The sequence below is a fragment of the Typopeltis vanoorti genome, chromosome 15 (genome assembly GCF_054136105.1).
Source record: "Typopeltis vanoorti isolate ZY-2024b chromosome 15, IOZ_Tvanoo_1.0, whole genome shotgun sequence".
Lineage (NCBI taxonomy): Eukaryota > Metazoa > Arthropoda > Arachnida > Uropygi > Thelyphonidae > Typopeltis > Typopeltis vanoorti.
Window position 1 is genome coordinate 38,360,580 of NC_143563.1, and position 72,089 is coordinate 38,432,668.

At 37.3% G+C, this 72,089-nt stretch overlaps 1 protein-coding gene across 2 annotated transcripts; it reads left to right on the forward strand.

Moving 5' to 3' along the window:
* Positions 1-17,908: 17,908 nt before the first annotated feature.
* Positions 17,909-50,023, forward strand: LOC150098645 (uncharacterized). 2 transcript variants are annotated; one of them, XM_090405073.1, is made up of 2 exons: positions 17,909-17,952; positions 46,853-50,023. In XM_090405073.1, the coding sequence occupies exon 2, from the start codon at positions 47,259-47,261 to the stop codon at positions 48,591-48,593; it is 1,335 nt and encodes a 444-aa protein (XP_090261199.1). In that variant the 5' UTR covers positions 17,909-17,952; positions 46,853-47,258; the 3' UTR covers positions 48,594-50,023. The 2 variants fall into 2 exon arrangements, with proteins under 2 accessions (XP_090261199.1, XP_090261200.1); XM_090405074.1 differs by lacking the exon at positions 17,909-17,952 and adding an exon at positions 17,962-18,044.
* Positions 50,024-72,089: the final 22,066 nt, after the last annotated feature.

Below are 72,089 nucleotides of genomic sequence, written 5' to 3' on the forward strand. Positions count from 1 at the left end.
TCCGACAGTGATGTCCCCTCTCAACAAAACTTTTTAATATTTACTTATATGAAATAATAATAAAATGGAATAAAAATTTCCATTAAGGTATTAAACTTTCTCCTACTGTGAACTTAAACACTCTCCTTTTTGCCGACGACCAAACAATAATTACAAATTCTGAAGATAACTTAGAGAAAACTATTTTAGATCTAAATGAGATAGCCAAACGTCATGGTATGATAAGATCAACTGAAAAATCAAAAACTGTGGCCTTTAAAGGAAAACATCCAGCAAGAACTAAAATAGTAATAGATAACAAAATCTTAGAACAGGTGAATTCATTTAACTACCTAGGATGTATGATCACATATGAAAATGATATAAACGTAAAAATTGCAAAATATTCAAAAATACCAGGTGTAATTAACTCTATATTTAAACTAAACCAAGTTCAAAAACAAACCAGACTAAAAGCATAAAATACATTACCCTTACCCCTACCAGTCTTAATGTATGGAAGCGAAATCTGGACAATAAAACCAAAAGACAAACAAAGATTAATAACAGAAGAAAGGAAGCTTATGAGAAAAACTGCAAAGTATACCCTATTTGATCACAAAAAAAAACGAAGAGATTATGAAAGAATTAAACCGAGAATCAGTAATAGAAAAAATTAAAAAGTATAAACATAAGTGGATGGAACACGTTCAAAAAATGAAAAAAACAGAAAGATTACGAAAACAAGCTTTTAAGTACAAGCCATTAGGAAAAAAAAAACCAGGACGTCCTCTTAAACGATGACTTCTAAGGCGGGTATAAGCCATGCTAGGCCTAAATCCTTGATACGCATGATGATGATGATCAATTGCTTATAGGAAACGCAGAATTACTGCAAAATTGTATTATGATCACTTCCATCCCTTGAAGCACGGGAAGGGGTAACCGTCATTGCCAATTTCATCTATTTCAGAGGAAAATCAATCAGATTCTGACTTCTTTTGTCATGAATCTGTAAACAAATTTCGCAGCTAAAGAAACATTCAAGAACTAATTGAACAAGATATATTTAAATGTTACGTGTCTTGAATAGTAAATATGCTGTTGTGTGCTTCTTTAAACGAACGAAAAAGTACTTTAAAAGAATTATTAACTATAACTAATATACTCAAATGTTGTTCTTGTTCCGTAAAATGGTAATTATTATTGGTTGACAAACTAAAATGATTGTCAGGCTAATACTAGAAATATCCAACACAAGATTATAAACCGTAGACAATTTAATGCCACACATATACTGTTTACATGTTTCACCTTACATAAAAACAAACAAACAGAGAAATTCAAAATTAATTATCACTTAGTTATTACCTCCGTCACAAAGTCAATTTTCCATCTTGAAGTTACACATATTTAAACATAGACTATATATCACCACACAGAACAAACAGTCTTCTGAAGAAAGTAACAGTGGTATTACTGTTGTCCGGAGTAAAAAGTAAACCGATGTATTCGGTGATCTGTCACAGGGAGATTACATTCAACTATTATGTTAATCTTCCCAATCGTAAAGGTCATCATGCGAAGATATGGAATCACTAGACATCAATGAGGAGTTCCCGGAATTTGTTGAATAACCTTCATCAGGAGATGACTCAGGTTCACCAAAATATTCCTCTTCATCATACGCGAGTAACGAATCTGCGGACACAAACGACATACTTGCAGAGCCCGATGACCGATCCTGGTAATCTGATAGCTGCTCTCCATCGGCATTGTTTCTTTCTTGCAATGGAACAGTCGAAGCAAAAGACAGCGACGATAAATATCCATCGTCCGAAGGTGATGAAGCTCTGTCCTCGTAGCATTCGAATTGACCAGAAACAATTGAAGCTAAAGACATCGATGAAAAATTTCTAGACATTGACTCATAACCATAGTCAGAAACCCTTTCTTCCACTGGATCATTTTCCGACACCAGAGACATCGAAGATAAATGGGCTGAATCCGACCGAGATCCTTCGTTCAATGGATCACTGGAGTTTGGTGATAAGGAATTTTCACATGTTGAAGAACTTTCATCTGTAGATGATGATGGAAGGAAGGAATGGAAATTTTCGTGAGTAATAAGTGAAGAGTCAGATGTCGGCGACTGAGCTGTAGAAATTGCAGATATGTCACATGAAAACGGACGAGACAATTGATCTTCATTGTAATCATTTTCGTCATTCTGGTCGGAGAAGCTTAAAAATGTGGAGGATAATATTTCCGAGAATGATACAGACAATTCTTCATCTTCTGGTAACTCTGACAGCTCTCCCTCATTTTCTGTACATTCATGCTGGGTGGAATTAAAATTTCCGGACGAAAAACTTGCTGATTGGTCAGCATCCCTTGAGCATGACAATAATTGTAGTTTATCACAGTCCTCGCTCTCTTTGCTATGGAAAACAGAAGCTGAAGATTCCGATGATGAATTCTCCATTTTTTTTTTTGATATTTCGTGTAACAATCTGAAAAGAAAGGTTAAAATTAGCTAAAACTTGTAAATCAATGTATACAGGAAGCAAACAAAGACAGATGATAATGAAAAACACAAATATTGACAAAAATTCTTTAAAAACTGTGTTACCTCTAAATAGATACTCGTAACAAATTTTTCCAATTTTATATTTTCTTGAAAGCTATCGGTGGTATCTTGCTGCCTACTGAAACGCGAATGAATTGAGGATATGTTTTTGAAGCTGCGTTATATAGGATAAATCCGATTGATACCGGTTCGAGATTATGTCTGGTGTATGGAATGGGAGATTAACAAACTGTGCAAATCAGGTGATTTGCCTTGCAGCTCTTACCTATAATTTCCACCAATAGAGTGGTATTTCTAGCTTTAATGGCCTAAAGCAGTTCAAGAAATTTCGGGGATATCAAAGAAATTAATTTTTCAGTAACGTAGGAATGGAATATGAAATATTATAACTATGAACTTCATTTATAAATCCAATAAATATTTCATTACAAGACCAACTCTTGTGAACGGATTGCATTCGTGTTGTGGGATTAAAAAGTAAAATTATCATTCTTTTCACCTCGAAAGCAACCTCCTGGGATGGACCCTTGAAGTTTTTTATTAAAATAAATCATAAAAAAGTAATCCAGTCTGTTCTGTTTCGCAATAATTTTTTACTGATTTATAATTTTGGAACAAGGGAATTTAGAACTTGCTATCATTATGAGGTGGGCAAAATTATAATACGGCCAGAATAAATGCATAATGTTTCTATAATTCCAGTACTGGATAGTTTTTATCTGCAAAAATTCAATATAACACTTTTAAACCATGGGCTTCTACGTGGAATCGTCTTATTTCACTGTGTCATTATCGATATTCAAAGTGAGCAACTGTGGAATTATCATAAATTTAATTGGTACTCTTTTATGATTATGTAATGATTGTTCTTACTATTAATGTTGGCATCTGTTAATTAAGCACATTGAAACAATGAGCATATAGGATGGAATTCATTAACATTAACACGAGATTTCTATGCAAGTTAAAGAGAGAAAACTACAAAGAACAGTTCTTTGAAGTATGCTTATTATTTACTGTGTGTGTCTTGATTCTTATATTTAGTTATAGCGCAGTCTATTTGTATTTCTTTCCGATTTTTATTACAATATACATTTGAGGACAGAAGGGAATGTAAGTGAAGCAGCCATTTGAAAACCGAAACTTCATGGCCTCATTATCCTTACTTACTTTGGTCATAAGTCCAAAATTCAGGATTATGAACATTATCAAATTGCCTACTAAGTTGACCAGTGGCGGTCCGTGAAGCTTTAAGTGGTGGTGCTGCCTATAAAAATAATTTAAAAATAATTATTTTTTTCCTAATTAGCAACCAGTTTATTAATAAATAAATCTGTAGATTTATTTGTTAATAAATTGGTTAATAAATTTATTAACCAATAAATCTGTAGATTTATTGGTTAATTAATCTATTTCAGAGGAAGATCAATCAGATTCCATGTAAGTTGTTTTTCTAGCTACTCCTGATGAAATTGAGTATTCCGTTTCCATTTAGGCATCATTACAATCGCATGTTCGAAGCGAATGGTCAGTAGTTACTTCCACGTAGAACTTCTGGACTAAGAATCACTTTAGAGCATTCAAAATCAGACTATGGACAGCCGCAGATTTAAGCCAGTCTACCCATTACATTACTAGCAATTCGCATATAACACCAAATATGATAAGACATATAAACACAGTCGTTTTAGTGAGATATATGATGATACATCTGATTTTTCTACTGTTTCAAGTTTAAGTGGTCATCAAAACTGCACATTTAAGTGCGATCAGTCTCATATGAAGCATTTGTTCTTTATATAACCAATGTAACTGATACAAGCTTATGGAGTAAATTGTGTTGTACAGATTCTCCTGGGATAAAGAACTCATATTTTAAAAAGACTGTAATATATTTTATAATTTTGAACTGACCGATATGTATATTTTTTGTAGCATTCCAATATGTTCTTTATGGAATAGAAAGTATGGGAGGTTTATAATGACAGATTATTCTCTAACGGATAAAATGCGTTGAATAAAAGGTGCAGAAAGACATAAACAGAGATTACTGAGCGATGGACAAAAGAATCTGAGAAGATACAGAGAGCTCCCTGGATAGGGACAAAAACAAGCATTAGTAGATCTAAGCGATGTGAAGTTTAAAAGGAGGAAAAAAGATATTGCGCTGTAAGGGGATTCTATAATTAAGGGTGTGAAATATTTTCGATTCATATTTGCATGTCATCCAGGATCAAAGATTAGGATATAACTGAGATTATGAAGTTGTATAGAAATAGATTGAGTGAGATTATTCTAGTTGTGAGGACGAATGATCCATTTAGCGAGAGATTTTCTGTGAGACAGGATTTTAAAGTCTTAATGATAGCAATGAATGCAAACAGCTGGAATAGAAAGGTCATGAGTGTGCTACGAAGATTCGACAGTGATGAATTAAACACACAGAGTAATTATAGAAATTGAAAACGATGTCAAGATTGTGTAAAAACTTTGGCAAAGAAATGAAACTGAATATTCATTTTATGAATATCTGGGATGAGTTCGATAAAAGGAAGGCATTTTTAAGAATGATGGTTTGCACTTAAAAGGATTGGACTCGTGGCATTTAGAAAATTTATTGATAAAGGATAGAGTAAATGGTCAAAAAAAGGGAAATGGGATTTGCTAGGTAGTCAGCTGTTAATAGTAATGGGGTCAATAATCACTGTGGGATTAAACGTTCTCAGAAAATTAATTGTACAGAGTGGGCTAATTCACTTAGGAAGGTTATGGAAGGAAGGAAGTTTTGAAATTCATGTATGCTAATGCCAGAGGTATTCAGAACAAGTGTGAGGAATTTCTTGCATTAGTAGTACAACTTGGCCAAAAAATTATAGGAATTAGTGAGATTTGGTTGACTAAGAATGACATAGGAATAGAATGTAAGGGATACAATATTTTCCGGGAGAACAGAATGAAGGGAGGGCTTTTGCTAATGACAGACGTAGAGTTGAAGCGAAAAAGAGTCAAAGAGCCTCAGGATGACAGGTATGCAGAGGGCATTCATTTGAGCCTATTTTGTGTGAGATATAGATGAACATGATAAAAATATGTAATTGGTTGCTGCTATAATCCAAGATATATAATGACGAACGTAGTGGTATGCATTAGTAAATTATCATGATGAGTGAAAGTCGAATAATTATTATGAGGGATTTTAACTATGGGGATAGAGATTGGAGAAAGAATGAACACAAGGAAGGAAGGAAGTGGAATTTATGCAATTATTAAGAGATTACTACCTGAGACAGCATGTAAGTGGAAGGAACAAGAGGTTTGCGAGCATTACACCTAGTCATATCATCGGAGAACATATCATTAACCAAGTCAGTCACACCATCTCCACTTGGGGAAAGTGGACATGTGGTCTTGACCTAGGAGTTTGTAAGAAGTGCTGAATATTCTGTGGAGAATGGGTATATGGGGAATTACAAGCTTTTACATAATAAGAATAATAATTACAATTATTATTCTGTTGCCATTTCCAGATTTAACCTGCCATCTTCAATGAAAACTGTTTGTAAATTGTTTAAATACTTTACTTGTTCTATATGATTTTCGATCAGAATGCTGCTGAAGTTTTCGATGCTCTTGTCTATTCTCACAGGTTTGGTATTTTTATTGCTGATTTTCACGTCATATTCGTTACAGCTGTTATTCAATTTAGCTAGAGAATCCTGAAGACTTGCGCCATCATCTGCATAAAGCAGGTAACTGTTTGACATCACCAATTGTAATATCTGTGCTAATTCCCTTTTCTTTCATAATGCGCTCCACACAGATGATAAATAGACGTGGATAACGAATATAATAATACGCATCCTTATCTTATACATGATTTTACATCACACCATCTTCCTGTATTCCCTTTAATTCTAACTTCGTACTTACAATGTAAATATAGACTATGTTTAGCCCTATATAATGTTCGGTTTATCCCATATAAATGTAGCATTTTCTATTTTTTTCCCTGCACATCTGCCTTGTCCGGATCTACGAAAGTTACGTACAAATCATTGTCATATCCTAGTAATTTCTCAGCGATTTGTGATAAAGTGAAAATCTGATCCTGACCAACTGGCCTGAATCCAATTGTTCTTCTCACAGTATATCTTCCACAGTTTTTCTCACCCACTTTTCAAGAATACTTACATAAATCTTACCTGGAACAATTATTCTGTAATTGTCACATTCCACCATATTCTCGTTCTATAAATGTGAACTATTAGATCTGTATTTCAATTACAGGAGAACTTGCACGACACAATTTACTCCAGATATTTCTGCCAGTTGCATTGGGGAATACGGTTGTATAAAGAGGGAATGCTTCATATGAGACTGATCGAACTTAAATGTGAAGTTTTGATGAGCACTTAAACTTGAAACGTTAGACAAAGCAAATGTATCATCACATATCTCGCTAAAACGTCGGTGTTTATATGTTTTATCATATTCGGGGTTATATGCGAACTGAAAAGAAGGTAATTGGCAGACTTGCTTAAATCGGCAATTGTCCATTTGCTTCTGAATGATCTGAAGTGATTCTTAGGCAAGCGACGCTATATAGAAGTGACTGATGACGAATCGCTTGAAAGTTGATTGTAATGATGCCTAAATGGGAACCGAATATTTAGTTTCATCAGTCGTAGCTAGCAACAAAGATTTACAAGTCTGGATAATTCTCGTCTGAATAGATGAAATTAAAGAAATCGACAATGATGGTTACCTTTCATCATTAGTCCAGTTCAGAACTTTTCAGACCAATCTCGTATAATTCTACTTTTCATTCCAGTAATAGGAATTCAATCCGTTCACAAGAATTTGTCTTGCAATGAAATAAATTAATTACAGATACCCTTATACAATTTTAATTTCAAGTCAGCATAACATTTCTTGTATTTATAAATCTGCTATCCCAGAATATTCTTGAACTCCTTTCGGCCATTAAAACTAGAAATGCCACTCTATTGGTGGAAATCTTCTGTAACCACCATAAGCAAAAAGCGCCTGATTTGGCATAGTTTCTTAATATCGATCCCAACATCAGATATTATCTCGAAACCGTATTAGTTGGATTTATCCTATATAAATCAGACTGAAAACAATATTGAACTTTTATTAGTGTTTCAGCAGGCAGCAAGATATCATTGATAGGCTTTTCGAGAAATTACATAATTACACAATATAATTAAATAATTGAAAACATTATTACGAGTATCTATTTACAGGTTACACATCATTTTTTAAAGAATTGTTGTCAATATTTCTGTTTTTCAGTATCATCTGTCTTTGTTTGCTTCCTGTATACATTGATTTACAAGTTTTAGCTAATTGTAACCTTTCTTTTCAGATTGTTACACCGAAATTTCAAAAAAATTGATCATATATCATCGGAATCTTCAGCTCCTGTTTTCCAAAGCAATCATAGTGGGGACTGTGATGAACTGGAATTGTCATTCTCAAGGGATGCTGATCAATCAGCAAGTTTTTCGTACGGAAATTTTAATTCCACTCCGCATGAATGTACAGAAAATGAAGGAGAGCTGTCAGAGTTACCAAAAGATGATAATTTGTCTGTATCATTCTCGGAAATATTATCCTCCACATTTTTAAGCTCCTCTGACCAGAATGACGAAAATGATTACAACGAAAAGCAATTGTCTCCTCTGTTTTCGTGTGACATATCTGCAATTTCTACGTTTCAGTCGCAGATATCTGACTCTTCACTTATTACTCACGAAAATTTCCGTTCCTTCCTTTCATCATCATCTACAGATGAAAGTTTTTCAACAAGTGAAAATTCCTTATCTCCAAACTCCAGTGATTCATTAAGCGTAGGATCTCGGTCGGATTCAGCCGATTTATCTTCGATGTCTCTGGTGTCAGAAAATGATCAAGAGGAAGAAAGGTTTTCTGACTATGGTTATCAGTCAATGTCTACAAATTTTTCATCGATGTCTTTAGCTTCAATTGCTTCTGGTCAATTCGAATGCTACGAGAATAGAACTTCATCACCTTAGCACGATGGATATTTATCGTCACTGTTTTTTGCTTCGACTGTTCCATTGCAAGAAAGAAACAATGCCAATGGAGAGCAGCTATCAGATTACCAGGATCGGTCATCGGGCTCTGCAAGTATGTCGAAATAGTGAATAAGAGGTTCAGAAATCAGTTTTTTTTTTTTGCATGCAGATTTGTAGGAGAATGGAATGCATTGTTTCAGAGAGTGATGGGGATACAGATATTAAATATGTTTACAGAGTAGCATCATGGAGTTTGTATTGTCTAAGGCAGACTTCCCAGATGAGTCTTATAATTCCATGGAGATCTGGAATAATAATAATAACAGTATTATTATGTTATCATTAGAAGTTAACGTAAATGATCCAGCAAATTGTGCTATAGATGTGCAATTTTATGATGAAAAAGACAGGTCGGAGAATTTTTCACCATGCAGGTAATGAATAATCCCAGATGAAAATTAAGGATCAAAATTAACTTTATTGCATATGCTGAATATTTTAAGAAGTGGATTCAAGATAACAAATAACAAAGCTTCTTTCTTATGCTATTCTGATAGTCAAATAGAAAAAAGCAGTCTCAGTGATTTTTCCTGTTACCTCAGGATAGTGTGCGAAAACATATTTTAAAAATATGGTGAATGTTTTTGGTTTATAAATTGGATGGTAGGCAGAAAAGAAGAAATATGATGGAATCATATAAGTCATTATCATTATCATCGGACATTCATTGATCAAGAGACTCCTTCTGGGAGATTCCTCTCTCACACAGCTCATCATAACACGAAATGAACTCATTCACTTTCTCTGCACTGATCACAGTTTCAGGCAGTGCATTCCAACTAATTCTAGGGAGAGCCTCTTGTTCTTCCCCTGTCTCCAGCAAGTCTATAAAAATTTCATCCGTATTAAACTAATAATAACCTCTTACCAACTTATATGTCTGAATCATGTATCCCTTCCTCCACGCTTTGCCGTTTGCATTCTGCCAATCAGTCCTTATACTCAACATTCCAGAGACTCAAAAGCACTTTATTCAATCATCTCCAAGCCCTCTTTAATATCTCTTCATCCTTTTCAAAATCAGGCAATCAAATCTGTGCACAGTAATCCATATGTTGTCTGATCTAAGGTTTATACAATGGAATCATAATATCCTTGCTTCTACATGTAAATGTTCTCCACACCATTGACATAATCCACCATACAACTATCACAATTTCAGCAAAACTGTGATAGATCACAATATAAAAATTTTAGCAGATTTACCAAGTAGATTGTATAGTATCGATGCAGAAAGTTTTTCGATACGTGATAAGTAGGAGGGACGAAGAAGACAAGTCGAGAACAAAGGATCATCAAAAGTTGTGTAATGTGGTTAGTAAGTATATGAAACAAGATTTTTTATTTCCTAGAGAGCGGTAATTAAATGGAGTGAATTACATTGCAAGTCCATCACACAGTAAGCAATTATAGCAATATCTAGGAGTGGCAAAAACCAGCAAAAGTATGTCTCAGCCATACAAACACTGTTTCTTTCTTTCGTTATTTTTTTTTATTAATTTTACACATTTTCTGTAATTTGTGAGCAGCGAAATAGTACTTGCCTAGGGGTAGCATATACTCTAATAACAGTCATGGTTACTGGAGACAGTTGTGTAGGAAGAGAGTGCTTTTGTCTTGGAATGATTTTCAGGAGAGGTATGATAGGCATCCTGTGATGAGTCATGGAACTCTGTGGATAATAATAATATTTGCTTAGGCAACATGCCTTGCATATTAGACACACTAGGATTCTAAAAGATATCTAAATCTTTCATCTGGTATAAGGGTTATTACCTTCACCACCAGAATCACTTAATAAAAACTGTTTCATGAAGTCTGGAATATCAACATCACTATGCATAAAAAATGAAAGGAAATATTTCATTTTCAGCTTAAAATTAAGAGTGAATCACAATTCGTACAAAGGAAAGTAAATCATCTGGTGAGACATTTAGGACTATTATAGGATTCGACAGAGACCCAAGGCTGGAACAAGGTACTTTGGTGTATAGAACAGGTGTCTTGTAAGTTAATTATACTTACGTTTTTGTAGCAAGGTTCACTAGTTCTCTGCAGTGATATTTCTAACCTTCTAAGTTTTATTGCAGAAGTATATAAAATCAAAGCTTTATTTTCATTGATTCATTTTATTGAAGTTTAAAATATATTCAAGATCGATGTTGCTGGAGACCACAGAACCCGAAAGTGGTGAGTAGATATTTAGGCAGTTTAGTTTGGCAAGTGCAAAGGGCATATAAGAAATAGAATTTCTGGAATTTTTGAGGGACGTATGTCATATATGGATGAGAATGACACCCTGACAAGAACAAAGATGGAAGCGTATGATGTATTTTGTGAAGATAGAAAAAGTAAAAAGAGTGACATGGAGCGCTATTGATGATATAAAACGACAGGGTAAAGATCATGATGGGAAATAGTAGTAGTGGTTTGAGGCAGTATGGGGTAAGATAGTGGTGAATAAAATGAAATACTTTGTTTGATATTGCTACAGACATGGTAATGTAGAGGCTAGTGATCAGGAAATATATTAACATATTAGCCAAAGAAATGGAAAAAGGGTGATCATTATTTTATTACTGCAATATAAATTGGGATGGTGAGATAGCAACAGAAGTAAAGAAAATGAGAAGACCAACTGCATAAAAACATTCAGAAGAGAGGTCCACAACATGTGGTTTCCTCGGAGGATTGGATTATGTTAATCCAACCTTACTCGAACCAACATGCAGCATCATCTTCAATGGTGCAAACAGCATGAACAGAGGGATATGAAAGCGTGGATAGTTGAGTGGTAGAACGATGAATCATGCTACACCCTCTATCGGACATATGAATGGGTGTGCGTTTGGTGGATGGCTAGAAGCATCACTTACCAGAGTGCATTATCCCAACTATGAAATTTACAAGAAACAGTGTGATGTGATGGTATAGTCATGGTTTTTCCTCGAACCTCAATTTATGGTGCCACAAACATTGAACTTCCGAAGGCATCTGAACGTTCTGGGCAGTGCTTAGCTTCCTGCTTTGTGGAATTTCCAAGGAACCTAAAATTGCCTCTTTCAGCAAGACAATGCACCTTGTCATAAGACTGTTGCTGTAAGTGCTTGGTTTGTGGACATGAACATTGCCACGCTGGACTAGCCTCCACAGAACCCTACTCCCAACCCAATTGAACATTTGTAGGATGAACAGGCCTGTCAGCTGAGGTCAATAGATGTCTGCCTAACAATAGTCCAGGACCTCATTATATGTGTACAGGAAGGATAGTCAAAAATTCCCTTTGATGGCTATTGTACGGTTGTGGAAATTATACTCCATAGAATTGCTGCAGTCGTCGCAGTTAAAGGAGCTCCAACAACTTAAGGTGGGTGACATGGTTCTTTCTTACTCACACTATGGTATTCATTGACTTCTTTCCAAGCAGTGTATATCATGAATTAAAAGAAACAAATGCAAGTCACATATAAATGAATGAGAATTTACTTTGATACTTTTTTAAGAATAATTTCGAAACACTAACAAGCTGCTTTATATTATTCTATGATGACAACTGGTCCTCTTAAAAAAAAAAAAAAAAGCTTGAACTTCATGTGTTGTAATTTTTCAACTGTTCTTTATTGGTGGAAATTTTGATTTATTTTTTAACCGAAGTATTGTTTTTCATTGCTGTCGATTATAAAATCATCATTCGTCTATAATCTCAAATTCGTACTACACACAACATATATTAATCTGGGACCTGCGAGGCCCATGACTCCTCTTTAGGCAGCTGTTCCATAACGAGCTGGTTTATTAAGCGAGGGAGTGTGAGAGCAGTCGACTATATTCAACTCACCCGAATGACGAAAATGATTACAATGAAGATCAATTGTCTCCTCCATTTTGACGTGACGTATCTGCAATTTCTACGTTTCAGTCGCCGACATCTGACTCTTCATTTATTCTCACGAAAATTTCCATTCCTTCCTTCCATCATCATCTACAGATGAAAATTCTTCGACATCTGAAAATTCCTTATCTCCAGACTCCAGTAATCCATTAAACGAAAGATCTCAGTCGTATTCAGCAGATTTATCTTCGATGTCTCTGGTGTCGGGAAATGCTCTAGGAGAAGGAAGGTTTTTTAACTGTGGTTATCAATCAATGTCTACAAATTTTTCATCGATGTCTTTAACTTCAATTGCTTCTGGTCAATTCGAATGCTACGAGGATAGAGCTTCATCACCTTAGGACGATGGATATTTATCGTCGCTGTTTTTTGCTTCGACTGTTCCATTGCAAGAAAGAAACAATGCCGATGGAGAGCAGCTATCAGATTACCAGGATCGGTCATCGGGCTCTGCAAGTATGTCGTTTGTGTCCGCAGATTCGTTACTCGCGTATGATGAAGAGGAATATTTTGGTGAACCAGAGTCATCTTATGATGAAGATTATTCAACAAATTCCGGGAACTCCTCATGGATGTCTAATGATTCCATATCATTGCATGATGACCTTTTCGACTGGGAAGATTAGTATAATAGCTGAATGTAATCTGCCTGTGACTGACCACCGAATACATCGGTTTGCTTTTTTACTCCAGACAATACCATTACTGTCTTCAGAATACTCTTTGTTCTGTGCGATGATTTATAGTCTATTTTTAAAAATGTCTGACTTCAAGATGGAAAAACTGACTTCGTGATGGAGCTAATAATTAAGTGATAATCAATTTTGTATTTCTCTGTTGGTTTGTTTTTATGTAAGTTCAAACATGTAAAAATTGTATATGTGGCATTATAGTTTATAATCTTGTGTTGCATATTTTCACAGTTAGTCTGACAACCAATTTAGAAATACTAGTAATAGTTACAAATTTGTGATAATTATTATTAACATTTCTTTAGCCAGGAAGAAGAATTTCGAAATACAGCCTTACAATAATGCATTCGTATTTCTAATGAGCTATAACATTTAATATATTCCTCAAAAACAACAGATATCTAAACCGGCCTTGGCATAAGTGTAAATAGGCTTCAGGTCTTATTGAGAAACGTTGTTGGGATTATTACATAAACCAGGTTGGGAATAATAAAATGTCAATATGAAAAATTTTTAGGTTTACTCAATAGGAACAACTTGATTTTTAGAATATATCGGACCTCAAAAACGGGAATGCAGCGACTACAGATCACCACTACGGATAGTTGGAGCATGTTGCATATTTGACTAATTGAATTATTATCCGTCTGGGAGAATTTTACTGGTCTAATACTTTCGTACCAAGTTTAGCAATTTGGTGTTGCTATGTTTGGTACATAAATCTGATGGTGGGTTACTGAAACATTCTTATAAGAATATAACAAAAATTCGTAATTACACTATTCCGAAATCCTCTTTCATTTGGTGATGCATCACATAACTAGTGGGAGCGTGATTTCCATGCTGGGCGTGGAAATCAATAAAAGGTGTTAGTGGATTGTTTACACCAAAAGTGCTCTCATAACTAGCAGTACTGTACTTCACAGCTTCGATATTTTATTAGAAGCATGAACAGAAAGCATCAACCTTGCAAGGAATATATTCATTCTTTCACCCAGAATGACACGATTTCTTGCAATCGATATACATGAGCTGAACACACGCTTAGAAAGCTAATATATCATGAATAAGAATTATAATGCAGTGATCTATATGAATGTTACAGACTATGGACTATGGCTTCTTTTGCTTTATGTTGAATAAAAATGCTGTATACATTAAAAGGAGATGGTACATTCTCGGTTGCTATGTACATGGTGCATTACATGTTTCAAGATAATTTCATATGGGATGTTTTCCCATTGTCAGGAAGATGAATAAGGTAGGTGTTAGATGTATTACGTGGCGAATGGTGAATGAATGGAATGGGTTGCGTGAGTCAACCCATTCCATGATAGAAATTTTGTGGATAGTTTGAGTCTCCCTCAATGACGAGTCTACTAACTCCATGGAGATTCGGTATAATAATAATAACTTGTATGCCCTCGAAACATATGTCCCACGCTGTATGGTGCTAATATATTAGTCCGTAATTTTTTATGCAAATCGCTTGCTTTGTGCGGTTGAAAACTATGGTTATTTGTTGTTGCTCTGTTTGAGAAAGTTCCTTGTTAAATTTTTGCGTAATGTATCGACCAAGGCAGTTACAGACTTTTTTCCCTTAAAAAAAGATCAAAATTTCCAAACGAAAAGCAAATATCCAGACTGTTTTTTTGCTGTTCTTAGAATTTATAATTCTTAGAATTTATAATCTCTTGTGGTTTGGGGGGAAAGTAAGAACAGTTATTATGAAACTGATTTAATGAAGTTATCACATTACTCAAAACAAATTTAGTTTTTTTTTTTTTTTTTTTTTAGCTGATCATAAGATACCTGGCTATGTAAGGGATGCTACAAACATTTTTTTTTTGTTTTGCAGAAAGCGGGCGTTTATCACACCGCTAGAGAATATTGTGGAGGTTGGCATTGTAGGCGTTGATTATATTGAATAGAAGACACGATTTCTCGAGTGAATATATACTGTGTTGACAAAAGTATTTGTACACCTAGTTGTGGTAAAAAGAATACGTTTTAATTATATTTCTAGTACCGTGTGGGACCAGGTAAAGCCTGAATGGCGGTAACTATACTTTGGGACATGCTTTCAACCAATTTTTAATATGTTGCAACAGGGATATTCTTATTGTCACACCAGTCCTCTCGCACTGTTATCCCCATTGTCGATACCGATGGCGGCGGCTGTGGTGGAGCGAATTCGGCATTCTAATTAATCTCAAAGATGTTCGATAAGGTTGACTTAGTCTGGACTCTGAGTCGGGCAGTCCAACACTTTTTGTGGAAATCAGTTTCAGACTCAGAGTAGTATCGCATTGAGCACTGTCGTGCTGAAACATGTAAGGTCACTGCCGAAGTACACGACCATTAGAGTGAAACATTTGGAAATGTGAGTCATCGCTCCAGAGAAACCTCCTTCCAATCATCTGCAACCAACGGTGTGAAAATCGTGTATCATGCATTGGGGATTGATATGTAGCTTGTTCACAGCAGCTCTACCATGGTGACCAAAGGCATGCAACTGTCTGCGGATAGTTCTAGTTCTGATAGATATCTCTGCAGCATTTTCTAGGTTGATTGCGAGATCCGTCACTGAGGACGGTTTCGGATTCTTGAACATTCTGACACAGAACTCGTCGGTCAGTGAGTGTTGGTGGCCTCCCACGGCGTTTTCCTGCTCTAGTAGCATCATCATCATCATTCCATCTACAAATGACATAAGCAGTGGTAGATTTTGGTATACTGAGACAATTAGCAATGTGACGGACACCATTGATTTGACACCCAACGACCATCCGACGTTGAAAGTGGCATCTTGACATCAAATGCACTGCAATACATGCAACACTTTTCATCTTTTAATACCACGATTACGCAGACACTCCCTGAATATTTGTTGTCGTGAGATCAGAAATTTGCATGCCACTTAAGGTGTCCACTTTTGTCAATATAGTGTGTCAATACAGAGGATTTATTATGTGTACATACATAATAAATCCTCTGCGTTTATTCCAGAAAGAAAATAGGCTTCGCTGCTTATACTTTACTGGAGCGTAAGGGGCTCTTCATTAGTCTTCGCTGATAGTCAGCCCAAACTATCGATGAATCAAGGGTTTTTTACTTTAGTATACTTCCAACCCACCCTAGAGTCGGTAGCCTAATCATGGTAGGTGGAACTCTTACATATTACAATAACTATCGTATCTTGTGAACAACACGTACAAGCCCTCCAGACAGTTTCCCTAATCAATCGGTAACGATTAATTCGTTTTCATTTGGAAAAGTAGGTTCGCTCGAATGAGGATGAAATAGGTACGCTCCTGCGGTGGTGGTAGATTTTTTTGCGTTCCACAAAACAAGTAAACTAGCTATAGAACAAACGCACATTGACTTCATATTTTTACCATTATTCTTTCATGATACCTTTGTGGAGTATTAGGACTCATCTCGATACCGTTCTACACTTCGCTACCGAATGTAAACACTACTCATTACTCTTCCTGCACACTACTATCTATTCTCTAGTACACACATTATACAGCGATTTTGCATTTGAATATGGATTTATTCACACTCCATTAAAATGTCCATGTAGAGATTATTTCGTTACGACAAGAATAGAACCAATATATATTTCAATTGAATGACATGTGTCTTTTTTCCCCCGTTCCAACTGCACTGTGGAGGCACCTCATTACATGAGTTGACACGACGTAATACCAACGAAACTAAATCTAGGATAGCCAGTCTCGTACCATAGTGGTAGAGTTTTCCCCCATAAACCACACGTCTCGTCAAAGTATATAGTGCCAAGGGAGTTTTTAATACACTGGCCTGATTACTTCATTTATTTCGACTGTAATTCAAAACAGTTCGAGCCATCGGGTAGCTGCCTGTTCTATGCTGGTAAAGTAAGTCTGGTATAGGCATCTGAATCAGATGCCTATACCAGAACCCTTGAATGTTTGAACATGCTTTATGCTTTGTTTACAAAGCATGTTCAAACATTCTATTCATCGCTCATATGAGATTTGACCATGGGACTCAGGAAAGTCAAACATATGAACAGCATATAATATAAATGCATTGATTGCACGGAATGGACAACGCTTTAGGAGGTTACAAGAAAAAAACATTGCCAGCTCTTACCAAGGAAATTATTATTATGAAAGGAGAGTCAAAGAATCAACAGAAGTGATTTCTCCTGCATCCTGAACAGAAATCTAGAACTGACATTCAGTGATATTTTTTGGCAGAACAACCTACAGTTGATAGGGATGTTTGTAAATGTCTTTAGGTGGGAGAAGAATTTGTTTCCAGCATGAGACCGCAGCTCCCTTGCTAATGTGTGATGTATACTATAAATGTGTTTGAATTCCAATATCAATTGAAAATCTAAAATATATATATTAATTATGATAAAGGAAATGCCAATAAAATAATTCTTTGTCCATATCCTAAAATTGAACTTTTCATTCTCCCCTATAAATCGTATACGTATGAAATACAAAGTAGGTATAATTTACTCAGAATAACTATTAGAATACTTTTTAAATAAGAACGATAAAAGATCGCTATGCATTTTCTGCTGAAGGGCGGCGCCCTGCTCAAGAGAGGGGCGTCTGGATTCTTCGAGCCGCCCCTGGCTAGATGCTCTACTCCGGATTGATTTTCAGATACGAAGTATGTTGGAGATATTTTAGAGGATTATATAGTTAACTTCAGTGCGAAATGCTGACCTATTTCTTCCTTTGTGTGGTAAATATTTATTCTAAGTATGTCCAGTCAATACTTCCTAGTGAACTTTGATTATCAGGCTCGTTTCCATGTTCTTTGTGTTAATCGGCAATTGTAATTTTTTAAAATTTATTTTCGTATAAACCAGCAATAGAAAAATTTCGTAAACTCCCATTTCTATGAAAAGAATAAAGAAAAGTAATAATTTATCAATCGTAAAACTGCACTTATTTGTTATAGAACATTTATGCACGGTAAAAGACATGCGGGAAGTCTCGATGTGTCGCATATTCGTGGCATTAAATTTGCCTGCCCTACCCTGTAAATTTAATAACAGCAATACAGCATTTGCCTGTTGAATTCAATACGGCGAAACGCTTATTTGAAAGCTAATTCAAAAATATAAGATTTTAGAAGGCGTGGTTCCAGTTTTACCAAAAGTACATTATATATAAGTGATATGAAACTTAAGTTTTTTGTATATATTAGCGCTGCGTAAGAGTGTGTGGTATAAATGCAGCTGTGCATGAGAAAATCAGTAGGCAGTTATGAAAGTTAATTTATGATGATTTTGTTTCCGTCGTTTTACGTAGTAAACATTCGCCTTAAAAATTATCATAAGAGGAAAAGTATTGTTTAATTGCGTTAAATCTCGGGAGTTAATATAACAAGCCATATCAGAGTAGTAATAATAAAACCTTGAGCTGGAGAATTTCAGAAAAATTCCCCTCGATGATTCTGGACTTCAGAAATTAATAAAAGTTTGTTCTTGAGGTTGTCAGATGTTACATATGTATCCACACAAAATAAAGCATTTTTACTGTTTCAAACTGAATTTAGGTTAAAAGTTCAATTTTATCATATTTTCATTAAAAAAAAAGCCTGTTATAAGGGGCCCTAAGTCCTTATAGGATAGCAGCACCATAAACTTCACAATTACCAAATTTTTGCTTTCTGTCCAGTAGGACAAACCAGCTTGACATTTTTAGGTTGCTATATATATAGAGAGAGAGAGAGAGAGCGAGAGGAAGTTTTTTCCACTTGGTTAGACTATAATAAATTTAATTTAATCCTTTATCCAAGTGTAAGCAAACACAGTTTGCACCTGAAGTATCTTCAGGACTGAGGCAACTCATGGCAAAGGTGGTCTAAGCTCTCATCACTTGTCTTAATATCTCCCATAATGCAAAGCACATCTTCTTGTGGACATGTATAATGCTATGCATTAAGGGAAAGGCCACTACCCAAACTGGTTTCGACCTTTATCGAGGTCTCGTCAGTGGGAGCCAGACCCAGAGGTGGTGGTGGTACTAAGGTGGAAAGAAGTAATGGAGAAGTCATATTTACCTATATGAGTTGCCAAAAGGTGTATCACCTTATTATTAAATTACTCTGGATTTAGAGAAAGATGTTGGAGGTTTTTTCCGCTTGGTTAGAATATAATAAATTTCGTTTAATCCTTTATCCAAGTGTAAGCAAACAAAGTTTGTACCTGAAGTATCTCTCTCTGTCTATATATATGTGTGTGTGTGTCAACCACCAGGCTGTGGGTTTAAATCCTGCTGTAGGCATTAAGATTGTAATTATCTTTAGGTGATAAGTGCATTGTGTTGCATGGTGTGAGATTGCTCTCTGCTTAATGGAGATCTGCAGCAGGTGGCAAAAAATTTCACATTTAGTATCTAGAGCAGGCCAGACTATGTGAAAAAAAAAAAAAAAAATAATAATAATAAATAAAAATAGAAATATGATAAAAGATAATTAGCTCATCCACAGTTCTTATGTAGTGTAGGTTCACTTCCTTTTGTGGCTGGGAGAGATAAAAAATGCATAAAAATAATAAAGGTCAGCAGTCCTAGTTACATCGGCCTTGTTGGCTGAGGTTACGTGAGAGATGAATTTCATCGCCCGTCAGATCACTGCCTTGCTTACTGGAGGCCTGAGGTGGAATGAAATAAGGTTTGGTCTCTAGGAAATATTTTCTGGATTATGTAAACACACACACATATATATATATAATAAAAATAATAATTTAAAGAAATTCAAAGCCCATTAAACCTATAGTACTAATGGGTTTACAACCTTTTATGGGTGGTGGGTATACATAAAAAATGACTTAGCCAACACCCATAACAATTATGTAATTTGATAAAGTCAATTTGAAGCATGCATTATATATATTTGGGACAAATTTTGCAGTATGGGTCATGTCTTTTTCACCAGGAAACTATCACAAATATAACAAAACATCCAAACTGTTTAGTAGTACAATTATTATTATTTCCAGCATTTCTGATCTCCTGATAGGTGATCAAACTTTTTACAGACCATAGTGCATATCATATCTTGTCTTTGGCATATTTATGATCAGTCATACACTCATTGTCCACTCTTGCAATGCATTCCATTCATCTATCATTTGCCTTGCATAAAAAATCCATTCACTTTCTTACTCCCATGAGCTTTATACATCTTCTTGGGATATGCTCTCTCCCACTGCTTATTACTATGCAATAATTTCCCTATATTATTTTTATGTGTTCTGTCTTCAACCTGCATATCTCAATCATATCACATTTCTTTTGCATTATATTTGCTAAGCTTTGAAGAGCATGTTCCCTCCGTCAGCCTTTGTACTCGAGTCCCAAAACAGTTTTATGACTCACCACTGGACTTTACGTAATGTTTCCTTATCACAAATAAATCCAGGTCATCGGATGTGGCCCTGATCAGCATCTTATATTCTAATACTATTGTCTTCTAATCCCTACTTGTCTGCATACTTTTCATTAGCAGCAGTTTGCAACTTTTTTGACCTTTAGCACTGTCTCCTAACTTGGATTCACTAAATACTTGCGGATTCTTTACCTTATCTAGCTCCTATGCTGCCAATACAATAAATTTCATCCATTTCCTCTGACCAGAGTGCAAGTTGCAACTTATAGAAACCCTCTTTAGCAAAACCACATTTAAGCTCTCTGCCATTGTTCTCTCCAATTTAGCATCACTGTGATCAAATAACTAACTATTTCTTCTTAAACCTTGAACTATATCATCTAGAAATTAAACAACAATAGTCTAGATCTCTGTTCAAGTAGTCAATACTAGATCTTAATATGGCAGAATGAAAGTGAAGGACAAGTGATCATCCCTGGAAGTTGCATAAGGAAACAATGAGTAAGAGGGTCACAAATAAGTTTTTTACATGGAGGTTGGTAGGAGAATGGAATGCACTATCTGAGAGGATGGTCAGGATACAGACATTGAATGTGTTTAAGGAATATCATCATAGAGCTTGTATTTTCTAAGGCAGACCTCCCAGATGAGTCTTAGAACTCCATGGAGACCTGGAATAATAATAGTATTATTATTTTATCATTAGAAGTTAACATAAATGATCCAACAAATTGTGTTATAGATGTGCAATTTTATGATGAAAAAGACAGGTGGGAGAATTTTTCACCATGCAGGTAATGCATACTTTCAGATGAAAATTAAGGATGAAAATAAACTTTGTCACATATGTTGAACATTTTAGGAAGTGGATTCAAGGAAACAAAGTTTCATTCTTTTGCTATTCTGACAGTGGAGTAGAAACCAAGTAGTCTCAGTGCTTTTTCCTCTTTCCCAGATGACAGTGTGTGTGTGTGTGAATGCATCTTATAAAAATATGGTGAAGGTTTGCAGTTTATAAATTGGTTGATAGGTAGAAAAAAAAAAAGAAATATGAAAGAAACATGTAATTTTTTATTTTTATCATTATCTTCATGGAATCAAGAGACACCTTGTGGAAGGTTCCTGTCTCTCTCTCACACAGCTCATCATACCATGACGTCAAAGCATTCACTGTCACTGCACTCGCCACACTTTCAGGCAGTGCATTCCAACCATTCTCCACATCCAAAAAACCTACATCTCACCTCTTTGTTCACACTCCTCTTACACGGCTTCCAGGGATGGCCTCCTGCCAGTCTATAAAAATCTCATCCATATTAAACTACTAATTATCCCTTACTAACTTATGTCTCAATCATGTATCATTTCCTCAAGGCTCTGCAGTTTGCATTCCCTGAATTAGTTCATATACTCAACATTCTGAAGACTCAAAACCATTTAGTCAATCATCTCTGAACTCTCTCCAACATCTTTTCATCCTTTTGAAAAGCAGGCAATCAAATCTGTGCACGCTAACCCATATGTGGTCTGATCTAAGCTTTATACAATCGAATCATAACATTTTTCTTCTACATGTGAATGTTCTCCACATCATTGCCATGATCCACCATACTACTCTCACAATTTTAGTAAAATGTCCCTGAAATTTCAGGTCCCTCACCACCACCAACCTCAGAGTTATCAATGGGATTTTATAGGATAGATGCATAAAGTTTTTCGATACGTGATAGGAAGAAAGAAAGAGAGGTTGAGAATAAGGAGTCATCGAAAGTTGTGGAATGTGGGTTAGTGAAGATATGAAAACTAGTTTTTTTTTTTTTTTTTTTTTTTTATTTTATTTTTTTTTTTTTAGAGAGTGGTAAATAAGTGGAATTTGTTACCTGGCAAGGCCATCATACACACTAGGCAACTACAGTAATATCTAGGAGTAGCAGGTTTAGAGGGCGGCAAAAACTACCAAAATTTTATCTCGACCATAAAACCACTGTTTCTTTATTTATTTATTTTGATTAATTTTATACATTTTCTTGAATTTATGAGCAGCAGTATAGTACTTGCCTAAGGGAAGGATATGCCCTAACAACAGTCACGGTTATTGGAGACAGTTGTGTAGGAAGAATGTGCTTTTGTCATGGAATGATTTTCAAGAGAGGTATGATAGGCATCCTGTGATGAGTCATGGAACTCTGTGGAGATATGTGGATAATAATAATATTTGCTTAGCCAACAGGCCTTTCATGTTAGACACATTAGAGAGAACATAGTTCATCTCTTATCATGAATAACACTCCCCCACCATGTTTACCCTCCCTATCCTGTCAAAATATGCTATACCCTTTGATTTCTATCCCTGTTAGAACATCCTCCTCAGTTAAATAAGTTTTACTGCCAACAACCTTTGGAGAGATCAAGTCAATCAGTGCCACAAACTCATTCCCTTTATTCCTAATGCTCCTAACATTTGTATATAGAAAAACCAATGCATGCATTTCCAGTATTTATATAGCCATTATTGCTCTCCCCCATACTCCACCTAGCTTTGTAATATAGTGTACATTATCTCGTTTCTCAAGGCACTATCCACACGAGGCCATACCTGCAGCTTCCCACCTGTGTAATTCTAGTTTCCCTGTCTCAACACACTCACTTTCCCAGTAAATAACAGTCTCTCCAATTCCTGTGCCCTTCTGCATTCAAATGTAATCCATCTCTTGCATACAACTCTGCTCTATCCTCAAACCTACTCCATGCATCCTCATGTTCCAGACCTCTTTTCCTATACATTCTTGCTATCATCTCATTCATTATCATTGCTGTTCCCCTCAACTCATTATTATTATACTGGAGTAACATGCTCGCTATCTTTCCTCAGACACATTTCTGCTGTAGTGTCTCTAATGTTAACCTTGAATCTTGCTCTACACCAGTGTTTCCCAAATTTTTCCTACAACGGAACACTTCACAAATCCTGAAATTTTAATGGAACACCTTGGTTAGAGTCGAGTATCATCGGTCTCGTATTCAATGTGTAGCTAAGCACACACTATCACCCATTGCAAAAATGCGACAGCTCACACTACAGGTGTGCCAGGCCGCATCACCTCGCATTGACCTTGCTTGTGACCGCACGTTTCCTAGAATGGATACCTCCATACTTCACTTGCGCTCGGAGGTGGCAGTCAAGGCCAGCACAAGCTAGCCTTAATAGCACAATCCACATGCAAAGTGAGAAGCGCCTGATTTTCAAACATGTTTGAACTTGTCACAGCATTTAAAATCATTCCAGGCTCATATTAATTTTGATAATATTTCATGGAACACTTATTCACTTTCCGCAGAACACAGTTTGGGAAACCCTGCTCTTCACGATTCATGCTACCTCTCGGATCATTTTTCCGAACCATTACTATCATCTCCTCCACCCTCTTCACTTTTCTTTTTCTGTGTATTTTTCTCTCATGTCTCATTTTTTCTCTGTATTCTCTCAGAGCACAAGCTGAGTTACTTGGCAGGAAATTTTGATTAACTGTCTTTTTTTCCTTGACTGCCTCTTCTTTAACTTCCTAAGTCCACATGGAGTTTTGATTTTTCAATCCTTTCAGAGAACCTTGCCACATGCCTCTGGCTGAATCAGTCACTGTTTTCTTCAGGGTTAGTCACTGACTCTCCAAGGTTTGGTTCTTGTTTTCAAATTCTTTCATTTTTTGTTGAATGATGTTTGTGCCTTTGAGTCTACAGTTCACCTCCAAAGGCTACTCAAATTGGATTCATTTTAAAAAACTTTCTTATGCGCTTTTCCTTTCAGTATGAAATTCAATTGTGTCCTGCTCAAAACTAAATGGTAAACATTTCCAATTTCAAATCCTATGTATATTCTTGTGTTCTGAACCAGCATGAAAATGATATCACTATCAGTAATATTATTATTATTATTATTATTATTCAGGCCTCCAAGGAGTCAAAAGACTCATCGAGGGAGGTCCTTCCTAAGACATAAAGTCTGTCAAGACTCATCGAGGGGAGGTCCCCCCCTGAGAAACACAAAGTCTATCATACCACTCTTTAAACTCACTGACCGTTCTCGCTCCCACCACTCCATCAGGCAATGCATTCCACAGCTCAACCACCCTCCACACAAAGAAACCACTCCTTACCCTCTTGCTCACAGTTTCCTTTCGTAACTTCCAGGGATGGCCTCTTGTCATCACTCCTTCCCGCTGTTCAACCAAGCGAAATAACTCCCCAGTGTCAATCCTGTAACCACCTCTCAACAGTTTAAAAGTCTCAATCATATCACCTCTCCTTCTTCTATCCACCAAACTCTGCAGTCCACATTCTCTCAGCCGATCCTCATAACTATCCTTGTACAGTCCTGAAACCATCTTTGTCATCCGTCTTTGTATCCTTTCCACAGTTAATTTATCCCCTTCAAATCCTGGGGACCAAATCTGAGAACAATAGTCCAAGTGTGGTCTGATCAGAGACTTATACAACGGAATGATAACCCTCTTATCTCTGCAGGTCAGTGTCCTTCTCATAATAACATAGGCAATGAAACTGTTGTTTCTTGCATTTTCTCTCCATGTGAATCTATGTATATCTTTATGTTGAAACATGGTGTTAGTAATGACTAACTAGTCCATGTTCTGAACGGGAATCTAGCAAGCACTTTCCATTATTACTAGCTTTAATGTTTTCTCCAAATTTTCCCAAAAGCATTTCTATATGTATGATATTGCTTTGCTACTCTGCTGTTTAGATCTCCATCAAAAGCTCAAGACCAAAAACTCAACTTTCTAGGAGGCCCTGCTTGCCTGCAAGAGATTAACTAATTCTGAAACTGATCAAAAGCATAAAAGAAGTTCTCTACTTGGCAACTAGTATTGAACTTATAGTGGTATTTCTTTAGGTGGCTAGTGAAGAAATATTTATCAGCAACAATAACACGTTGCATACCTTAAGTGAAAAAAGAAGAAACACATTTTGTTGTAAAATAAATAACTAATGAAATCAAATAGCAGGAAAGCAATTGCATGAGGAATATAGTTTTTTTCTTGTATTCCAGTTTTGCTTTTTATATATATATATATATATATATATATATATATTAAATCAGGAAAGCGACTAGTGTAGTAGACAGAAGAGAGGCAAATGCCCTTTGTTTTGTTGCAAAGGGAGACTGGACACCTCGTGATAAGCTGATATAAGTATACAGCATATGTATGAGTTTGGATATCAGGTTAGTGAACTGGTTTTGAGATTGGATGTCTAATAGCTATCAGAGAATTCTGTATAACAGAGCAATATCTAGAGCAGCGTTTCCCAAACTTTTCTTATGACGGAACACTTCACAAATCCTGAAATTTTAACGGAACATCTTGGTTAGAGTCGAGTATCATTGGTTTCGTATTCAGTGTATAGCTAAGCGCACACTATCACTGAAGCAGGCTGTATCGCATCACAAAAATGCGACAGCACACACTACAGGCATACCGGGCCTGAGTGCATTGCATTGACCTTGCTTGTGACAGCACATTTCCTAGAATAGATACCTCTGTACTTCACTTGCGCTCGGAGGTGTTGACAACTGCAGGCAGTTGAGTCAAGGTCAGCTCGCCCTGGCCTTAATAGCACAATCCAAATGCAAAGTGAGGAGTGCCTGATTTTCAAACATGTTTGAACTTGTCGCAGCATCTAAAACCATTCCAGCTCATATTAATTTTGATAATTTTTCACGGAACACTTATTCACTTTCCGAGGAACACAGTTTGGGAAACTCTGATCTAGAGGAAGGCCATCAATGGAGTTACACAGGGCTCAGCACTGTGACATTTATTGTTTAACTTTTATGCAGATGACATTGTTACTAGATTACAAGGAGATATTCAGTTTTGCAGATGATATGAAACTGGTAAGGGTTATTACTAATAGTGCTGAATGTTGTAATCATTTACGAAGATTTGAATAAGCTGGACAGGTTAATGGAGTATTGTCATTTAAATACCACTAAATGGAAGTTCTTGAAATTTGAGATCTGTCAATCCGTCAAAATCTGAATACTCTATTGATGAAACTACTAGAAGAACTAGAAAAGACGAGGGATCTTTGGGTCATGGCCAATAGAAATTTGAAGTTTAGGGGATATACATGCAAATGTGATAACTCAGAGGACTGCTGTAATACTTATAAAGCTCTGATCAGACCATATCTGGATTGCTGTGCTCAGATCTGGTCAGTGGGATGTGATGGGGATAAATTATCATTGAAGAGGTTACAGAGGCAGATAATAAAAATGAATGAGTACTGTACAATGTTAGTTATGAGGATAAACTGAGGCATGCAAATTGCAGACTTTGGTGCAGGGTTTCTCAAATTGTGTTCCGTAGAACACTGATGTTCTGTGGATAGTGAATAAGTGTTCTATGAAAAATCATCGAAATTAATATGAGCCTGGAATGGTTTGAAATGCTGCGACAAGTTCAAACATGTTTGAAAATCAGGCGCTCCTCATTTTGCATGTGGATTATGCTATTAAGGCCAGCGTGTGCTGGCCTTGACTCAGCCACCCGTGGTTGTCAACACCTCCGAGCTCAAGTGAAGTACGGAGGTATCTATTCTAGGAAACATGCGGTCGCAAGCAAGGTCAATGCGATGCGATACAGCCTGCTTTGGCAATAGCATGCACTTAGTTTTACACTGAATAAGAGACCAATGATACTCGACTCTAACCAAGGTGTTCCATTAAAATTTCAGTATTTGTGAAGTGTTCCGTCGTAGGAAACATTTGGGAAATGATGCTTTAGTGGATAGTAGATGGAGAGGGTATGGCAGCATGAGTGAGACATTTAAACTGTTGAGGAGTATTACAGGAAGGACAGTAGGATAATATTTCATATGGTTAAACAAGAGTCATCCCTGGAAGTTGTGAATGGAAGTGATGAGTAAGAGTATTAGAAGTAACTTTTTTTTTGCTTGGGGTGTGGTATGATAGACTGTATGTTGTCTAAGATTGGCCTCCCATGATGAATCTTGTGACTCTGTGGATGTCCTGAATAATAATATAATGTGGAAAGATGCAGTAATAAATAGCAATATTTGAAATTCTGTCCTAGTTATTTCTTCTGGTCACTTAGACTTATGAAACTCATGAACTTCTTGATATAGAGATATATAAAGAACATGAATGATGTTAATTCATGAGGATTTGAAAGTTCTCGGTTTGCTTCTTGAAAAGTACCACATTTTTTGTGAATGGGACAGCAGAGCCCATCATCAGAATGGGATTAAACAAATGAAAAGGAAAAAAGACCAAGAAGAGAAATTTTCACGAGATCTCAAAAAGTTCAGTGGTTTCAAATAAAAATACTCTTACCATGTTACACATGTAAAGGGGAATATGATGCATTTGTTAAGGCACTGTGTACAGACCTATTAACCTGGTTTAGAAATGAAGGAGTTTTGAAAACAACCCACAGAAGAGTAATTAAAGATGGTTTTAGGTTGCTGTAATTAATATTGGATATGAGAACAGATAAGCCTAAGCTACACAGGCTTATCTGTTCTCATATCCAATATTTGTGCCGCTTGCATCCTCTACACTAGGCTGCCCAAAGATAGACTTATAATTCAAGTCTAGTCACCAAGTGGAGGAACTTTTTCTAAGCCTTTCTTTGACCAGTTCCTGAGTTAGTCAATCTCTGGCACAGGCAAGCAAGTTTTTTCATCCCGTAAACTAAAGAAAATCGACTGTAGAACCTGCCTTCTTTTTTCAGACAGTAGCACATCCTGTTAGGATTAGGTACCAAGAGATGGCAGCACTTGTTTGCCAGTCTCTTCATCTGTGGCTGCTTATAATTAGTGATAGTCATGGGCAGGTATCTTTGATTGGCTATCAGTGGAAATTGAACTGTACATTCAGTCTCCAAAAGCTAGATAGAGTTATAAGGGAATAAAAGGCAGTAGCTTATTATTATTATTTTTTTTTTTTATGAGAACAGATTGAAAGAATGCTATTTATAAGTCAAGTGGGTAGAAAGCTTGATGATATGAATAAAACATAAACATCAGTGAGAGATTTCTAGCAAATTAATGCAGAAGAGATGCTTTGTAAAACTGGAGGAAGATGGCAGACAGAACAAGAGGCTATCCATAGAAACTGTATATGAAGGATGGGAGTAAAGGAATGAAGAGCAGGTTTTTTCCCTGCTCACCAAAACTCATGGAAAGTGGCAGCTAAGCATAATGCATTATCAGTGTGTGTGTGTGTGTGTGTGTGTATATATATACACTAGTGGCCAAAATTGTGGAAACCTTTTGGAAAAAGTGTATTTGAGGTTTGATGTCATTGATGCCATTTCCGTGCCCAATCGCTCAATTTATTCAAGTCTTCCTGTAAGGCCACAACATCTTCACTACTCTTCATGGTTTGTCCCAACTTCGCGTCATCTGCAAACAATTCAATATCTCCATCTAAATCTTCACTAATATCATTAATATACAAGTTAAACAGTAATGGCCCTAAAACAGACCCCTGAGGCACTCCACTAGTGACTTTCCTTTTCCTGGATATCGCTCCCCCATTCACAACTTGTTGATACCTATCAGATAGCCAGTGTCCAATCCAATGCACTAGTCTAATATCCAACCCCATATGCTCTAGTTTGACCGTCAACTTATCATGAGGTAACTCTATCAAAAGCCTTTGCGAAATCCAAGTATATTACTGTGTATCCTTCTCCTCTGTCCAAGGAAGCAGTCACTTCATTGTAATAAATAAGTAGATTACTAAAACATGAGCTTCCTTTAGCAAATTGTTGTCAACCCAAGTCTGGATCCTAGTTCTTACAAGCTTCTCCAACAACTTAACCACAACACCTGACACCACAGATAGGCCTATAGTTTGATGCTTGAGTTCAATCGCCTCCTTTATCAAGTGGCACAATCTTGCCCTCCTTCCACTCCTTAGGAACTTGACTGAGTGCAAGACTCGTATTAAAAAAATATGTCAAGGCAGGTGTCAATTCCCAATGATGTGCTAGGGGGACAGAAAAAATCCCCCTAGTTTACTCAACTCCCCATACATCTCTTGCTCACTTACAGTCAGTCTCTCCTCCCCATCATCAACTGTTCTCTATCTCTCCATGAAGTCACATTCACAAGATTGAAAGACCTTTATGAACTGCTCATTAAGTATCTCCACCACACATTCTGCAACAGCTGTCTTTATACCATTTTCTCCAATCAGTGTCATCCTTCCATAATCATTCTTTCTTTTGCTGGCTACATATCGAAAGAACTCCTTAGGATTCTTTTTGGCATCATTTGCTAACTGCTGTTCATACGTCTCTTTAGCTACCCTCACCAACCAAGTCACCCTCCTTGCCTGGTCTTTGTAGACCTCATGGAATTGGTTATTTCCACTTCTCTTATGCTACCTCCACAGTGCCCTTTTTCTCTGTATTGCATGCTTAATCTCTTTATTCATCCATCTCACACCTACCTTATTTAACCTTCTCACCCTTGGAATACATTTAGACATTGCATCTACTAGATAGTTTTTGAAAATCCCCCAAGATGCATTGATCTCTTTTCCAGCTAACTCATTCCATGCTACACCTGCAAGCTGTCTCCTGACATAATCACCCCCCCCCCTTGTAGTTCCACATATACCCTTTTCTCACAGAGGTCCTCACATTGCAGGCAACCACCCAGGTAATCACCTCATGGTCACTCTCACCAATTGGTGGATGATTTGACACCTCATTTATAATTACATCCTCTGATGAGATGACCAAATCCAAGACCTTCAATCCTCGTGTGCCCTCTGTTACATACTGTCTGAGGTAGTTATCCCTCAAAAACTCAAGAAACTCATTTTCTTTACTGCCAGTTGCTATCTCATTATTCCAGTCTATATTGCCATAGTTAAAATCGTCCATTATGATCACCCTTTTTTTATTTGCTTGGGTAATTTGATTATACATTTCATTATCATCACCACCATCCACATTACCTGGTCTATAACAACATTCAACCAAGTATTTGATTCCATTCACCTCTATCTCACACCATACTGCCTCAAAACCACTGACACTATTTCCCTTTTGCATCTCTACTTTGTATGAACATAACTCTTTCTCTATCATTAATAGCACTCCCTCCCTTTTTACCCCTTCTGCCCTCACGAAACACATCATACCCTTCCATCTCTATTCCTGTCAGGATGTCGTCCTCTTTCAACCACGTCTCACTTATTCCGACAACTTTGGATGAACAGATGCAATTAGTGCAACCATTTCATCTGCCTTGTTTCTTATACTTTTAGCATTTGTATACAAACACAACAGCTCATTTTCGGATCTACAGCTAGTTCCACTGATACCACTCACTCGATGCGATCTCTCCATGATCGACTGGGGCCATTTCCCTTTCTGTCCATTCCTTCTAGAATCCTCCCCAATTCCAACTGTTTCCTCTCGATCCCAGGTCATCCCATTCCTTTCCTGTCTACACATGCTCTCACCTCCTCTTGGAGCATCCACCCTTTTCACGCTGTGTACTCCTGTCCACCCTGAGCCTCCCTGTTTCGCTGCTCCTCTTGCACACACACACCCTTTCTCTCATTTTTTATACTCATACCACTCACTTCCCCATTCATAACCACCTCTTCAATCTCTCCTGTCTTACTCTCCTGCTCTTCCACATCACTTCCTGCTTAATCTGGTTCATTCTCTCTACTCACTTCTCTACCTTCCAGCAGCAGCAGTCTCTCCAAGTGACTCGCACCATAACCACTCAAATGCAGTCCAGCGCTCCCATACAGTTCACTTTGTCCTTCAAACTCATTCCACACATTCACAAACCATATTCCCATCTCCTCATACTGTCGTAAGAACATAGAAACCAAAGTAAGGACTTTGGTAAGAACATAGAAAATAAATATCAAGAAGGTGGCAAGATATTCAGGAGATTGTTGAAGAAGCTCAAAATTAAGGAAAGAGTACTGTAAAATTCTCGTAGAAAGGCTAGTTATACATAATTATTAATTGACTTAAGGAATTCACAACATACAATAGTATAACCCCCCCCCACCCCAGAATTGAAAAAATATTGAAACCAGTAAACCACAACCCTTCACCCCCTTCACAACAAGGATTACTCTAAATCCATCACCTTTCCCTACATCCGAGGTACCTCAGAAAAAATTACAAAAAAATTAAGAAAACATGACTTAACCTCTTGTTACAGACCATGCAGAAAATTGACATCTCTTATCCACTCCACTAAAGACCAACCACTTCCCCTAGACCTATCTGGTGTATACCAGGTCCCTTGCAGCTGTAAGCTGTCCTACTTTGGCCAAACAGGCAGGACAACGAATATCAGAATTTTAGAACACAAGGACTACATCTGTTTTCACCAGTATAGCTACTCTAGTCTTGCAGACCATGCTCTGGATATACGCCACAGAATACGGTGGAAGAAACCACAATAATACACCGTAGCAAGTTCAAGTTTAAAAGACTTTTCATGGAATCAGCCTCAGCCCTAAGAAACATGTCAAACCTCAACAAATTTGATTGCATGAGATTGTCCCAAATTTGGGAGACATACATCATACCTTCAGCCCAATAGCCAAGAATACCTACATAGCTCGCTAGGGGGCATCATCAGGACTTTTAGGAGAAACGATAGCTTCCTGCTTCGTCCTCATTTACTGTATGTAGTGCCGTGTGCACGTGTCTTTATTGTAAGTTCCTTTGAAAATGGCAACGTGACGTTGCCGAAATATTGTAAATATATGTTAAAGTTTAATTTAATTTATATTCTATTGTACGTTGTGAATTTCTTAAGTCAATTAATAATTATGTATAAGCCTTTCTACAAGAATTACTATCATCTACGGAGATTCCATCGCATGCAAGGCCCGCCAATATGGTTAAATGAAGCTGAAGTTATCAAGACAACTGAATCGTCTGACCTTCCTAAATTTCTGCCAGGATAATCAGGTAATCCCAAATCGTGTGAAATTCAAGCACCGTTTCTTTTCACAAAAGGCTCTCCGAATTTATAACCATGCCTGCTACGGGAACAAATTGCCGCCATGCGAGTTCTCCTAGCTGATGCAAAAAGCTATTCAGGCGCTTGAAGAAGAGCTTTTCAATACATTAAATCACGAGCTTTGGTCTATTTTATATGATGTCTCGTGCACTGCGGCAGATAAAGAATTTGAAAAAATACGGGGGCAACATATCAAGAAATTTGAGAAATTAAAAACGAGTTTGACCTCCGAACCAAAACTTCCAACCAACACTGTAGTCAACTTTTCTTCAGTTACATTGAAGCTTGCAGCACTCATCGCACTATCACATGGCCACAACTTCGCCATTGCTCCCAAGAAAATACCGACCGAGGATATAATGATCCAGATCAAACGCGGGATCCCTCACCTTCCATACTACATCGCCAACAACTACAACTCTCACCAAAGCAAGACCACCAAAAACCAACATATCTAATAGTGAATATAAAGCTCTGAAGGAATTGAAGAAAAACAAAGAAATAGTAATCAAAGGGGAAAAGGGGAATGCCACTGTAGTACTCAACCATACGGACTACAGAGGTAAGCTTAATGTCTATTATTAGATCGTGCTACTTACCTCCCCATTTAATACAATCCCACCAGCTCACAAATTAGAAAACTCCATAGGCTCCTTAAGAAGGTCACTTCTTGGCCTGTGGAGGTTACTGACAAATTAAAACCGTTTAACTCTATAACCCCCCCCCCCCGTATATATGGACTCCCAAAAATACATAAAGAAAATGTGCCATTATGTCCCATAGCGGATGCCATTGATTCCCCCACATACAAATTAGCTAAACATTTGACCAGAGTGCTCACACACTATACTGGCAACACACCATTACACATAAAAAACTCAGCCCACTTCAAAGCCAGCATAGAAAACCTAACACTCCAACATACTGACATAATGGTCAGTTTTGACGACTCCTCCTTATTCACAAATGTCCCACGCAAAGAAACATTAGAGCTAATCCAAGTTAAATTTCCTCCTGATATCTCAGCCCTATTTCAGTTCACAATGAACTCAGGCTATTTCTTTTTGGCAAGGAAAATTCTAAATTCTACAAACAAATAGAGGGGACAGCCATGGGTTTACCACTCTCCCCACCCTTGGCCAACTTCTTTGTGGAGACTTTTGAAGAGAAAGCCTTAAACTCTGCCCGACAAAAACTAACCATATAGCTTCGCTATTGATGATATGTTCACTATTTGGCCACATGGCTCTGACACACTCCTCTCCTTCTTAACACACTTAAACAACCAACACCCCAGAGTCAAGTTCACCCTGGAAAAAGAGGAAAAGAACAGCCTCCCTTTCTTAGACACACACACACTAGTCACCCTCCAGCCTGATGGAACCTTGGTTTTCTCTGTTTATAGAAAACCCACCCATGCAGGCAGATACATTCACCAACAATTCCCCCACCCCTCACAATAATATGGAATTATTAAGACACTATACAACAGGGCTGAACTAATCTGTTCAAATGACAATGCCCTAACCACTGAGCTAAATCACATCCTCCACACCCCCCCCCCCCCCACCCCCCCCCCCCCCCACCCCCCCCCCCCCCCACCCCCCCCCCCCCCCACCCCCCCCCCCCCCCACCCCCCCCCCCCCCCACCCCCCCCCCCCCCCACCCCCCCCCCCCCCCACCCCCCCCCCCCCCCACCCCCCCCCCCCCCCACCCCCCCCCCCCCCCACCCCCCCCCCCCCCCACCCCCCCCCCCCCCCACCCCCCCCCCCCCCCACCCCCCCCCCCCCCCACCCCCCCCCCCCCCCACCCCCCCCCCCCCCCACCCCCCCCCCCCCCCACCCCCCCCCCCCCCCACCCCCCCCCCCCCCCACCCCCCCCCCCCCCCACCCCCCCCCCCCCCCACCCCCCCCCCCCCCCACCCCCCCCCCCCCCCACCCCCCCCCCCCCCCACCCCCCCCCCCCCCCACCCCCCCCCCCCCCCACCCCCCCCCCCCCCCACCCCCCCCCCCCCCCACCCCCCCCCCCCCCCACCCCCCCCCCCCCCCACCCCCAGTTTTGTAGATCTGGAAAAAGCGTATAACAAGGTGCCAAGAGAGAAGCTATCCAAAATGCTACAGTTGTATTGTGTCAGTGGGGGTATTATATCAAGCAATACTTAGTCTTTATTTGAGTTGTAAATCAGCAGTTAGAATTGAAGGAAGTACAGGAAGATGGTTTAATGTTAAATCTGGTGTCAGATAAGGATGTACATTATCCCTTCTGTTATTCATTATCTATATGGATCACATTATGAAGGAAAGTGGTATTAAACCTGATATCAAAATGAACAGATCGCATCAATGGCAATATCATAGTAAAAAAGAGGTTATTAGGAAATAAATTGACATGGTTAGCATCCAGGAATGTGTTAGCAGAGCTAATCTCAGGTGGTATGGTCACTTAAACAGAATGGGAGAGGAAAGATTAGCAAAAGGTGTTCTCTGCTAGGTTGGCAGGAAAAAGGCCCAGAGGAAACCAAGATATAGGTGGATTGATATGGTAAAAAGTGCCTTAGAAGATTGAAATATAAGATCTGACAATGTTGGAGTCTTGACAGGTAACAGATTGATTTAGAGGAAAATTGTAGATGGGAAGTTAGTAATGATGTAAATTTCTCATGTAGTACTATCATATCCTGTACACCCCTTGAGAGTAAATGTCAAGAATTTGATAATGATGATGACTATTCCTTGAATCTATCTCAGCTTTAAGAAAATACCCAAACCTCAATAAATTCAGTTGCATGAAACTTCCCAAATTTGGCAACCACTCCTCCTCTGTCTATGTTGTATTTCCATAAAAGAAATGCAGTTGATCTTCAGTACTATTTTCACTGATCTTTCTCTACTCATGAATAATGTACTGTAATTCAGCTGGTGATTTCATTATCAAGAGTCATAGCAGTGACTGTTAAGCTAAGTGTCATAGTGAGCTAGTGAGTAAATACTCAGATTTTTTCATCAGTCCATCTGCTAATATTGAGTAAAGCTATTCAACAGGACACACCATGTCAAAATTCAAAGCATTAATTGCAGTTAAAGAAAGAGCAATTAAGAAATTGGGGAAAATGCCCAAAATTATTTTCATCTCCTCCACAGACACTGATTTTGACCAAACTTTGAAACAAATGTCCTCACATTACTGAAGGCCCTCTGAAAAATTAAGCCTCAAAGAAGAAAAGTAAGAGTGATTATGGAGTGCTTCTTTATGATTATTATTTATTATTATAACAGGTGTCTCCATGGAGTCAGAACACTCATCAGAGGAGACTCTATATTGAGACACTAGCCATTATTCACACAATGCCTATCATGCCTCTCCTTAAACTCATTCATAGACAAAGCACTTACAACCACATGCTGATTTTATTGTCAGGTGTCACAGCAATGACTCTTTAGCTAAGTGTCATAGTAAGCTAGTGAGTAAATACTCAAATTTCATCATCAGTTCCACCCACCTTTTGAATAGTTTTACTGAACAGGACACACCATGTCAAAATTCAAAGCATTAATTGCAGTTAAAGAAAGAGCAATTAAGAAATTGGGGAAAATGTCCAAAAGTGTTTTCTTCTCCTGCAGAATATGAAGGTGAATTATCTGGCCTCATACTGTGAGGTAGTAGGGTTTTTTATATGCCTCCATCACACAATTGGAAGATTGACAGTACATTATGCCCTTCAATTGGAAAAGGTCTGAGTTCGAATCTTGTTGTGATGAGAGGATACTTTATATGGGACTTTTTCAATTGAAGGTGAGTTAGCTGATCTCATATGGGAGTAACAGGGATTTTTCTCCTGGAAACTCGAGTTTTTCATCCCATGTATAGGCAAATCGGCCAACATCACACACACACATCACCACCACCAACAGTATGTTGGTGGTGGTGGGTGGTAGATGGCATTGGTGGTAGTTGTGTATGGTGAGAGAATTAAGTAGTAGGGGAGAAGTGCAATATTTGTAGCAGAGTGGAGTAAAGTTTCCTCCTGCGATGATACCTGGAACTCCTTGGAGGTGTCATGTAATTTTTTTTAATAATAATGATAATTTATTGATTGCTAAAATATTTATACATACAATAAACATCTTGTGTGACATTGCACCTTATAATTTTACAGAGTTCAGCACTAAGTGCTGCAATTTCTACATTGGATTTTAATTAAAATTTTTAATAATACTTTTTTGCCTTTATATTATGTATTTACAACACGTTATTCTAATATTAACAATGAAGATTATACAGAATTTTTTGTATATTTTTTATTTTTTATTTTTTTTCAAAGTTTGAGAAAGAGTGATTATACAAACAAATTTCTGCATTTGTTTATAATGATTACTTGTAGAATGAGTGAGGCAAGTTAATCCCACCTACTATGAAGCTTAGGTTAGCTTTTATGAAAGAGAGTGGGGCCTTCACTATTTATGCTGTTGCTACTGTTTATGTATGGGATGTAGGCATTGGATGCCAGTGATTTGTGATGTGTATGTTAGTGTTAATGGTATCTTAACTTTGTTGTTATATAATAATAATAATAACCATTTCTGGTAATGCATTCCACTCATTCACCAACCTCCAAGCAAAAAATCTAGTCCCAACATCCATGTTAACCACACTCTTACACAATTTTCTTCCATAAAACCATTTCCAAATCATATCATTCAAGTATGTTCAACTAAATTTGGAATACAGTTGTTCATAATGTTGTGTGCATTATCTGAAAAATTCAGTCCGGTAGGAATAAAATGAAAAGGGAAGATTTTAGGGCATTATTTTCTCTCTCTCTCTCTCTCTCTGTAGAATTTTACTGCCAAAAATTTGGAATACAATATAGTCATTTCTTAAGTTTCTCTGAAAATTTCAGCACAGTTTGATTCTGACGAAAACAGACATATGACAACAAGCAGCATGGTAACAGTATTAACAACAATGCCACAAATAAAAATGTCAACAAAGATGCTGTTCCTAACTGCAGCAGCAGAGAGCAAAGATCTGGGAAGGAATGCCAGCAGAAATGTGTGAAATGAAAGGAGTGTAGGATGAGTTTGAGGGATGAATGGAACTTTAACTGCATCTGAATGGTTTGAGAGTGAGTCAACTGGAAAGGTTGCTGCTGGAAAGAAGTGTAATCAGTGATGCAAACAAGGTATCAGTGGAAGAGATGATGTAAATGAGCTGGAGAATGGACTTAGTGAGACCAATGTGAGAACAGGAATGTGAGTTGAACAAGGAAATGAAGTGGGCCAGGGTTGACAGTGTAAGGAGAGTGAATTCTGAAAGCAGTAATGAATAATGCATGAATGGAATGTCCTGAAATACATGGGGAGGGTAGTTGAGTCTGGGGAGGAAGTGTAATCAGTGATGCAAACAAGGTATCAGTGGAAGAGATGATGTAAATGAGCTGGAGAATGGACTTAGTGAGACCAATGTGAGAACAGGAATGCGAGTTGAAAAAGGAAATGAGGTGGGCCAGGGTTGACAGTGTAAGGAGAGTGGATTCTGAAAGCAGTAATGAATAATGCATGTATGGGGGGGGGGGGGGAATAATGCATGAATGGAATGGCCTGGAATATATGGGGAGGGTAGTTGAGTCTGGGGAGGTATATTTGACAAAAGGTATGTGTGAGCAGACTGCAGTAAGCGTAAAGAAGTCACAGATGGGGAGTAGGCATGGTGGAATGGTTAGAGACCAAGAAATGAATTGTTATGCTTATTTATGGATGCCAAGAGTATCAAAAATAATAAGGGAGATGAAATTGTTGTGTTGATTGGGTTTAATTGCCCAAAAATAGTTGGAATAAGGGAAATATGGTTGGATGAGAATAATATCTTGATGGGAATAGAAATGGAAGGATATGATGTTTTTCATGAGAATAGGAAGAGCAAAAAGAGAGTGTGTGTGTGGGGGGGGGGAGTTATTCTGCTAATGAGAGTTAAACACACTCAAATTCTCTGCAGACAACACCATCTCAGGCAAGGCTTCCAATCATTCACAACTCTGCATGCAAAAAACCTGCTTCTCACACCCTCCTTATGCAGCTTCCAGGGATGACCTCTGGTTCTCCCCTGATCTCTCACCATTTTCTGTAAAACCTTTTCAACATTGATCCTATAACAACCCCTTACTTACCATCACACAATTGGAAGAATGACAGTACATTATGCCCTTCTTATGCTGTAGGTGTCTATCGTATCACGCTATTCCTCCTATCCACTAGACTGTAAATTGCATCCTCTCAACTTTTCCTCATATTCGACATTCCAGAGATCAGACACTACATTAGTCAGTCACCTCTGAACCCTTTCCAACATCTTCATCCTTTTGAAAACCAGGTGACCAAATCTGTGTACAGTAGTCCATGTGTGGCCTAATCAGAGCCTTATACAATGAAACAAGAATCTCTTACTTCTACAAGTCAGTGTCCTCTACATCATTCCAAGAATTCATTGTGTTGTCCTCACAATTTTGGCAATAAATTTGATTTTTCATTTGTACAGTCTTGGCACATCTTTTGGAGAACCAGGGTTTAGTTAGGGGGATGGCAGTTCAGAGAAATGTGGGGATGTATGTTTCCATGCCAGTGTGGATTATTTTGGTGATACGTTCGTGTATATATTTGGATTGGAAGACCAGTAACAATAGTCCAACCATGGGAATGAAGTATAGAAGTCACGGAGGCTGTCTCGCTTGGCATTGTTATAATGCCAAACTGCTCTTGTGTGGTAAATTTAGTTTAATCCTTTATCCAAGTGTGAACAAACAAAGTTTGCGCCTGAAAGTATCTTCAGGACTGGGGTAAGGTGGTACAACACCAGGGAAACTCATTGCAAAGGCAGAGCAAGCTACCAACACACCTATCTCAGTATCTCCTCTTGTGTGGGTGTGACTGTGTAAGTATTGTTACATGGGAGAGGAGATGAGCACTAGTGTCGTCAGAATTATTCATGCGGCTCACTACATTCACTGCATATTTGGGTCATTGGTAAGGAAGAAATCTAGGGTATTTGGGGAGTGGTTTGGGTTATCTGGTATTCTGGTTGGCATGTGAACAATTTGTATAAGGTCATTAGTGATGACAAATGTTTCAGTATCTCTGCCTGCAAGATCTGTACAACTGGAGAAGGAACACCAGTTGGCATTATGGATATTAAAATCTCCTAGGAGGATGATTTTACTGTTAGGAGAGTTAGAGTAGAGAAAATCACTTTTTAAGGAGAGGAAATTAAAGAGCTCTGAGAGCTGGTGGCATCAGGAGGCAAATGAATTTGACTGAGTGGGGAAGGGATATTTTCAACCAATCAAAGTTGGGTGATTCCGGGCTAGGTGCTCTCTGCCAAGGTATGTCAGAGGGGGATATATGTGCAGATAAAACTTCTTTCCACCCTTGGGTCGAAAGGAGTTGAGATGGATAGTGTTTGGGGGAGGTGAGATTTGAGTTTCTACTAAAAAGAGCGGGTGGGATTTGGTGGACTGAAGATGGTAGTGGACACTATTAAGGTTGGAGTTGAGGCTACAGATGTTAGTGAAGTGGATGTACAAGGTTCTGTGAGACATATATTATGACCACAAGAGTCTTGCGCATTTCCTTGTTCCCTTTGGGTAAATCTTAAGTGAGGTCGAGCATGAATGAGCGATTGGAAGCAAGTGTCCTTTAACTTGTTATTTATCACTGTTATTAATTTGAATGTGCTTGTTGGTGTGTCACATATCACTTTCACAAGACATGGAAAGTTCATTCCGTCCTTTCTTTTATTTATGAGTCTGAAACAGTGGCATCTAACGATATTTCTGAGATCGAAATTGCATTCTCCTGCTAATTTGCTGATGTCTTCTTTTGATGATTTACCATTTTCCATCAGAAAGTTCAAAATAACAGTGTTCAAAATAACTGTTTTTGGCCTCAATCGACTCATGTACTGTTGATGCAATTAGGTCACGTAATTCATTAGCGGGCAAGGGTGCACTTGCAATGGAGTGCTGATCATCCTTTGCCTTGTTTCCTACACTTCTAGCATTTATATACAAACATAGCTGCTCATTCCTGAATCTACAGCTAGTTCTACTGATACCACTTATTTGATGTGACTTTTACATGCTTAACTTGAGCCATTTCTTTTTTCTCCTTATTCATCTTAGAACCTTCTTCAAATCCAACTATTTTCCTTTGATCCCAAGTCATCCCCTTCCCTTTTTGTCTACACATGCATTCACATCCTCTTGGACCATCAGCCTTTCTCATGCTATGTTCCCCTATCCACCCTGAACCTCTCTATTTCCCTGTCTGTCTTGCACACCTGTTCTCTCATTCTCTATACTCATGCCACTCGCTTCTTCATTCATTACTACTTCTTCAATCTATCCTGTCTTACTCTCCCATTTGTCCACATCGCTTCCCACTTGATCAGATTCATTTTCTGATTTGTTGATTTGTTCCCAGTCGGTCATTTGTCCCTATTACAACCACCAAGTCTTTTGCTCACTTACTTCTCATATCATGCCTGAATCACATATAGTTGAATTATTCAACAAGCAGTTTATCAGTGTATTTTATCTTTATGAAAGTAATATCATAAGAAGTTGGAGTGTAGAGGATATGGCAGAGGAGGGATGGTGAATGAGCAGGAGGTATATTAGGAATTAAGTTAACTTGATGTTAATAAGGTAGTAGGACTTGACAGTATATCATCATGTGTCTTGAAAGAATGCTCTAGGAAATTAATGACACCTTTGGCAAACCTGTTTAACATGCATCTTGCAATAGGGCAAGCCCCAAAGAAATCAAAGGAGGATAAAATTATTCAACTTCACAAAGGCAGGGATAAGACTGTGGTTAAAATAATATGCTAATCTGTGTGTCTGGAGTTGTCAAACCATTAGCAAAGTTCGTCAGGACTACAATTAAGAAATGGGTTAAGAATTATAGACACGTAAACACAAGATTATTTTAATATTTGCCAAATATTTCAGTCTGAAAATAACAGACTATCTTCAGTGGCTACATAGGAATAGTTTTTAACGAGGTGGAATACTCTTAAAAACTGTTCCTATGTAGCCACTGAAGATAGTCTGTTATTTTCAGAATGAAATATTTGGTAAATATTAAAATAATCTTGTGTTTACGTGTCTATAATTCTTAATCATAATGACACAAGTGTCTCTAAAGAATAAGAAATGGGTTGATATTAGCAGTATTCTTTATGATGATCAGCATGGCTTTGTTATTGAGGGGGGGGGGGTGTCATGTTTTATGAATCTTTACAACAAGGTAACAAATTCACTTGATAAAGGAGATGCATATACAGTGGCACACTTGGATTTTTCAGTCTTTGATAGACTGCCACATGACAAGTTGGTAGCTAAATTGAAACAAATTAGGTAACTGACTAGTGAGTTGGATAGCTGATTGACTATCGGATATCAGCAAGTTATATATATGAATAAGTGGTATCCCAAAAGAAGGCCACTAGCAGAGTGCCACAGGGATCTGTTTTGGTACTGCTGTTGTTTAATTTGTGCTGTTGGGACTAACTTATCTGGAGAAGTGCAATTGTTTGCTGATGATGCAAAATTGGGAAGCACTATGAGAAGTAGAACAGATGGTGTGTTCTACTAACATAATAGCTCCACTAACATAATCTGAGATTCTCCTTCCAGGAGAATCTCAGATTATGTTAGTGGAGCTATTATTATTATTATTGCACCCTCCATGGAGTTGGCAGATGAGTCTCCCAACTCCATGGAGGTTCATTCAACTGACAATATATTTATCATAAATTCCTTAACACTCCTTGCATTAACAGCACATTCTGGTAATATGTTCCATTCACTGACAATTCCCCATGTAAAAAATCTACTCCTCACACCCCTCTTCACCACACTCTTGCATAACTTCCAGGGATGACCTCTGGTTTTTTCCTTCTCACCTTCTACTCTTTTTATAATCTCATCTAGATTAATCCAATAAAATCCTCTCACTAACTTTAAATGTCTCTATCATCACCTCTTTTCCTCATATCCACCAAACTCTGCAATCCACATTTCTTCAACCTCTTTTAGTAGCCAGCAGTCCAAAGTCTTGATATTGTCTTAGTCACTCACTTCTGGACCTTCTCCATGTCACACTGAAAACCAGGTGACCAGATCTGAGCACAATAGTCCAAGTGTGGTCTGACCAGTGCTTTAGACAGTGGCACAACCACTTCCTTATCCCTACATGTTAGAGTACTTCTTATCATAGCAGCACTATGATGTGCAGCCTTTGCAACACTAACAATATGTTTAGTTTAGCAATATTAGTATTATGTTGCAAAGTGCAAGTTCCTGAAATTTGGTAGGCAAGGTTTTGAAGGAGGGAAGAAAGGAGAGATCTGGGAGTGATGGCAGACAAAGATATGAAGTTTAGGGGTAACACTTTTGATCAGGCCACATATAGACTACTGTACATAGATTTGGTCACCTAGTTTTCAAGGGGATGAGGATATAATATATTGAGAGGGTCCAGAGAAGGTTCACTAAGTTAGTATAAGATCTATGGCATGTCAGATATAAGGAGAGACTGAGGGAATGTAAGTTGAAGGAAAGCCATCCCTGGGGAACAAGAAGCAGGTTCTTTGCATGGAAAGTGATTGGTGAGTGGAATGCATTGCCTGAGAGTATGGTGAGTGCAGAAACTGTGAATGGGTTTAAGGCATGGTTTGATGATCTTTTTGCATGAGAGAGTATGGACCTCCTGTGATGAGTTCTTTATCTCCATGGAGTCAGATGTTATTAATAATATTTGCAGAACCTCAGTATGAACACAGCCATGGGATTAGATGGCATGTCAGCCTGTGTGTTATGAGAATGTGCAAGAGAATTATCAGCTCCTTTGACCAAGCTGTTTAATTTAATTTAAGCCTCAGTACTGGGAAGGCGCCTATAATTTGTCTTCTGTCTTGGAGCCTCCTTTATGGATTGATGGATAAGGTATTGGAGAAATTGGTGAAAGACAGAATTCAGGACTGGTTGGATAGGAATATGATACTCTGTAAGAGACAACATGATTTTGTGAAGGATAGGTTTTGCTTTAGTAATTTTCTTACTTTTTAGAATAAAGCGACAATGGAGTTGGATATGAGAAATGGCTACTAAGTGATATTGCTGGATTTGCAAAAGCATTTGACAGGATTCCACATAGAACTCTATTGCATAAATCAGAGCAAATAATGATGGATATGAATCTGGTGATGTGGATCAGAGGGTAGCTGATGATATCAGAGAATGGTTTGTGGAGTAGTTGAATCCATGAGAATGCAAGTAAGCAGTGGTATACACCACAGGACTCGGTACTTAGTCCTCTGTTGTTTAATTTGTATATCAATGATGTAGGAAATGATTTGACAGAAAATATTCAGTTGTTTGCTGATGATGATGCTAAACTGGGAAGAGCGATGATAAATGAAGGTGATGCAGAGATCCTCCAGGTAGATTTAAATCAACTATATGGCTGCTAGTTTAATGTGGTCATAAGGTGATGATGCACTTTGGGAAGAGAGCAGATGGTGTGTACTATATTAATGGAACTGAATTGCAGGAAACTGAGGTCAGGGACTTGGATGTAATTGTGAACTCAGGGAGTTGAAGTTTAGAGGACATATTGCAAAGGTAATCAGAACAGCACATCAGATTACATGGTTGTTGAAGAACACATTAACAAGCAGAAATAGAGGTTATTGTTTCCCTATATTAGGCCACATATAGACTACACATAGATCTGGACTTCTGGACTCCAGGTACTGAAAAAAGTTTTCAATACCTGGAAAGAAGAGAAAGAACAAGGGATCACCAGTGGAAGTGGTGTAAAACGTGTGGTTAACAAAGGTGTTAGGACTGGTTTTTTGCTTGGGAGGTGGCGAATGGGTTGCTAGAGGTGGTTGTGAGTGCTTCATCAGTGAATGAGTTTAAGGAGAGGTATGATAGGTACTGTGTGAATAATGGATTTCCTGTGATGAGTCTTCTGATTCCATGGAGATACCCGTATAATAATGGAATCAAAAGACTCATCACAGGAAATCCATTTCTCTCAAATGCATTTGACAGAAAACACATATAGACCTATTACATAATAATAATCACATGGCACTCTGAACCATAACCAGATACTTTCCATAAGGAAATCCTTTAGCCATACCACCAGCATCATATCTATTTCCATTTGCTCCTACTTATGTAATAGGTCTACACGTGTTTTCTGTCAAATGCCTTTGGAAAATACAGTGGTATTATGGTGTAGTCATTTCTTTTATCCAATTCAACTGTCACTATTATTAAATGTGAGTAAATTATTATAGCAGGACCTACCTTTTACAAAGCTGTGGTGTCTGCCATGTTCCATACTATTAATATTTCCTACAATTAGCACTGATCAAAGTTATCCTTCTGTAATCATTTTTCCTCTTTCACTATCCAGTGGAAAAAACTTTAGGATTTCCTTTGGCCTGCTAATTTTCTTTCATAATGTGATTCAGTCCTCTTAACAATATTGCTAATTCGTCCTGCATTGGGTGCTTTGTATTACTCATGAGCATGCTGTTCACATATTTCTTTATATTCTTGCCACAGTTTTTTCCCAGCTCCTGCTTTATATTGCCACTCATCCTTTAAACTCCTACTTGGGTATATGTGGAAATATAAAGTTGGTAATTATGGCAACTTAGGAGGCAGCTTGGAAGTTTCACATGTACCCTTTCACTAGGAAATCTACATGTTCAACAACCTCCCAGACAAGACTGCATAGTCACTTTCTCTGATCAGTAGCTAACTTTGGATCTGGCAATAGCACCTTTTGATGTTATTACTAGATCCAGCATTCTCAAACCCAGTTAAATAGTGACAATTTAAAAGTAACAGTCCCAAAACAGACTGCTTTACACCACTAATGTCTTTCCTCTTCCAGGACTCTGCTCTCCTGGATATAGTTTACTGATACCATCAGAAAGCCTATCTTCTATCGATTTCATTAATATGTTATCTAACCTGATCCTTTGCCAATGAATAAACTGTTACTCACTATAACAGTTTATCAAAAGCCTATGCAAAATGTATTGCTATATATGTATATCTCTCTCTCTCTCTGCTTGGCAACCAGCCATGCTGTTCTGCAACCACAGGTGTAAAGCCAAATCCTTCTGTAGCAATGAGCTTGTAGACTATTTTCATTGTCTGGTATGATATGACTACCTCACTTATTGGATGTCTGAGATGGCTTGAAAAATAATTTCCATGTTTGTTCTCTAGCGCAGAGGAAGTGAGTACCTGTGTACTCATGATGCAGGTACCTGAGTACCTGTATCATGAGTAGGATTCATGTTAAAAAAAAAAAAAAAAATTCCTTTGTCTAAAACATATTATTATTACTACATGACACTTGAAAACAGTCCAGGGACTCATCGCAGGAGGACACTCTACTGTACTCTACTCTGCTACACATCTCACATCTATCCTACTACTCAATTCTCCAACTACACTACTACTACTACTCCTGCCTGTCACCACCAACAATATTTTTTTTTGTCTGTACATTGTATGTGTTCTCATATGTCACCCTTTTTGTGAGTAGAATCCTAAAAAACAACTATTCCAACTGTAATATGATTTTTAAATTGTATGTCACTACAGAAAAATGTCCCTTTAACTTTGTGAATACTGTACATTAATAATGAGTATATATATATATATATGCCACTTCATTCCATTTTTATGTGAGATATGAATTTTATCACCCCAATTTGAGACTACTGCCCCACATATTGGAAGCCTGAAATGGCTTGAAAAAGTCTAGTCTCTAGAGCAGGGTGTCTAGATTATGTATATAAAATAAAATAAAATATAATATAAAATGTATGTTATATAAAAGAAAATAACTCATATAAAATACAATTTTTAAAAATCTCCTGGTGCCAATGAACTATAGACTTACAACCTTATTTGTGGAAGTTACATAAAAAAAAATTTTTTTTTATGTATGAACATATTTAAGTGCTTTATTTATGCTAACATCTTTCTTTTTTTTTTTTTTTTCCTCTCTCTCTCCAGATAATGATGGATTATAGCTAGACCAACAGGATGTAATCTTAAAGAAACCAAAAATATCTGCTTGTAGTAATAACACCATGAGTTGATGACTTCATTAAGAAAAAAAAAAAGTTTTGAAATTATTCTCTGTAATATACAATGCAAAACAATATTACAACTATTATAAAAATGAAGATTTAGGTTTGTTTCAGTAGACTTTGGGACTAAAGAAGTGTGTAGAGGTGTTACGTTATTTCAAAACAAAGGAAATCTAATAATCTCACTGAAAATTACATCGCTTTTGACTATCAGCAAAAAAAAAAAAAAAAAAAGTTTATTTTTTTAGGGGAGTTAATCTGAATACTTTAATTTGAAAAAAAAATTATTCTAAGAAACTTGAAGCAGGGAGCATTAAGAAAGTCAGATAATGGAAGAAGATGTGGGTTATTCCTATGATAAAATATTTTCAGAATCATGTGATCTTAAAATAGCTTATCCAGAAATACACTTGGATGAAAATCCTTATTCTTGTACAACATGTGGCAAGATATTTTCACCAATAGAAAACTCCATGCATGGGAGAGTAGTGCATAGTGATGAAGAATGTCATATGTGTTGGAACTCACTTACAGAGTTGGAAACTCTTATTACCCACAAAAGAGCTGAAAAGATATACATGTGTGAGATATGTGGCAAAAGATTGTCTTGTGCAAGAAACCTGAGAAGGCATAGAACTGTTCATGCCAGTGAAAAGCCCTTCATATGTGAAACATGTGGCAAAACATTTGTGTGCTCAAGAAATCTTTCAAGACATAAAAGAAGCCATACTAATGAGAAACCTTTTAAATGTGAAACATGTGGTAAGGCATTTGCACGGACAGAATATCTGGCTACACACAGGAAAGTGCACAGCGATGAGAAAGGTCCCACATGCGATAAAACATTATCTGAATTAAAAAATAATAGTAGACGCAAGTTTACTGGTGTAAAAAGTTTTATATGTGAAGTATGTGGCAAAACATTTTCATCCTCTAGAAATCTTAGTAGGCACAATATTGTTCACACTAATGAAAAACCTTTTATGTGTGAAGTGTGTGGAAAGTCGTTTTCAAGAACAGAGTATCTTACCGAACACAGAAGAATTCACAGTAATGAGAGACCTTATAAATGTGAAATTTGCAGTAAAGCTTTCTCGTGTTCTAAAAAACTAAACAGACACAGAAGAATTCACAGTAAGGAGAAACCATTTATGTGTGAAACTTGTGGTAAAGCCTTTTCATGTTCAAGAAAACTTACGAGACATAAAGTTATTCACAATAATGAGAAACTGTTTGAATGCAAAACATGTGGTGAATCATTTACCAGAATAAATCTTACTATACACAAAAAAGTGCACCTCAATGAGAGTACGTTCATTAAATGTGAAATATGTGACAAAACATTTTCTTCACCAAGAAATCTTGTCCGACACAATAAAATTCACACCAATGAGAAGTCTTTTATGTGTGAAACCTGTGGGGAATCGTTTTCACGAAGAGAATATCTTACTGCACATAGAAGCAAACATACAAACGAAAAACCTTATGCGTGTGAAACATGTGGCAGAGCATTTGCATGTTCAACAAAACTTACAAGGCATAAAAGAATTCACACTAATGAGAAACCTTTTGTTTGTGATATATGTGGAAAACCATTTTCACGAACTGATAATCTTAATTCCCATAAGAGAGTACATGCAAAAGGTCCCCAACTTTCTGGCTGAAATATGGAGAGATAGTTTCATTCAGAAAGATACACACTTCTGAGAAGCAATGTGCTCTAATTTTCATCGTATTTTCTTGTAAAGAGTCTACTTAAATATTTAAAATGTTTATTTGCCTATTGTTAGCATTTTTAACTTGAATTAAATATTTTCAGGAGAGTATTATAACGAACAATCTTCTAACAAAAATAAATCAAATTTTGCGGAAAGAGCAGCTTCACAGTGAAGTTTTTGGCCATGAAAAACTGTTTATAGAAATGAGAAATCATAAGGTTCAAATATTTCACATTAATGAGAACCTGTATATGTTTATATATATACACGTGATGATGTTCTGATAAAATATTATCTCACCTAACATGAGCTATGTTATTTAGACACCACCGATTTTGAGATTTGAGGGTTTGAAAGATAAGTGATATTTTTATTTGCAAAATGTATAGGTTTTATATGTCACCTTGTTTGCCACAGTTACTGCTAAAAAATTTTTTTTAAATGATAGATTGCTAAAGAAAAATGACAGTTTTATTTTTAGGAACTAAAGAAAAAAAAATTATTTAGCACTTGCAGAGATTGTTAAAAGCCTTTAAAATATTCACTACAGAAAAGTGCCTTCCTTCAAATGGAATTAATGAACACTTAAATATGTATAAATTGTAGTTGGATGCATTGAATTATTAAGTGATTATTGCACACTGAACAATAGCAAAGTATTTTTTCTGTCGCTCCCAGCCAGATTATGTGACAACATAAACAAACTTACTGCTAATAATAGTTAAAGTATTATTGTGCAATTTGTTACTACATCTGTTGCAAGAAGAAGATAGTTTAACAATTACCTCATTTCACCAAGAAGAGCCACAAGCCTTTGAACTGTTATTTTAAGTCAGTGGCATTGGTGGTATGTTATAAATTGTGATAAAATATTATCCATCCTCCTTTAGTTGGAAGCTAGATTTGATGATATCATCTGCTTTCCATTTTAGGGTAGTATCTTTCTAGTGAACATTTATTTCTAGTTTCATTTGCATTTCATTGTATTTTAATTGTAACAAATGCAGTAATCCCTTAATTATCTGACTGTGAAAAATTGGTTGGATGGGTCAGTTAAATGAAGGTACAGTTACATAGTGCTATGACAGAATGTGGTTGACACACTAAACCATTTCAGGAGGAGGTTAATTGAAGGTTCAGTTATTTGAATGTTGGATAATTGATAGATCACTGTGTCAATTATAAATCTGGATTTGTAATTGATATAAGTTTAAATATTCACGAACAACCAGTTTTTCTGTTTTCCTGATCAATCTGCTAGCATCAATCTAGAAATCTCATCTTAAGCAAGATGTTTAGCATTAAGTGTATTTGCACAATTGTAGAATTGTTTTGAAATGCAAATCATATACAAATAAATAGTTATGCATATTGTATTTTTTTAGTTATTATTTTATAATTTTGATTACAGTCAAACTATTTTTGACTATAGTTGACTTTTTATGGTTTTGAAATTTGTTCTTTTATGTTCTTTATTTAATGTTCTTTTATAGTATAGTTGGCCTGGTTAACCGAGTGGTTAGCACATCTGCTCTCCAGCCAAAAGGCTGCATGTTCGTATCCTGCCTTGGGCATGGATGTTTGTGATTGTCTGTGATAATACTAGTAGTGGTGATTGGCGGTAGATGGCATTGGTGTTGTAGTTGTTGAATGGAGTGGTGGAGATAGAGCTGTAAAGTAGGTGCCCTCTCTCTCTCTCTGAGTCTTTGGACTCCCTGGAGGTGTCACTTAATAATAATAATAATAATTAATAATTAATAATAATTAATTCCAACCGTGTAGCTCAGTGGATGTGGCGTTTGCATACCACTGCGCTTGGCCGCACGAAGGAAGACTTCATTTCGAGTCTAGTCGGCGACTAGAGGAAATTTTTCTAAGCCTTTTTTCGACCGGTTCCCGAGTTAGTCGATCTCTGGCACGGGCAAGCAGGTTTTTCCTCCTGGAAACTCGGGTTTTTCGTCCTGTAAACTCAAGAAAATCGACCGTAGAACCCACATTATTTCAGACATTAAATATATTGTGTTAGGGTTAGGGACCACGAGATGGCGGCACATTTGAGCTGTCTCTCTTCACTGCGTACCGCTTAATTAGTGATAGCTTTCGGCCATCTGTCTCTGATTGGGTACCAGTGGAGATTGAACTGCCCACTCAGTCTCCAAAAGTTAGATAGGGCTAAATGGCCTCGCCTACTCCCGTATACAGGAATAAAAAGCGTTAGTTGATTTTTTTTTTTGATAATAATTAATATAGTTTTAGTTTTGACTTGTATACTTGATTATCGAATATAGAGAGATAACCATTAATAATGTGAATATTTAAAAATAAATATTCATGATATTGTTGCAGTTTATTTTAATTCATTAAGGCATTGCTATTTCTACTATGAATTCCTAAAACTGTTATTTTTCTACCATGCTTTATGGGGAAAAAAAAATAGAAGCTAGTACATTGGGAATAGCATTCTTTTTCATTTCTTCCATCCTAAGATGGGTTTAATTTCCTGATTAAGAGTTTATAGCATTTAATGCATCCAGTTTGCATTCCTTTTCTGCATCTGCTATGGCTGAGCATATTATCTTTCTAGATATGTATATTCAGGACTGACTTACCTGCAAGTTAGAGAAAAAACTCGAATTTACAAGGAAAAAAATCCTGCCACCTTATTATGATTCAGGCTAACTCACCTTCGTTTGATAACTTACAGTATATAAAGGTTCTTTACATCATCATCAGCAGGATTTGAATTAAGGCCTTTCCAACTGAAGCGCAAATGTCATGATGGCTTTGAAATTTAGCTTCAGAGGGTATTAGTCTTCAGTGCTCTAACTTTCAGTGGGCTACTAAATGAATGAAAGAATTGGAAGAATGATGGAACAGTGCATTCCTTTGATTGGAAAAAAAAACTGAGTTTGATTTTTGTGATGAAAAGAGGAATCTTTGTATGGAATTTTTCAATTGAAGGTAAGTTAGCCAATCTAATATGGAGGTAGCAGTGTTCTTTTTCTCCCAGAGAAGGGAACGTATGTGGAATTATAAGGCAGGTGATTATAATAGTCTGAGATATCAACTTGGAGAAGTTTCATGGAGGGAGGAATTGGAAGGCCAGGATATCATTAGTGCTTGAGAAATTGTGAAGGAATATTTGTTAGCAGCAATAGTAAGCTGTATTCCAAAGTGGAGAAGAGAACACAATTTGGTGTAAAGTGGATGACAAACAATATTAAACAGAAACTGCATTTGAAAAAGAGGTTATGAAAGAGATATAAGGAGATGGGAGAAGAGCAGATGCATGAAGATTATAAGACACAGACTAGGAGAGTGACTAGTATGCTAAGGAAGGCGAAACTGGAATATAAGAACAGACTGATCCAAAGAAAATCCTAGGATATTTTTTAGCCATATGGCCAGTAGGAGGAGAAATGATTGTGGAAGAATGACAGTGTGGGATAGAAATGGGAATAGAGTGACTGATGCAGAGGACATAGTGGAATTGTTCAATGAACACTATTGGAGTTTTAATACTAGAGGGATAGGGCAGGTTCGAGGTTTAGAGGTGCAGGAGGAGAGCGTGTTCCAAATACTGAGTACTCTGGATGTCAGTAAAGCTGCGGAACTGGTTGGTATTTCACCACATTAGGCTTTGGCCGAGTGGAACTTGTTTTTGATTTTAAAACAGTTCGGTATTAAATTGGTGTCTCGGCACCTCTTTAAGAAGGCTAACCTGTTCAGTTGCCACGCCAATTTTAACTTCCACTTACCATATTGTCGTGTCTTACGTACGATATCATCTCCGTGAAGAATCCTTAAATGTGTGGACAGACTTATGTGTTCGTCGAACATGTTGTTTATTTTTTAACGGTATATATTAGAACACAGAAACTAAGTAAATAATTTATTGTTGTTATTTTCAGCAATCTTTTGTGTTTGTTTCAACGAACACAAAAGATACGTCGGGAATTATCATTATGGCAAGTCGGGCCTAGCAGACCATGCTCTGGATACCCCTGCACACAGGATCAACTGGAAAAACACAAAAGTACTACACAGAAACTCTTATAAGTCGAAGAGATTGTTCTTAGAGGGTACAGAAGCCCTGAAACACACTCCAAATCTCAACAAATATGGCTGTATTAACTTGCCTAAGATCTGGGAGACAGTCATCCTAAGAAAAAACTAGTATGTTTTTTTTTTTTTTTTTTGTAGGACTCTAGTCTTATGTGATAGTGTTTTTTTTTTTTTTTTTCCAGATAGAGGGTGCCAAAAATCAGGACTCTAGTCTTTGTGTTGCTGCTGCAATTTTGTTTAACCAGTCCGTTGATTACACCATGTTGTTATAGTCTCGCGTATTGTGACAAACTATGTTTTTGTGCTCTGAAGATGCTGGTTATAACACCAGTGAAATATCAGCAATAAGTTAAAAAATTAATTATTTACTTAGTTTATTATATTATTATCATTATTATTACGAGTATCTCCATAGAATCAGAAGACTCATCATGGGAGACCCACATTAACCAATATCCACACAACAGCAATCAAACTCATTCACTGTCAGGGTACTCACAACTCTCTTTGGCAATCCATTCCAATCAATTGCCACTCTCCAAGCAAAATATCTTCCACGACCTTACTGACTATATTCTTATACAACTCCCAGGACTCTTAGTTCTCTATCTCCTCAACATGCATTAAAAATATCTTTGTTGTTGTTATAATGGCAATAAAAGTAAGGATACTGTTGCTTTCATTGAAAAGAAGAAGACGTAAACTTTTACATTATATACTAACATTCAAATTATTAAATTTAATGCAGATGGTGTATTGAACATTGAGATAGGCAATAGACTAAACTTGCACTACTGTTGTTACACTTGTTAAAGATAAAGTTCTAGTGAAGTGAAAAGTGCTACACAGATTAATACTACAGTCTGTAAACACGAACAATCTTATTCACAAAATGGGAAAAACTTCCATTTAAATGGAAATTTTTGTGAAAATTAAAAGTTTTCATTCGTGTAACTGATTTAAATAAAGCATTTATTTACATCAGTTATGCACAATACTGTATACTGACTGTTAAAAATGCTGTTAAACCATTTCATACATCCATATATGAAAATAAAAGGCAAATGTAATAGTGGTCTCTAGACCATTATAAGTTCTAAATTAATATGCCATTTGATTGGGGTATACCTGTATAAGAAATTTCATTTTCATTGTTATTCATATTCATATTATTATATGAGAACTTCCATGGAATCCAAAGTCTTATAGAAGTCACACAACATCTATCATATTGTGTAACTAATGATCCTTGAACTTGTTCACTGACAAAGCATTAACCATCTCAGGCAATCAGTTCTGTTTATTCACTACTCTCCAAAGAAGAAATATAGTCCTCATTGTTAACCACACTCTTACACTTCCAGGTTGATCTCTTGTTCTCTTCTGTATGGCATATTTCTTCATTCTATAAAACCCCTTGAGCAATTTATTTATTTCTGTCATATCTCCTCATTTCTGCCCATCTGAACTTTGTAACCAACAAACCTTCAGTGTCTCTCATCGTTTTGGTCACTGACCTCTCAATCTTCTTGACACATCTACATATACCATGGATATGAACATATACCAACCACAAATTATCATTATTATGATTCAGGCCTCCGTGGCAAGACTCATTGTGGGAGACCCACCCTAGAAAACAAAGTCTATCATACCACATCCTTTAAAGATTGCAATGTGACGTTACCAATATATTGGAAATATATATTAAAGTTTAATTTAATTTATATTCTAGTGTACGTTGTGAATTCCTGAAGTTAATTAATAATCGTATAATCAACGTATAAGCCTTTCTACGAGAATTCAAATAACTAAACCCTCCGACCTACAAATTAATCAACACTTGAATGGATTAAGTCAGCTGACTGCTGGTACAGCACCATGTATCTGTATCTCCAATCCACCATACCTCTGTTATCTGACCAGCAATCTCCCAGTGTGATTAGACATCCAATTGGCAGAATGCAAGACTCTTAATCTGGGGAAGGGGGAGGTTGTCCCACTTTGTGTGAATGCCTTGATTTTAAAAGTGTGAGGGGGGAAGATAGTGAGCTAGCGATCATATTGTCCAGATATGATAAGAACTGAGGAGGACAGCAGCCATAATTATTATTATTATTAAACAAGACCTCATGGAGTCAAAGACTCATCTAGGAGGTCCTTTTATCTTACACACACATCTCATCATACCGTGTCTTAAACACATTCAAACTACTTGCAGACACCACGCTCTCAGGCAAGGCATTCCAATCACTCACAACTCTGCACGAAAAAAACCTGCCTCTCACTCCCTTACTCACACCCTCCTTATACAGTTTCCAGGGATGACCTCTGGTTCTCCCCTGATCTCCCACTATTCTCTGTAGAACTTCTCCACCATTGATCCTATAACAACCCCTTACCAACTTGTAGGTCTCTATCATATCTCCCCTCTTCCTTCTCTCCACGAGACTCTGCAAATTACATCTTTTCAATCTTTCCTCATACTCAACATTCCAGAGGTCAGAAACTACCTTAGTCAGTCGCCTTTGGACCCTTTCCAACATCTCTTCATCCTTCTGAAAACCCGGTGACCAAATCTGGGCACAATAGTCCAAGTGTGGCCTAATCAAAGCCTTATACATTGGAACAAGTATCTCCCTACTTCTACATGTCAGTGTCCTCCGCATCATTCCCAGAAGTCTTTGTGTTGTCTTCACAATTTTGGCGATGTGTCCCCTAAATTTTAGATCCTTATCCACTATCACCCCCAGATCTCTTATTTCCTCTACTTCCAACAATATATTCTCACCAAGCATAAATTCTGCATCCCATCTTTGTTTTCCAAATTTTAAAACTTTACATTTTGCAACATTGAACTCACATCCCCATTTGCTTGCTCAATCACTCAATTTATTCAAGTCTTCTTGCAAGGCCACAACATCTTCACTACTCTTTATGGTTCGTCCCAACTTTGCATCATCTGCAAACAACTGAATATCTCCATCCAAATCTTCACCAATATCATTAATATATAAGTTAAATAGTAATGGCCCTAAAACAGACCCCTGAGGCACTCCACTAGTGACTTTCCTTTTCCTGGATATTGCACCCCCATACACAACTTGTTGATGCCTATCAGATAGCCAGTCTCCAATCCAATGCACTAATCTAATATCCAACCCCATCTGTTCTAGTTTGACTATCAATTTATCATGAGGTACTCTATCAAAAGCCTTTGCGAAATCCAAGTATATTACTGTGTATCCTTCTCCTCTGTCCAAGGAAGCAGTCACTTTATTGTAATAAGTAAGTAGGTTACCAAAACATGACCTCCCTTTAGCAAATCCATGCTGTCCATCAAAGATTATACCATTGTTGTCAACCCAACTCTGGATCCTAGTTCTCACAAGCTTCTCCAACAACTTAACCACAACACCTGACACACAGATAGGCCTATAGTTTAATGCTTGAGTTCGATCACCTCCTTTATGAAGTGGCACAATCTTGCCCTCCTTCCACTCTTTAGGAACTTGACCAAGTGCAAGACTCGTATTAAAAAAATATGTCAAGGCAGGTGTCAACTCTCTGGCACACTCCTTCAGAATACGTGGTGATATATTATCAAGTCCCACAGCCTTATTTACATCTAGTTTACTCAACTCCCCAAACACCTCTTGCTCACTTACAGTCAGTCTCTCCTCCCCATCATCAACTGCTCTTAATCTCTCCATGAAGTCACATTCACAAGATTGAAAGATCTTTATGAATTGCTCATTAAGTATCTCCACAACACATTCTGCAACAGCTGTCTTTATACCATTTCCTCCAATCAATGTCATCCTTCCATAATCATTCTTTCTTTTGCTGGCTACATATATAATATATACATATGTATATATACATATACATATATACATAAAGAACTCCCTAGGGTTCTTTTTGGCTTCATTAGCTAACTGCTGTTCATACCTCTCTTTAGCTACTCTCACCACCAATCAATAATGAAGGACATGATTGTGAAAAAGTGTTGAAAGAGAGGCCTAGAATATGTGGATGTTTGAAATGCATATGAAGATAGAAGAGAGTAATATGCAAGAGATGGACATTTGAACATGAGAAGGACATGGTCATTTGAAAAAATTAGTTCTCTGGGCAAGTGAAAATATTTTGTTAGGGAAACCAGTGTAGCAACCATTATATTGAAGACTATAGATTGTACTCTTTAGAAAATACCTAATGAGAAGAAGAAGAAAAATTTGTTCTGTGAATAGGTAGGAGAATGTATAGTATATTGCCGAGACAAATGAAGTCTGGAAGGATTAATAATAGGTATAGAAATGTTGGGCAAATGAATGGAGAAGTCAGTTTAATGCAGCAAAATGTAAAGTCTTGAAGTTTCGGATACATCAATGGGAGGCTGCATACTCTGTTGAAGGAGCAGTATTGGAGGAAGTAGGGGAGACAAGAGATCTGGAGGTAATGATTGATAGAAACCTGAAATTCAAGAAACATATTGCAAAGGTGGTGAAGGTAGCTCAGAGGATTGCTGAAATATTGAGAAGGATGCTGACCTGCAGAGATAAGAGTTGTCATTTCATTGTATAAAGTCCTGATCAGAAAATACTTGAACTATTCTCAGATTTGTTCCACAGGATTTGAAGGGGATAAATTGACTGTGGAAAGGATACAGAGGTGGATAACAAAAACTTTACAGGACTGTACAATGTTAGTTATGAGAATCAACTGAGGGAATGTAGACTGCAGAGTTTGGTAGATAGAAGAAGGAGAGGTGATATGATTGAGACTTTTAAACTGCTGAGAGATAGTTACAAGGTTGACCTTGGGGAGTTCTTTTGCTTGGTGGAACAGGGGGGAATTAGCTAGGGCAAGGGGCCATCCCTGGAAGTTACGAAAGGAAACTGTGAGCAAGAAGGTGAGTAGTGGTTTCTTTACATGGAGGATGGTTGAACCGTGGAATGCATTGCCTGATAGAGTGGTGAGAGCAAGAATGGTCAGTGAGTTCGAGTATGAAAGACTTTGTGTTTTCTAGGAAGGACCTCCACGACGAGTCCATGGAGGCCTGGATAATAATACTGATAATGCATTGGTATTTCTTTATACAAATGGCAGGAGTATCAGGTATAAAGGAAATGAACTGGTGGTACTGATATCAGCTTCTCCAGAGATTATAAGGAATCATTGAAAGCTGGTTTACAGAATTCATTGTGTAGAATTTATGAAGATAAAAACGTGTTAGAGCAATTACTTTACTTACAATTAAAAAAATAACACTCAATAAGACCTCTATACCAAGGTCATCATCATCAGAAAAACATACATATGAACGTGACACTAACTACACAAAAGTAAGATAAATCTGTTAATCGTTCATTCAGCCTGACCTCTGTGAAAAAAATTAAAATAAAATTTTAAATTATACATATTTATAATAATATACAGGTGATTTTAAAAAATACAGTGGAACTACATCAAATACTGTAATTTTTTTAATCATCTGTATATTATGTTTATTATGCATAATTTTTTATTTTATTTTAATTTTTTTTCACCAGAGGTTATCAAAGCAGATTTATCTTACTTTTGTGTAGTGTCATGTTCATATGTAAGTTGCCCTGATGATAACCTTGATATAGAGGTTGTAACATCGAGTTTATTTTAAGTGCAAATAAAATAATTGCTCTAACACTATGTTTTTGTCTTCATGAATTCTACACAGTGAATGCTCACCACCATATAACCTTGAAAGAAAGAACTGGTTTACAGAAGATAATAATCTGATGGGAATAGAAGGGTAAAGCAGATTTCAGATGAAAAGGGAATGGAATGTTATGATTAGTGATGAGTTGTATTCTTAGAGTAGATAATTTGGAAGGAAAATGGCACTGATGATTTTGAAAGCACTTTCAAAATCATCAGTGCCATTTCTACCTCATGTGGTATGAGGTAGAAATGGGTACAGCAGAATATGTAAAGGGATGATAGTGCCATAGGCCAGGGAATACCGTGATGAGCAGTAAATGTGTCGGCGGATTAGGTTGACAGGTACAAAGTAAGTGATCATTATAGAAGATTTTAACTATAGCAGTATAAATTGGACAGGCCAAACATAAGGCATGGTATGATGAGCTGTGTGTCTGATAGCAGGACCTCCCCATGATGAATCTTTGATTCGTTGAGATCTGAGGATAATATATTCTTGTGTCGTAGCCCACTCCCATTTTTTTTTTTTTTTTTTTTCACCTATCAAGCAATTTTTGTAACTCTCATACCATCAGTGTATCCTCATAAGAATTCCATAAATAGCCTTGCTGTTTTAAGGATACTTGTGACATAAGACTGAATGATAAATGCACGTAAACACAAGAAAGATATTTAATTAACCAAATATTTCAGTCTGGAAATAGCAGACCAATTCGGGAATACCACATGGTATTCCCAACCTGAATCGTAATGACTGTATATCTATATGAAAAATCTGGGAAAGTCTAATCAAGATTACTCATAAATGGATAGGAGGGTGGTTTACTCGGGAGTAGAGTCCACAAGACGGCCTGTGACTAGTGGTGTGCCACAAGGATCTGTTCTTGGACCACTGCTGTTTAATTTGTTCATAAATGATATAGGAAATGATCTGAGAGGAACAGTTCATTTGTTTGCGGATGATGCGAAGTTGGGTAGGGCAATAGTGAATGCAGATGACGTCAAAATTTTGCAGGATGATTTGGATAGATTGGAGGTCTGGGCTAAGGAGAATGGATGTCAGTTTAATGTGGCAAAATGTAAGGTTATGCATTTTGGGGTGAAAAGATTGGCGGCAGTTTACTGCATTGGTGGAACCGTGCTCCAGGAAATTGATGAGGCACGAGATTTAGGAGTGTTGGTAGATAAGGAATTGAAATTTAGGGGACACATTGCAAAAGTGACCAAAACAGCTCATCAAATCACTTGGTTGCTGAAGAATACGATGACAAGCAGAGACAAGCAGGTTATTGTTCCTCTGTATCGAGCCTTGATAAGACCCCATCTAGACTACTGTGCTCAGATTTGGTCACCTAGGTTTCTTCTTGATGGGGAGGAGGTGGAGAGGATCCAGAGGCAAGTGACCAAGATGATAGTAGGTCTGTGGAATGAACCGTATGAGAACAGGTTGAGGATTTGTGGGTTGCAAAAATTGGTTGATAGGCGGACGAGGGGAGATATGATTGAGACATTCAAATTACTGAAGGGTTTCTATAAAATTAATTCAGAAGATATTTTTGAGAACAGGGCTGGTTGTGGGAGGACTAGGGGACATCCATGGAAACTGGGCAAAAGTGTGGTTAGTAAAGGTGTTAGAGCTGGGTTCTTTACTTTTAGAGTAGTGAATGAGTGGAATGCGCTCCCTGAGTCTGTGGTGGATGCTGTGACAGTGAATGAGTTTAAGGCGAGGTATGATAGATACTGTATGAATGTCAAATAGTTGTGATGAATATGATTTGGGGCCTCCCTCGATGAGTCCAATGACTCCCTGGAGTTGCCCGTAATAATAGTAGTAATAATTTTTTTATTTATTTATTATTATTTTTTTCAATCATGTCTCTATTTCAAAATGTTCCGTTTTATACTTAGTGATATAACATCACGCAGCATGTTCTGTTTTTAATGATCTATTGTTAGTATTCTAGCTTGTATTTTTTAAAACTGTTCTTGTAATACCACTGAAGATGGTCTGCTATTTCCAGACCAAAATATTTGGTTAATTAAATATCTTTCTTGTGTTTACGTGCATTTATCATTCATAGATAGACCTGTCACTGTCTTGGTCGCTTGCCTCTGGATTCTCATCGCATCATCACCAGGAAACCAGGTGACCAAACTTGAAATGAGTATTCCAGATGCCTACATCAAAAGCCTTAGAGAATAACTTCTTTATTGCTAATTGGCATGTATTTTTATTATCCAGGTGATGCTTTTTCTCCTAAATTTCAACTCCCTGTCCACCATCATCCCAAAATTCTTCTCCCTGATCACTTTCCTGCAATGTAATTCCATGAAAAGTTCAGACTTTTATATTTTACTACAGTGAACTGATAACCATTCTCAAGAATATCTTAAATAAAATTTCTAACACATTATTATTATTCCCAAACGAAGTAGGCAGAGCTCCTTTAGTCCTATTTTGAAGAGTGGTGGGCAGTAGGCAGTCAACTCCATCTTTCAGTGATCACTAATCATGAACTCAAAGCCATTAATTGATCAGAGTTTTCAGCAGAGAGAGAGATCACAACAGACAGATGCCACCACATGATCCTAAACCTCATACATCTAAAATACTATGAGCTCTTAGCTGATTTTTGAGCTGTTCAGTTACAGACCAAGTTTCTGGAAGAAAACATCCTATTCGCTTGTGGCAACGATCGACTAACTTTGTAACCAGCCAAAGAAAGACCTAGAAAAAGTTGCCAAGTATAATAGAACTTATAACAGTTGTCTTAATAAAATAATCAGCTAATGCCTTATTCCCTTATGAGGAGGCAAGGCCTTTTAACCCCATCTAGCATTTTAGAGATTGCCTGGACAGTTCAATTTCCACCGGTAGCCAATCAGAAATAACTGGCCCATGACTGTCACAATAAGCAGCAACTGATTAAGAGAGGGGGAAAACAAGTTGCCGTCTCTTGGTATCTAACCTTAATATGTTGGTGTCTGAAATAATGTGGGTTCTGTGGTTAATTTTCTTGAGTTTATGAGATGTAAAAATCAAGTTTCCAGGGGGAATACCCCGCTTGCCCATGCTGCCAGAGATCGAATAACTTTGGAACCAGTTGAAGAGAAAGGCTTAGGAAAAGTTTCTACAGTCGTGATGCGATTAGACTTGAATTTAAGTTTATCCAGTGGTGCACCCAGGGATGGGGACAAGGGCCCCCCCCACCAAAAAAAAGAAAAGGTTAAAAAACACTAGAAAAATTTCCAAAATACTTTTCCTAATTAAAATCATTTTTTATTTATGTTGTTTCATGTCTTCTATTTCTATACTAATGAATTAGAGGTCACATAAGGTGAGAGAACCCTATAGCAGTGTTTCTCAACCTATGGTCCGCGGACCACAGGTGGTCCGTTACGATGGGATAGGTGGTCCACAGGCTTAAATTAACCAAATAAATCTATATATTTTAATTATCCAAACAAAACAAATTAAAATTGAATAAGTAAGTAAAAATTATTAAAATAAAACGAATACTTAAAAATATATATATATAGCAGCAGAATGTTCACAGAATGAACATTCTGCCACTATTTTAATTTGTAGCAGCAGAATAATGAGTAATAAAAGAGGGGTGAAGTGAAAAACTATGGTTTTATTGCTTCCACCCTTTCCTTGCTGTTTTGTCAGATTTGAAGTGAACTGTGTTGTCCACATGACCACATTTCAAATCAATAACCAACAAGCAATTGGTTATTGATTTTTATTGTTGAAGGTTTTCCTCCTTCAACCATGGCTCAATATATCTTCAGAAGTGCTAAGTAATACTTAGACAAAATGTGTTGTGAGTTAACTCCAGTATTTATATATTTTTCAGAAATTGCAGAAAGCAAGCTGACAATTTAGTTGAAATGCTAACTCTCTTCAACCGAATTCCAATAATATGTGAAACTGTCATAACAGCATTCACTATATATCTTAGTTCTAACACGTTTACGAATTTTAACACATTCAGTTGAATTTTATTGCTGCCGAGCGAACTCATACAATCTAATTAATAACAATAGTTTTTAATTAGATACTGTGTTTGCCAGTGCAACATAGTTTTTCTTGAGTCTATATATACAGCATAATTTCTGTATGAGGGGCATGTGATTTATTAGTGTCGTTTTTTTTTTTTTATCCCAGTTGTCTCTAATTGAGAAATATATTACACAGACTGCTTATACTTCATTCACTGACATAATAAAAGTACTTGTTTTTCTTGCCTCTGCAATATACTGGCTATTGGGGGAGGGCGTGTTGTTTACCACGCGAGCAAGTTACTATCGCTCTGCCCTGAACGTGTTTCAGCTTTTTTCATTCGCGAGGTATATGCGAAACCTTTTAATTTCTTTTTTCGAAAAGTAAAATCAGGGGTGAAAGTTATATGCGAGTAAGTACGATATTTCAATTATGGATAAGTACATTGGTACCTTTTTTTAAACGGAAAAACATCTTGGTGACAGTAATAATACAAAACAAGTTTGTCATGACAGTTTGTGTGTAGTTTCTGAAGAGAAAGAGGTCTGTAACGAATCCACAGAATTTCCATCAGTTGCAATACGATAATATTAATACGCTTGACGAAAGAAAGGATTTGCTGACTTGCTGGACACTCCTCCAGTGGATCGCATTCAAAGGTAAATACAATTGGTTAGTTTGTAGGAACATTTTTCTGTTTTGTGACTTTTCTCCCTTTAAGGTAATTATGCCTACATTATTGTATTATTATTCAACAATTGTTTACAGTTTTGAATGTGTATATAAAGTCGATATTAACAGTAGCCTGATTACGAACACGTGATGAAAAGGACAGGAAGGTTTGGAGCTTCCCCGAACAGTATTCAAAAGCTAAATACAATTGGTTATTTTGTATATATAGGGCCCTGAAACTTATTAGTTTAGAATTTAACCATTGGGAAAGAGTTTGTATCCACCTCAAAACTCTGAAACAGAATTTGGAAACATTTTCTGAATAACTTTTTATAAGAAATTTCTGTGATTTCACGATTTATTTCAGGCTTGCAGTCACGAGATCGACCTTTCGTTATCGAAAAAAGAGCAGCTAATTGAGCTTTCAAGTGACATTGGGCTTAAAATGCAATTCCGTGATCGTGGTTTGGCTCGATTCTGGATCTCTCCTTCAGTGAGAAGTGAATTTCCCGAATTATTTGAAGAGGTCGAAAATCGTCATGCAGTTTTCTATAACCTATCTTTGCGAGAAACGATTTTCATCGCTCCTTCAAATAAAAGCAAAATGCAGAATTCGTCTTAGCGTGTGTGCGCCGATCTTCGACTGAAGTTGACCAATATTGAGCCAGACATCAGCAACTCTGCAAGGTCGAGAAGCTCATCCATCTCATTAAAACTAAATAGTAGCATAATTATATCATTTTATTTGTTTAATAAAAATTAAAACTTTGTTTTAATTTTTATTAAACAAATTTAATTTTTTATCTATATATATATCCGGCCTGGTTGGCCAACTCTCCAGTCAAAAGGGTGCGAGTTCGAATCCCGCTCTGGGCATGGATGTTTGTGATTGTCTGTGAAAATACTAGTGGTAGTGGTCTGCGGTAGACAGCGTTGGTGAAGACAGAATTGCAGAGTAGGTGCCCTGCCTCGATATGTCTTTGGACTACCTGGAGATGTTATGTAATAATAATATCGACTTTATATGTCCATTGTGCATCACATAGTTTGAATTTGGCACTTGGAAATGCTATATCTGTGACAAATAAGAAATTGCATTGGCATAATTGAAAAGGTACACAATTTCTTCAATACTCCTAAAAGACAGGATGTCCTTGTTGTTTATAATATAATATTAATATCATTTAAGATTTATAATATCTTTATTTAGCTTGCAAAAAATATTTGTGTTCACCTTACCATTGTCTAAAATAATACAAAAATCTGACAGTGATTAATTGCCCTAAATTTTTCTGATGATGATGTGGTCAATAAAATACCGTTCGTGAAACACCAGATTCTTCATTTAAAGGTGTTTACAATGAAGCATGTATAAAAGCCAATAATATTAATACTGACATTAAAAAGCCAAGGACTTCATCAAAACAAACATTAAGGTCCAATGTTCCAGCCGATTCTGTAGAAGAGTATTTCAGGAGAATATTTCATTCCATTTATTGACCAAATATTGACTCAACTTAATGAATGTTTCACTCGGCACCGCAACATTTTGAAATATATTTTTTTCTCTTGTACCAAATGGAAAAGATGCTCCAACAGCAAACACAATGGAAGATATTCGTCAATTGTGTGAATTTTAAGCTGGTGATTTGCCTTATACAAATCCAACAATTTTGAACGCCAAATTCAAGTTGTAGTATAAGAAATTTGAAAAACCGCTTGCAATAGCTCCATGCAAAAATGCAGTTTCAAAGTTTGACAAAATGATATATCCTAACATCTATAACTTATTAAAAATATTTGCAACGCTTCTGGTAACAACAGGCGTCAGTGAAAGATCATTTTCTAACTTATGCCTTTTAAAAACCTATCAATAGATCTACCATGACACAATCACGATTGAACGGACTGACTTTGCTATATATACATACACAGAGAGATTAATGTAACCATGACTGAAATAATTCAAGAGCTTTGTAAAAAGAAAAGAAAACTGGAATTTATTCTTTAAATAAATTTTTATTATAATTACCTAATGAATTTTATTCAATGAATGAATTTTAACGAATTTTAGTTGAACGGATAAAAATATTTTTATCTGTTCAACTCGTCCTCCCCCCCCCAAGATTAAATCCTGGATGCGCCACTGAGTCTATCTTTGGGTGGCCTAGCACAGAGGCTGCAAGTGTCACTTCTACTGACCTACACAGGCCTTAACAATTTAATGTTATGGAAGAAAACTGCCATTTTCCACAATGTCAGTTTATTCAGATCATTCTGCAAGATCTCTATATCACTTTTATTTATTACTAACTCCAATTTAGCATCATCAGTAAATAGTGGGTGGATAGTATACATGCTCTCTAGCCAAGAGGATGTGCATTCAAATCCGTGTGGGCATAGATATTTTTGAATGTCTTTAAATGGGTGATGTGATCCATTGTGCATGAAACCTTCTCTCTCCAAACATCCAGTTCCAAATTTGAGGGATTTGTCATTCCTCAAAGCATATTGTTAACATCCTTCATGCTTTAACTCTTTAGAAATTGATAGACAGTCAGGCTCCACCTCGCCATTGCCGAGGTTGAAATGCATTCCTATCTCATGTCAGATATTAAGCGATGGTTCTCATCCCTAATTAGTATTTATAATTTTACGTACTCAAGTATGTATGTATGTGTGTCAGGTAGCTTTTGCTGAGATTCTAATTAAAAATATGTCATTGACTCAGTGCCGTAACTAGGCATGTGCACAGGACCCAGGGTGAAGGGAGCCTGAAATGGACTATCAAATAAAAATAATAATAATAATCAGTATTATATTTTCAAAGTTTAAATTTGGCCACCTTGGGGACCGATTAGTAACATACCGATCTAGTAAAGTTAATTACTGTGGTTATCATGTAATTTATTGTTTCTATCGGATTTTTTTTTTTTTTAAAAAAAAGGGGATAAAAATAAAATCTTGCACACGGCCCATTCCACTGCATTGACTAACTGTAAAGTCATGGAAAAATATGACAACATTTCAGTCTGTATTAATCTTTCGTCTCAAACCTAAAGCTATGGAAAATACCAGAATGTTGTGTAAGCATTACTAAATAAGACATGCCTTAATTTGTTTAGGTGGGCTGTTCAAAGTTAAAAGCTTGGCAACCATGAAAGGACGTCCACGTCACTTTTAAAAAAATACAGAAAACCGACCTGGGATTGCATCATAATGATCAATCCTAACTCAGCATGGTGTACCTTATTAATAGGTGTTCACCTGAATACAGAACGAACGATGATGGGTTGTTAAATGGGGATTTAATGTGTTCTGTATTTGTTTAAACCTAAAAAATGATGCATCATTGATGAAATTTCATGCCGACTGTTAACTTTTGTGACTGGATGGATCTCAATCCCTTCGATTATAACCCTTCACCTCTATGAAGTTGGGTTAATTTAATTGGAGATTATCGAGCACTTGGCTCGCCCAAATTAGGACGGTGATGGAGCGCTTGTACCGATAAGCAGAGCTGCTTTCGGGCGCTTGTGTTTCCACCTGTCGTTTTCATCATAGTTAGATGACTCTTGAATGAGTTCATTGGGGTGAATAGCTGCTTTGGTGAAATGTGCAGAGGCAGTGACACGGAGAAACGTGGGAATATCTTGAATGTTAGCATCTCGATGAAGGAGAGCATTCCTTACAAACCACGAAGCATCAAATATCATGTGAAGACATTTGTTTTGGGTAACTTTTAGTTTTTTGATGTTGCTGGGAGAAGTGTGACTCCAAGCCGGTGATCTGTACATTAAAGTAGGTCTAATAATTGTTTTGTAGATCCGTAGCTTGTTTTCAATGTTGACTTGGCTTCTTCGGTTGAAAAGAGAGTAAAGCTGTACAATTGCGGAATTTGATTTGTTGCAGGCATAGACGATGTGAGGGTTAAAATTGAGGTGATTATCTAGCTGTATACTTAGATATTTGGTTTTGGATTTCCATAGAATAGCTGTGTTGAAAAGTTTGACCTCTTCGTAGTGGGATACCTTCCGTTTTGTAAAAAGAATGGCAGTGCTTTTGTCAGCATTTCCAGCTATCCTCCATTTTCTGAATCATTTTTCTAGATTTGTTGCTGCGATTTGTCAACGCTGCGTAGCTAAATGCGGTCTGAGAGATCTGCTCAGAATTGCCATACCCGTATTGCAAGCTATGGTGGTTAATGCTGTGCTCGGAACGTCTACAACGAAGATGTTGAAAAGTAGCGGCGAAAGCAGCGAGCCTTGAGGAACACCCGCAGTTATTCTTTTCAAAGAGGATCTGAGTTCGCACAGCTTAACTTGAAATTTCCGGTCTTTTAGAAAGGAGTCGATGAGCTTAGTAAGGTAAAGTGGAAAGTTGGCTCTAATCAATTTATAGATAAGGCCTTTATGCCAAACTTTATCAAATGCTTTTGCTACATCTAGAAAAATAGCTCCTGTCTGCTGTCTCCAGTTAAATCCAGTTGTAATAAATTCTGTCAATCTATAAACTTGTTGAGTTGTGAATCCAAATTGCTCTTTTCGAATAATGTTGTGTTTGTTTACCTCATCTTGCAGACTATTGAGAATGACTTTTTCCCCAATTTTCCCTACGCATGACAAGAGGCTGGTGGGCTTATAATTCTGTGGGAACAGTGGTGATTTCCCTGGTTTCTGAAAGATAATTATATCTGCTTGTTTCCATTGAGTGGGAAAGTAATTGAGTCTGAGCATTGCATTTATAATGTCTACCAGATGCATAACTGCTTTATGTGGGAGCGCTTTAATAGTTTGTTGGTAATCTCATTGGGTCCTGGAGCCTTTTTGTTGTTGAGTTTCTTTATGATGGTATAAACTTCCTTAGGTGAACCGAAACTAATATTTTCACGGCTGTATGGATGACGTAAATTCTTGAGGCTGAGCTGCTGTGTTCATTGAAGCCGCCCTTTCAACGGGCTGTGCCGATGTGTCCATCGGTGTTATCCTATCTTTGGACTGAGCCTCTGTGTTCCGCTATTGTTCAGGTTCTGTAGGTGGAGACTCCTTCTTACGCTTCTTTCTGCTGACCACCTGATAGTCTGTAGAGTCATCGGAGTCCACTAGGGGCTGGCCGATATGTCAGTGGATTTTCTGAATGAAAGCACAACCAACGAATATGTCAGTGGATTTTCTCAATGAAAAGCAAATAGCATTCTTGTAGTTAGGCCTACATTAAGCTCCAGGGCATTTTCAAAAGCGTCAGCCTTCTCATCATCTCTGCACACTATGCCTCTTTCGCCGTGGATGGGATGTGTGTTGGAGCGATCCATGCGGAGAGCTTTAGCCAATTTCCACAGCGAGTTATCCTCAGCTTTTAAGGAAAACGGCTTTCTTTCCGACTGTTGATTCCTGAAGTCTTTGAGAGCATAGCAGACTAAATTGGCTGCCTTATTTAGTTCTTGGTGATCCTGGAGAGATAAAGTATTGTGATAACGGCGTCTGATGTTATTTTTTACTACGGATTAGATTTAGAATTTCTTCAGGGAGCAGGTTTGTTTGAGCTGGGGTGGTAACAGTGAAGGTTGTAGCCAAGCCAGCATGTATTGTTTTCTAGATTCTAACTGCTGCATCGATTTCTTCACAGGAGGAGATAGTTGGTACGGGGCCTGTAAGAGTACAGAGTGCGACTTTGAGTTTGGTGAAGTTTGTACAGGTTTGATTGGGGATGAGTTCTGGATCCCCTCTTAGGCTTAGTAGTACTGGGTTTTGATCTGAGCTAAGGTCGTTAATCACCTGTAGCTGAAAGTGATGAGAGGTGTTCTTGAAAATGGCTATATCCAGCACATCAGGACTGCCTCGCGGTCCGTAGTGCGTTGGTTCGATTGGGCCTGCAACAACGATATTTCTTAGCGAAGCAAAATTGTAAAGAATCATCCCATTATTATTGAACCTTTTACTGTTCCATAAGGGATGTTTAGAGTTGAAATCTCCCGCCACAATTGTTGCTTTATTAGTATCGAGCAGTTGGGAGAGATCGGAGGGTAGGAGAGGTTTGCCTGGAGGGTTATAAACCGAGTATAGCTTTAGGGTACTTGCGTTAGGATTTGAATCCAGTTTCTTCCATATTTATTATAGTGGCTTTCTGTATTTCGTTATAGCGGATATTTTTTTTTTTTTTTTTTTGACAAAGATAGCTTTACCACTGCCTTTGGCTTTGAACCTATCCTTTCTGAGAAGAGAATAGTATCTGAGTTTAGGGGTGTCGCAGGGCCGAAGATGCGTCTCACTAATTAATAGGATATCAATTCTAAAGTGTTGTGTAAACTACTGCATCTCTAGGAGTTGTTACTCAGACCGTTAGCATTCCAGAATGCGATCTGTATAGAGTTAGTTGGGATAGTTGGATTATCCATTAAGCATTGAGAATATGACTTGGGTATTTTTCAGGAACATGATTGTATCATTCTGATTGGGATTAGTTTTGGTGAAAGCCGTTAGCATCTTCCCTAAGGTAGCAATTAGAGTTGCTGTAGTTTTGATTGCTTGGAGCGGGTTTTACCGGTTTTGTGCACAAGGTAACTGCTTCGGCTTACGATCTTTCATTTGTAGTCTGCAATGGGTTTCCTGCCGCAGGTGTTGTACATTTTTGTAATTTTGGAGCTCCTGATTCTCTAGCTTTCAGAAGGTTAGCTGGGTGGAATGTGCAGCCTTTGTAGTTCGCCGGATGCGGGCAGCCACAATTTGAGCACTTAGCAGGAGTGCGTGGTTTAGAACATGTGTGAGTGGGGTGTTTATCTCCGCATTTGACACACCTGTACTCGGCTCTACAAAGTTTATGCGCATGCCCATATTTTTGACAGCGGTGGCATTGTCTGGCAGTTGTTTTCCTTCTAAGCGGTTCAGTCTTGATTACTTTAGATCTCTCTCTGATCTTTAGTGATTTCCACCAAGACAAGAGGCATGGGCGTTTGTCTGCCCGGTACATTTGCGATGTCTTTATCGGCTCTAATCCTTGTGTTTTGAGGTTCAGCGGCTATCTCCTCTGATGTTATTGTTTCCACCAGACCCCTCATGAATACCTTTAAGTTCTTCTCGCTTTTTAGCTGAAATGTGTGATATGGAATTTCTCGTCCATAAATTTAGTAAGCCGACGGTAGTCCGATGCTCCTGGTAGAATGCGGACACCTTCATCTGAGTTTTAGCAGAGGTGAACATGATTTCGGTATTCTTCATCACCTCAGCTATCGACCATTTGTCTTTAGATCTTAGAATCACCAGTGGAATTCTTTCTCGAGGCTGAGTCGCTGTGTTCATCGAAGCCGCTCTTTCAACGGGCTGTGCCGATGTGTCCATCGGTGCTATCCTATCTTTGGGCTGAGCCTCTGTGTTCCGCTCTTGTTTCAGGTTCTGTTGCTGGAGACTCCTTATGCTTCCTTCTGCTGACCACCTAATAATCTGTAGGGCCATCCGAGTCCATGAGGGGCTGGCTGATAGCTGTCGACATAATCTCCCTGGTGTTGTCTTGAGAAGTGCCTGAGAGAGGGTCATGGGCTTCATTCCAAATGGTCTACCTGGCCATTTGGAGTGAAGTAGATTTCCAACATGTTGGAAAACTGCAAGGAGTTCCTTAAAGTTTAGGTCATCATATGCGCTATTCATGGTTAAGTCTAATCTGTAGCTTGATGGGCATTTCGCGTGGAACAGGACCTGCCTCGTCCCATCCTACCACTGAGTGTAAACTGACAGTGGAAATCTCCATTTTGAAGGCGTAAGATTACTGTCAGGCATTGGACAGGGAACAGGAGAGTGCCTGAGAAAATTTCAGTAAGATAAAATCTTACCTTGTATAAAATGAAACTGAATGAATCCTGTTGAAGATCAGTCACTAGCACGCTCAAATCTAAAATCCACAAGTTTGTTTTCTGAAATTTCACGACACGATTCAGAATTGACTCTTTTAGAATTCGATAATCTCAATCAATTTCATGCCGAATGAGACGTTGGCCGATTATATAAAGTCTCCAGCAGGTATCATCACGGAACCAGGCTGAATAATGAAAAGACAGCTACTCTAAGAAACTCATAATCAGTAGAAGATAGACGCCATAAACATAAAGGGAAAGGATTAAAACAGGTTACCGAGACAATAAAACAGATGATATTCTGCTACACAATAAATATGACTTATATTCATGCAGGGAAGGATAAGTTAAAGCATTCAACACTAAACGAAAAGACAAGACTTCTTGATTGGTAGAATTTAAAGTGGTGATATATATGCATGCGTATTTCAAAATTGGACAAATTAAATTTATTTATGCCTTTTCTTCCACAGAGGTGGAAGAATTTTTCGAGTCATTAGAGAAGTCGGTGTAGGTTGAAGACAGCATAGTAGGAAGTGAATAACTCGCAAAATATTTTAGGTAGATGCCAAATTTCTCCTCATACAAAGCAGTCATCACTAACACCATGCTCCAGCATAAAGATGTGCACAAACTAACATGCAGAGAAGGCACAACAAATAATAATAATAATAAAAAAAGTCATCCCCTGTATTATTATGGATAGTGTTATTCACCTGGCAGGATATGAGAGTATGTATGGGATTTGAAATAGGAAGCGATTGCCATTTAGTTTTAGACATGACAAAAACATATATCATATTGAAATGAAAAATATGAACAAAAGTTTCAAAAAGTACGAAAGCTGTCGGAGGTGACCTCTAAACTCAAATACGCAGTTATTATTCAAGAAAAAGAAATAGTGAAAACATGAATCAAAAATCGGAGACTCATAAACAAACTGAAAAGAGCCATTAAATAATTCAGCCAGATAGACATGTGATTTGGTTGCTAGCAAGGACTGAAAAAAAATCGCAACTCAATGATGGAATCAAGAAGTTAAAGAACAAAGAGAAAGCGTATTGAATTTTATATATTAGCTATGTAAACAGACGCCCTCAGAGAATACAAAGAATACCGCACCTAAAACGTATGTGAAGATAGATAAACAAAA

Coding starts and splice junctions, on each gene's coding strand:
- LOC150098645 (XM_090405073.1), top strand. CDS start 47,259: ATGGAAGAAGATGTGGGTTATTCCTATGATAAAATATTTTCAGAATCA.